Source organism: Panthera onca, chromosome B1, assembly GCF_046562875.1.
Source record: "Panthera onca isolate mPanOnc1 chromosome B1, mPanOnc1 haplotype 2, whole genome shotgun sequence".
Lineage (NCBI taxonomy): Eukaryota > Metazoa > Chordata > Mammalia > Carnivora > Felidae > Panthera > Panthera onca.
In genome coordinates, this window is record NC_138342.1 from 113,171,766 (window position 1) to 113,243,854 (window position 72,089).

The following is a 72,089-nucleotide window of genomic DNA, read 5'->3' on the forward strand; positions in this document are numbered from 1 at the left end:
ATCACATTCTATATTCAAATGATATTATACCACTTCACAGAAGTACTTTTCAATAGTATATTTCATTTTTCCTAGTCTTCAAAGTACTGTTGTCATACATTATACATACATGTTTGTTGTAAAGCCCACAACTCAGTGTGACTATTTGCTTAGTCATTTATCTTTTAAAGATATGTGAAACTACAAAAGGAAAATCACCCATTTATTTACCATTTGATTTTTATACTTCCAAATTTCATTCTGGTATCTTTTCTTCTTCCACTTGAAGGACTTCCTTTAACATTTCTTATAGTAGGGGTCTTCTGGTTGATGAAATTATTTAGTTTTTGTATATGGGAAAGGTCTCTATTTCTCCTTTAAAAGGAAAAAAAAACTGAAAGCAAAGCAAGGGCCTAAGTCTTCAATTCTTTGAAGGTTGGTTCATGACGTTTAAGGAAAGAAGCCATCTCCATAACATCAAAATATAAGATAAAGCAGCAAGTACTGATGTAGAGATTGAAGCAAGTTGTTCCTAAGATCTTCCTAAGATCATTAGGAAGTTGGTTACATTAAACAACAGACATCTGATGTAGATGAAACAGCTTTCTATTGGAAGGAGATGTCATCTGGAATTTTCCCAGCTAGAGAGAAGTCAATGCCTGCCTTCGAAGCTTCAAAGGACAGGCTGACTCTCCTTTAGGCTGAAGCCAATACTTATACTTATTGCTTGAAAAATCCAACGACCCTTAAGAATTGTGCTAAGTCTACTTTGCCTGTACTCTTTCACCAGAAAAAAAAAAAAAAAAAAAAAAAAGGCCTGGATGGTAGTACATCTATTTACAACATGGTTTACTAAATATCTTAAGCCCATTGTTAAGCAGTATATCTCAAAAAAACAAGACTTCTTTCAAAATATGACTTCTCATTGACAATGCACCTGGTCACCCAAGAACTCTGATAGAGATAAATATTGCTGTCAGGCCTGCTAACATGACATCCATTCTATAGCCCACAGTTCAAGGAGTAATTTTTACTTTCAAGTCCCATTATTTAAGAAATACATTTTGTAAGGCTATAGCTGCCATAGATAGTGATTCCTCTGATGGTTTTGGGCAAAGAAAATTGAAAACCTTCTGGAAAGCATTCACCATTCTATATGCCATTAAGAACATTTCTGATCTCAAGAAGAGGTCAAAATATCCACATCATCAGGAATTTGGAAAAAGTTATTTCTAATAACTCTAATAAGTTCAGAAGAAAAAATTGAAAAAAATGCAACATCATGAAAACTTTTAGTAAACTAAAGATGAAAACTCATTAAGAACATCTGTAAAAAGTTGCATCACTTAACTAGAAAACAACAAGAATGTTTCCTGATACAAATTGTATTCATCATTGTACAAGCATCTCTGACCAGGGAAATTATGTTTAAAAAAATCCACATTGAAGCAAGGCAATTAAATTTTATTTTCAGGTAACATCATTGTCCATATATCAAATCCAGTGAAATCTACAAAGAAAGCCAGTAGACCTAACAAATAAATTTAGTGAGACTTAGGACACGTGATTACCAACACAAGTAGGTGATATTTCTTTATTCTAGCAGAGAGCAATAATAAAATAAAATAATTTTTTAAATTTAATTCACTTAGGGATAAATCTAGCAAGAAATTTGAGAGGATTGTACACTAAAAATTGAAAAAAATGTTGAGAGAAATTAAAGCAAATATAAATAGAATGATATAATTTGTTGCTGGGTCAGAAGACTCAATATTGTTAAGATGTTAATTCTAAGCAAATTTATCTCTAAATTCAGTGAAATTCTAATAAAAATCCCAGAAAGTTTTCTCATAGAAATTGCCATGATGTGTGCAAAATTCATGTAAAAATCTGAAGGATGTAAGATAGGTAAAACAATTTAAATTGAAAATCAAAGTTTGAAGACTAACTGACATTTTTATTTGTTTGTTTGTTTGTTTATCTATTTATTTATTCATTTATTGAGACAAAGAGAAAGAGCAAAAGAGCACGCACAAGTGGGGAAGGGACAAAGGGAGAGGGAGAAAGAGAATCTCACGCAGGCTCCACAGGCTGCACAGAGTCCGACAAGGTGCTCAATCTCACCACCTTGAGATCATAACCTGAGCCAAAATCAAGAGTCGGATGGTTAACTGACCGAGCCACACAGGCACCCCTAAGAGACATTATTTTAAAAGTTATAATAAAGCCTCTGTGATGAAATCAGAGCAATATAAGCATTAATGGAACAGAATAGAGTCGAGAAATTCATCCACATATATATGGAGACTTACTTTTGGAAAATGTGCAAAAACAATTCAGTGGGGAAAGGGTATCTTTTCATCAATAAGACTGAAACATTTGAATATGCGTTGTAAAACAATGAACTTCAAAGAATACCTCACACTATATGCAAAAATGAACTCAAAGTCAAATGTAGAATTCAATGGAAAAATTAAACCTGTAAAATTTCTGGTTAAAAACAGAGGGAAATATTTGTAACCTTAAATTAGCAAAGAATTCTCAGATACAAGTTTGACAACGCAATCCATAAAATTTGAATTGATAAATTGAACTTTATCAAAATTAAAAAGTTTAGTTCTTCGAATGATTCTGTTAAGAAAATGAAAGTCTCTCTACAGATTAGAAAACATTTGCAAATCACGTTCATTTGTAAACTTCTTGTATTTACAAAAAATGTAAAGAATTTTCAAAACTTGATAACATGCCAACTGTCCAATAAAATTAGACAAAACATTTGAGCAGAGACTTCATCAATAATATAGATAATAAATAAGCATATGAAAAGATGTTGAACATCACTGGTCATTAGGAGAATGTAAATTAAATTTACCATGAGATACCATTACATAGATATTAGAATGACTAAAATGAAAAGCAAAACAAAAAACCTGACCGTATCAAATGTTGGCAAAAATGTGGAAGAAGTGCTAGTCTCACATTTTGCTGGTTTAAATATAAAATGGTAGAACTGCTTTGGAAAGCAACTTGACATTTCTTTAAAATACTAGACACAGATCGACCATATATTTAATTCTTCAACGCATTCCTAGGTTTTTACCTAAGAAAAAAGAAAGCAAATGTCCATAAAGAGATTTGCACGTGATTTTTTTTTGAATAGCAGCTCTATGTGTAATAGCCCACATTGGAAACAATTCAAGTTTCTGTCAACAGGAGAATGGATAAACCAACGGCACAGTCATCTGTGGGAGCACAGAATGACATGGATAAAATCAAACAATTACGCTTCATTAATTTAGACAAAAAAGCTACATACTCTATGATTTCATTTATTTAAAACTCCAGCAAAGAAATTAATCTGTAATGAAAGAAAACACATCGATAGTTGCATGAGGGAGAAAATGAGAAAAGATGCAAGAGGGAGCAGATTTTAAAGAGATATGAGGACTTTCTGTGGGGTGAAGAGTAGGTAGGTTCACTCTCTTGATTGTAATCATTGTTTCAAGGTTGTATTTATATTACAAATTTATTAAATTTTAAACTTTGAGCATGCTGTGTATTGTATGTCAATCATGCCTCAATAAAGTTGTCAAAAATTGCTACGCTGTATAGGATAGTATGAGTTATTTTCAAAGTGAAAGTAGATATATTGAAAAATGTTGCCGGGTTTGAGACCAACAAGGGGTTTGAACTCACAACCCTGAGATCTAGAACTGTGCTGAGATCAAGAGTTGGACGCTTAACTGACGGAATCCTGTTCCCAGGTTATTTTCAAACTCAAATTTATATATTATGGATTCTTACAAAAATGCATTAAAATATCCATTTTACTACCATATTTTCAAACAGAAATTCTTTGGCATCAGCAAACAGTCTGCACATTCTTCTTAAGGAAGGAATTAACTGCAGTAATTCTCCTTTCCTTGACTGATGACTTTACGATGTAGTCGAAACTATAATACATAGACTTGCTGTTTTTCCTTTCACTTTTTCATTTCAGGTACCTTGAGAAATGACCCCAATTTATCCTCTTGCTAATGCCCTAACATTATGTTTTTCTTCTGAGGCTTGTTTCTGTCCTGTAATTCTATCCTTTATACCTATTCTGAATTTATATCTGGTTTGTTCATTTAAGGGAATTGAAATATGAAACATTAGCCTTATACATTACAGGTATTTTACCATGACTCCTTAACATACAGTAAATATTATCAAAATCCTTGCTGAGAGACTGATTAAAATTTTACATATATCCTACTGCACTTAGCATTGTATTAAGCAAACTAAATAATATGGGTCATTCAATTATTTAACAACTCTTTTTGGAGTTTCTGCTGTAACCCAGATCATGCACTAATTTCTAGAGATTTAAAGATAAACTGAACAACTGTCCTGTTCTTTTGGGGCCATTTGCTCAGTGTCCTATGACAGTTTCCAACCTAAGCTTTGCAATATATTTTGTTTGCAATATATTTTTAACATAGTATGATTTTGCTGTTTTGTTTAATCGTTATGTTTTATTGAGCAGATGTTCATCCATTATGTATATTCTCACAGATATCATTAGAAGTTGTATTCTGTCAAGGCAAAATGGTTTTTCTATACAATTAATGAATTCTTTGAGTAAGAGTAATGGAAGATAACAATTAGTTTCCAAGGTATGGAGTATTTCAAAGCTTGCTGGGTGACATAACAAGAGATAGGCCGTCTGAAAAAATGAGGGGAAAATTTATCAGAACACTTAAATATGGACATGGTTATTTTAACGTGGTGACTCATTTATTTGGATATCTGACATGAGAGAGAGAGAGAGAGCGCGCACTATAAATTAGTAGAAATAATAAATATTAGAAGCAATCTCTTCTGGACAGTCGTACTCTGCATGTCTATGATAAAAATCATCTCTTGGAACTAAGATAAGTTGTAACTTAGTCATGATTTCAGCATTTATAGGTATACCAAAACCCCATAGAAACTAATCACAACGTTTCTTATTAAAAGGTGATACAAAATCCATGTTTTGGGCCCAAGGGGAAATTTTCTGTAAATCTATCAACATGTCTTTGAATCCTAATTCTATGCATATTTTGGCCCCCTCATGGGTAAGAGGAAAGAAAAACAAAGCACATATGCCACCAATGTGGAAAATCTAGTCTTGTATAAATTCAAAGGACTTCAGTGCTGAAACAAATACAATTTCCTAAGACAGCTCATTTCAATAGAACTTTGTGTGATGACAGAAATTGTCTATATCTACTTTGTCTAATGTGGTAGGCACTCGCCTCACATAATTGAAATGTGGTTGGTATGACCAAGGATCATAGTTTTTATTTTGTGTTATTTAGATAAATTTACTAGTTATGTGTAGCTGATATTGGGCCAAGAAGTTTTCATTTTTTTAATTTTTTTTAATGTTTATTCATTTTTTGAGAGAGAAAGAGAGAGAGAGAGAAAGAGGGAGAGAGAGAAAGAAAGGGAGTGCACAAACAGGGGAGGGGCAGAGAGAGATGGAGACACAGAATTGGAAGCAGGCTCCAGGCTCTGAGCTGTCAGCACATAACCTAAGGCCAGGCTCCAACTCACAAACCGTGAGATCATGACCTGAGCTGAAGTTAGACCCTTACCCGACTGAGCTACCCAGGCACCCAAGACGGAGAAGTTTTAAAACAACCTACTAACTTTTTCTTCTTTTTGTGTGACACATTAAAATTTTTGTAAATTATGTGGCATGGGATACATTATAAATACTGGAATTTAAAAGAAAATGATTAAACCACAATTTAGAAGATGTTCAAATCTAAACTATGGGATGTAATATCCACTCTCATATATTTAAAGAACACCTGAAGAATCTTTTACATTAGAAGTTTGTATTCTTTTCATTTCTTTGAACTCATATTTCATTACTGAACACTCCTACAATTTAAATACTAATAAATTACATATTACACTTCAGCATTTTTATTATATTGAAATATAGTGAATATTAAAAATGTATATAAATTAAACAAATTGATTTGGGTCCTTGAATTTTTTTCTCCTTGAAACTTTATTTGTCCTTTTATTGATTTATTACATTTATTAATAAGACACAATTTAAAAACACATTCTGGTAGTTATTAAACATATAAAGTAAATTTTATTGAAAATGAAACTCAGTGGATGTTACTATTTACTGTTACAATCTGAAAGGGACTAATAACAATTCAATTGTTTTTTCTTCTTTGATATTCGTCTAAATAGATCTATGGAACTAGCTTTGTCAGAGAAACTACTACCTATGTTCCAGGATGTTTATTGCTTTCAGGTCTCGTTTTTAATCTATTTTGAGTTTATTTTGTAAATGGTGTTAGAGAGTGGTCCAGTTTCATTTTTTTTATGTGTAGCTGTCCAGTTTTCCCAGCACCATTGATTGAAGAGACTGTCTTTCCTCCATTAGATATTTTCGCCTCCTTTGTCATAGATTAATCGACTATACAAGCATGACTTTATTTCTGAGCTTTATATTCTGTTCCATTGATCTATTCTGTTCTATTTTTGTGCTACAACCATACTGTTTTAATTATGATAGCTTTGTAATTAAGTGAAGTCTGATTTTGAGTGAAGTCTGGAATTGTAATACTTCCACTTTTGCTTTTCTTTATCAAGATTGCTTTGGCTATGCAGGATCTTTCATGGTTTCATACAAATTTTAGTATTACTTGTTCAATGTTTTTAATCCTGTTTATGGAACTACCTTCTACAAGAAATGTAATAGTATATAATATATAGCTTATGCTATGGCAGTAGTCTTTGGCAACAATAGACAGACAAATGTGGCAGGATCATTAAAAATAGATATTTTAATTCTTCCTTATCTTACAAGTTGTTTAAATTCAGAATATCCCAGTGTGGGTCAAATGACTGTGTTATCTCTGCTTCACTGCCTTCTAAACCAAATTTGTATCAAATAGGGGAAGGCAAAAATTCTTGCAATGGTTAATTCATGCCTTGAATAAGGGGTCTACCCAGATATGAATATTTTCTCTTTGTATGGCACCCCAGTAAGCAATCTGCCAGGATGAAATGCATGGTTTATTTTGTCAAATGGGAAAAGAAGGAAAAGCAACTGTGAAAGGAAACGCCAATGATATTTAACAAATATTTAACAAATGTATTCTCAGATTGGTTTCAGAAAAGACTACATATAGAAGTGGAGGCTTGGAAAGTGATGTCCTATAGATTATATATGTTCATGTAGTCTTTAAAGCAAACTTCGTGTATCTCCAGTATTACAAACCTTCTGTCTAAAGACTGTTGACAGATCATATCATCAGTAGTAGGAAACATTCTGACTTTTGATGTTGAGATGTATAAAAATGATCTTGTCTATTTTTTCCACATTGAAGAAAAAATAAACCTATGTTTTTGTTTTTTTTTTCTTTCCCATATAAGGTCTATTCTTTTTAAATTTATTTATTTTGAGAGAAAGAGACTGCAGAGACTCTTGAGACAGAGGGATACATAGATAGATAGATAGATAGATAGATAGATAGATAGATAATAGATAGATGATAGATAAATATTTCATATTTCATGCTGAGTACTGCATAGTTTAATACACTTTCTTTTTAATAATGAATAATGAATGTGACTAATATTTTTATATCATGTCATATTTTACTGGTCACTGTATTATCCATGCATAAGATAATAGTGAATCCTGATTAACATAAATGAACTTTGGCAATTCTGAAGAAACAGAAGTATATACTTATTAAGATTTGACTGTCATACTGAGACATGTAACACTGACTGAAACACTGCCCTCAGGCTCTGATGTAGGAAGTGAAAAACAGTCACAAACAACAGATTAATGACCTTTGTATTTATGTTGAATAATTGATTTAGTTGCTCTTTATTGTTTACTTGTTGGCTTGGTAAAACAAAGTTGATGAATTCTTACATCCTTACAGTTGCCTGGGATAAAACTGTCTCACTGAGATCTGGTTATTATTTTATTCAATATGTTTTTTTTTTCCCTATTCACCACCAATACAAGGAGCGATGACAGTGTCACATTCCATTTCTATTTATCAGGATGAGTTATGTTGCACATCTTTTTATCAGAACGCATATTTGAGTGAAGAATGAGTTTCTGAGGACCAGTGAGCAACAAGAACATCTCTAGGGCCACAGAAGAGAAAAGAGAATGTAATAAAATCATATTTATAATAATCCTGCCCAATCAAATTTATCACAGTCCTTGTCCCAATTTATTTGAGTATGTGTGTGCACGTGCATGTGTGTGTAATAACTTTCTTTAAAGGCGTTTGGAAAGCAGATTCAAACTTTCCACAACTTTGCAATAAATCCTTCCCCTCCTCAATAGACAAAAAATATCTATAACCTAAATTTATAGGTGCATTATGGAGATGTGATATACAAAGCAAAGGAAATATTTAATAAATTTCATACCAATAATTTCTTAGAATTGAGATCATTCATAAAATTGAGACCATACAAATTTTTCCTCAGTGTTTTTGATGGAGCTGAGTAATTGACCAATTGTTCCTGAATTCATTCACTCAGTAGGCAGAAGCATATTTTTGCCCAATTAGAAGCCATTACTTTTTGCCTGTCTTTCATTCTGGTGACGAGATAAACATCAGTCTGTATCCATATTAATTTCCTTTGGAAAAAATTATATTTCTAATTATTAGCTGTATTTCTAGGATGAGGAGGCTTAGTTGAGAAATCACTTTACCTTTTCTCTACCAATATTAAAGCTCAAACTTTTTTCTGAACTTCTATCGGTTTATCTAACTGAAGTATCATTAATCTCAAATCTCATCATTGTGAAATGTCACTATCTTTTTTATGCTATGTTTACTAGCGCCCCAAGATCTCCTCATGGAGACAACTGAATTCTCAGTTATTAAATATTTGATAATTAATAAGTAGGATTCATTCGTGCCCAGTCCTGTTCCTTACTTGGTTACCCTCTCATTTTTAAATTTATCTTTTTCCTTAAGTTGGTTTTCACCTACTCTTCTCATCCTTTTCTCTCATTTCACTATTTCCAATTGTTCTCCTCCTTTTACTGTGAGGCATAATCTGACTTTAAAATTTCTCATCCCCATTTTTCTCATTTCCTTGCTTTCATTTTTGAGGAAATAGGAAGTCCTCTTAATTTGTCCAGAAAACCTTTTCTTTGCGAGGGAAAATACCACGTGGCTGGCAATGCCACCAGGAGGATGCTCCTGAAAGAAAAGTAATTCAACTTAATCCTTTCAATTGACTCCAGGAGGAAAGGAAGCGGTAGGTTTCCTCAGGTCAAGGAGACTATTTGCAGTTGAATACTTGAAACAGCTTTGTATATTTGGTTGGGACAAAATGTAGAATAGCAGCCCAGAGCTTAGTATCATTAAGAACTAAGATCAGGAAAAGACAACTGTTGGAGACTAGACTAAGAGGCGAGATAAAATAGAATTTGCAAAAAAATATTTATGGGTCTTTCAAAAAATAGAACTAAGATTTTGAAAACCACATATTCAAATGCATATTCATTAAAAAGACAGGACATAAACATAATTAACCAGCCCTACCCAATTTCTCCCTTCTCACTTACCCAGTTTGCTCCATCATTACATAACTGTGGTGTTCTAGACAAAACTACCAAGAGAATATTTTTTATTGCATTTGTACCCTTCAATATAGGGATGGAAAATAAAGCTTCTTTTACATGTGCACTCAACTGATGAATATCGACTACCTGCAGAGCTCCACCAGCAGATCTAGAGGCCATGTCTGGGTTCAGGGACAAAGGGATGGTGTGTGTCATGAATTGGTAAGAAGAGGGAGCACATCACCTGCACCTACATTTACACCGTAGGTAGTAAGCTTAGCATAAGGATTCGATTCACTGTTTTACTTGTGATTCATACTAATATTTAGAAAACTGCTTTAAATTATGTTATAAATGGCTGGAAAAAATACAATATTAAGTGGGAGGGTAATGAACTTTATATAATATAGTATATAAAATTATTCGGTACTTAACATAAAAAAATGGGAAAATGTATTTCATATAAATAAACCAAATATGCTTTATAAAGTTGACTATGTTATTCTTGTGAATGTGTAGAACTCAGTTAGACTAAAGAGAACTGCTTTTAGGTATATGTTGCTAGGGCTTAACATAGCATCTATGAAATGCTTTCTTGTGGTTGAACATACAATTAAAAAAGCATACAATTAAATATATATGTATATATATGTGTGTGTGTGTATATATATACACACATAAATATATATATATACACACACACATATACATATATGTGTGTGTGTATATATATACATATATATATGTGTGTATATATGTATATATATGTGTGTGTGTGTATATATATATATATATATACACACATAAATATATATATATACACACACACACATATATATACATATATATACACACATATATATACACACATATATATACATATATATATATATAATTTGTAAGTATATATAGGATATATAGTGTACAATAATTACCTGAAACTCTTAAAGAAAAATTAAAAAAAAAAATTATCCAAGTTTTTTTTTCTTTCTTTTTCTTTCTTTCTTTCTTTCTTTCTTTCTTTCTTTCTTCTTTCTTTCTTCTTTCTTTCTTTCTCTTTCTTTCTTTCTTTCTTTCTTTCTTTCTTTCTTTCTTTCATTTTTTCTTTCTTTCTTTTTAGAGAGAAAGAGAGAGAAATAGAGAGAGAGAAAGCAGTGTAGGGGCAAGGGGAGAGAGAGTGAGAGAATCTTAAACAAGATTCACACCTGGCAAAGAGCCTGAGGCAGAGCTCAATCTCACAACCTGAGCTGAAATCAAGAGATGGATACTTAACTGACTGAGCCTCAGTTGCACAAGTTTTATTCTTGCATTTAAAAAGAAAGTTTCTTATGAAAAGAGAATGTTAAACAGTTCGGTAAGTTTCTTCTATGTGTCACTATGCTCCAACATTCATTTGTAAAGTTTAAGATATTATATTTCTAATATTGCCCAAGAAATTGAACTACATATGCTTTTCAATGACTCATTTATAAAATACCTGATTTGATGCTCACATTGCATGGAAGGAGGCCAGTGTTTCAATATAGAAAACAATTTAGATCTGAACATAGCTCACTGAGATTTCTATATTGAAAAGCCACTGTCGTCCTTTAGCAAACCACTGAAATGAATTTAGTGGCTGGGAAAACTGCCAAACAGAAATACAAACCAAACTCCTTAAACCATAGAATTACAACATCAAAGTAAGCATAATTACCACTCTTCATGTCCTGCTCCGGCTGGCCACTCCAACTCTGCCCTAAATATCTGCCATTGAAGATTCTAAGTTTTTAGAGTGACAAACTAGTATGAATTTTGGCATTAGCAAAATTCAAATTTTCCAATACTATTATCTGCAAATTAAATATCCTTCTCTACATTACAATTTTTAGTTACACAAAACTAATAATATCCCTTATATTACCAATGTATGTGCATATTTGTCACAACAAACATGTATAAATATTCCAGATTAATAATACAATTAAAAAGCAGCAGTTTACTTACTGCTGAAAATCTGAAGACATTGAAATTAAAATTAGAATAATGTTAAAGAAGTCCCTCTGGATCAATAGTTTTAACATGGGCATAAACATAGAAATATAACTAAGAAAAAGCATAATACCAATGTTGGGATTAAGGATAAAAGGATCATTTGTTAGCTTTAAAAAGATATAGTTCACTAGAAGAAAGCTATTAAAATTTATTAGATAATTTGTAAGTTTTGAAGCCATATAATAGGTAAAAAATCAATAGCTTTGACATAACATAAAAGCATTTAAAAATAAATTTCAAAGTTGACCCATTCAAAATGAAGTGTCTTTCCTGCTGGCTCTATGTATATGTATATGATCTGCAACAAGTATGAAATGGACAAGGCCTATATGAAGATAAATAGACCACTGTTAGAAACCTTAATGAAGACTTGAATAAAGGGACATATGATGGATCAGATTATTTCATTGTATATAGAGGTTAGTTATTATAATAAGAGTCATGTATTAATTGACCAAAATCAATCGTATTTCTCGACATTTTGAGAATACTTGTGTGTGTGTGTGTATACATATATATACATATATATATACATGGTGTATATATATGTATATATATAATTTAAACTTTTAAGTTGTGTAACAGTTGTGTGTATATATGTAATAAATAATATAAAATCTGTAGCAAAACGTCAAAATGTTATGTGCTAAAAAGGCAGGATTTATTTTATTTAACTAGATTTTATGTGATTTTCACTTGAGTTATTTACTTTTTGCTTACTTTTACTACTTTAAATTTAAAATTATACTCTCCCCTTAGAATTTTCTAATTAGAAAAAATAAGTACAGAAATACTTCAAAATGTTAGACATACACAAAAAAGTTGATACAAAAAATTAAACTCAGTGTTGGTTTGTGTATTTCTGAAGCTCAAAAATAAAAACAGTGGTCCTTTAACTCATTGAGGGAATTCAGATGTGCTGAATTAGGGAATTACAAATTAAAATAAGAAAACATTTTCCACTTAGCCAAAAAAGCCAATATTCACCAGTGCTACGTACCCTTCAATGTATTTTTGAAGTGCTTTCTATTTTATCGTAGACATTCAGTACATCATTTTATTCCATAGGTTTATCTTATTTTTATATTGGAATAAAATAATTTTGCATTGTTGTAATGACAAGTGTATTACAAAAAGCTGTAATATCTTTCATAGTTATTTCATTATTGAAGTACTTAGAGCATCTTAAACTATTTGCATTTCATATTGATATTATATAGCTTGAACAACAAGCTCCATTGTTTTCAACCTCATGTTCTACAAATAATTCTGTAAATGTCTTTGATCACAAACACTATAGTTGTAGAAAAGCAAAGTACTTCTCTCCTAGTATCTCCTCCAAACAATTCAGGGTTTCCTGATAGATTAGTAGTTCCAAAATTTATAAGATAAAATTCAATGAAAAATGATCTTTGAAAATTTCTATTATTATACAGCCCTTAGAATATTGTTGACTATCTGGAAATCATGCATGTTTTCATAATAGTGGTAATAAGTGAGATTACTATATTGTTTGTTATTGCTACATGATTTGTAAAGTATTAAGGATCATTGCCTCATTTAATTTAAATAATGAGCATATGAGGTATTTTCCCTAATTATGTAGTTAAGAAAACAAGTTTAGACTGATTACATGACTGCGGTAGCATCATAAAAATAGAAGGGGTTGAGTCATGACTCAGACCCGAGAAATTTCTAGTTCAATCACCCCCCCCCCTTTTTTTTTGAGAGAGAGAGACAGACAGACAGACAGAGAGTTAGTTTAGGGGAGGGGCAGAGAGAGAGAGAGGGAGAGAGAGAGAATCCCAAGCAAGCTCTGCCTTGACAAGAACTTCGGGCTGAAACTCAAGAACCCCTGAGATTATGCCCTGAGCTGAAATCAAGAGTCGGAGGCTTAACCAACTGAGCCACCCCGGTGCGCCCCCCTTGTTAATGACCGAATCCTTCCAAGATATTTGCTTAAAAAAAGCACTTTTTTAAATTCACAATACTATTGTTTTTTACTCTTAGTGGACCATTGGTTGTATTTCATTTTGCAAAAAATAAAGAAGAGTGATGTTAAGAAAGGGATTGTACATTCACACAGTGCTTGCATTATGCTATATCATTTAATGCTTCTAACAACCCCTGAGGTGAGACAATATCCTCTCCCTCTCTCTCTCTCTCTCCCTCTTAAGATTTTATTTTTTTAAATAATATCTGCACCTCACATGGGGTTGGAACTTACAACCCCGAGATCAAAAGTCACATCCTCTACCAACTGAGCCAATTAAACGCTGAGATGAGGCAATATCTCCTCTGAATAAATAAAACGTCCTTCAAGTGAGGTAGTTTGTTTCAAGTCATAGTATTGCAAAATAAAAAAAAGCAAGGACTTGAATCCAAGCCTTAACAACCAAACTGATGTGTGCTTCCCTTACAGCACCGCTCTGCGAATCAAGCTTTACCACAAGGCTCTTTCCTTTGAGCTCCACAGTAATTATTTATTTTCCCATGAGTCTCAGGATTTATCTCAAAATCTATAGCCTAGTATGAAGCTAGTTAAGGTGACTGTATTTTGCTTTTTATAGTATGTTCGTAGATCATCAGGTCACTTAAGTTGTATTGATTTAATACATTTATTGAAAGATTTCAAATTCCTAGTCCATGGATAGCTCTTACTAAGTCAATAGCTGGCTTTCCTAAAAGAAGCATATGTCTAAATTCCTGACTGCATTAGATCTGTATGGGAGAATCTTCAAATTCTTGAATTAATCTAGGGTACACATTCTCTTACATCATTATTTTAAAAGTGTTTTAAATATGGGGCACCTGGGTGACTCAGTCAGTTGAGCATCCGACTTTCAGCTCAGGTCATGATCTCATAGCCCATGAGTTCAAGCCCGGCGTCGGGCTCTGTGTGACAGCTCAAAGCCTGGAGCCTGTTTCAGATTCTGTGTCTCCCTCTCTCTGCCCCTTCCCCACTCATGCTCTGTCTCTCTCTGTCTCTCAAAAATGAATAAACATTAAAAAATATAAAAAAATGAAAGTGTTTTAAATAATCAAGACATTAAATGATTTAAATGGTTACCATTTCCTTTCTTTAATTGTCTTTTGTTTTTTTAAACTGGAAGAACTCAATCTGTTTCAGGTACTCAAAGTATAACTTCTAAGTAGCATGCTCCTTTAAAAGAAAGTACAGATTTTATAAAGCATTCAGTTGTATGATGGCACAAATAGGAAATGTCTGATCAAAATTAATTCAGTTGCATAACAGCCAATTTGTAACCAGGACAATAAATAACTGCTGACACTAAGTTTGGATGGGACATAATTTATCAGATAAAAACTAGAGGTCATGATGCATGTAAGACAGCTATTTGCAGCACTGAATTTGGTTGCAGAATGATTTAACTAGGACTTTTGAAGCAATTAATTCATTAAAGCCTGCCATTTTTCAGCTGACACAAAACATTTTTCTTCCCTTCAAATAAGAAGCAGGCTATATCGAACCTATTAGGTTCTCCAAGTATTTTACAGATCCATAGTTTAAAATTTTAGTGAGACAGATACAAACTAATCATGTCAAACACATTCTTACGAAGGTCTTTTAAAACTTAAATAGGCACAAATACATAAGATGGGCAAATATGCCTATAGATATTTGGGGCTAACAAAGAAAATCTTGATAATCTGAAGGCCTAGGCAAATGCGTCCTTCTGGATGGCTCCATTTTGGAAAAGTGAAGGGCTAACATAAAATACAACATATCTTTATTTAAATTTAATGTAGGCATATTTCTTCAGCATATAATATTTGCTATATGAATCATTTCTTAATGACTAATGTCTACAGTGTTATTATAAGTTACTGTATTTCCTAAGAGGTCCAGTCGCAGATATAGACTGTATATGTAGTTCTCAAACACTATGGCATTATTTTAGTATCTTTTAAAAATTGAGTTTTAAAATCTACTAATTGCAACCAGATTTCCTGTCACATGCTTTCCCCTATAAAATTAAGTAATAATAGCAATAATAAAAAAAATAAATTAAATATACAAGAGGTGATTCCTTATATGATATTCACTTTGAATTATAAAAATAAATTACTTAGAGAAATTACCATAGGATCAATTATTTCTAAACTCTTGTCATTCAAGAGATATTTTCATCTTACTATAGATATCAAAAAGTACTTAGTGATTTAGTTATTGATCTAAGTGGTGGGGTACAACTGTGAATTACACAGGCCAGCACTCTCTTGTTATGGAACTTTTAACTGGAAACAGAAATATACAGATTACATACAAGGATAAACTAAACATTTGCATATTAGTTGTAAACGCTGTGAAGGGAATAAAGAGAAAAACATGGTAGTGACCCATGTAGTTAGGAAAGCGGAGTTGCGTTTCCATGAGTGATCAAGTCTGATGTATCTGAGGAGGTAATAACTGAAGTGAAATTCAAGAGATGAATTTAGACAACTCTCACAAAAACGCGAGAAAATAATTCACGTGAAGAAAGGAGTAATTCCAAAGATTCAGAAGAGAGAAAGAATTTGTGGGATTTGAAGGAAATAAAGGAGGCCAGTGTGGCCAAAGAAAAATATAGCAGGGGATGAGTGATGGAAATGGAACTAGAATGGTGAAGCCCAATCGGTTAGGGCCTTGCGGGTCACAATGTCCTCCTTTTGCACTGATTTCTTTTTTATTTTGTTTCTTAAGTTTATTTACTGAGAGAGAGACAGAGGCAGAGTGAGGGAGAGCGAGAGCCCCAAGGAGGCTTGAGGCTTGAGCCCCAAGGAGGCTGTCAGTGTGTGAGGAACCTAATGTGGGGTTTAAACTCACTAACTGTAAGATCATGACCTGAGCTGAAATCTAGAGTCTGATGCTTCACTGACTGAGCCACCTGAGCGCCCCTGCACTGATTTCTTTTTCAGGTTAATGGTGAAAAAGAACGTGAATGCCAAGATGCCTTCATGTTGGGGAGAACTGATGCCAGAAACTATAAAAAAAATCTCATGTCAGGATATAAAGGTCACACTGTACACACACACTACCAGAAGACAACTGATCCAAGCTCTAATTAATACATGACCCTAAACATAATAAGATGCTATATAATTTGCATCGCAATAAGATGCAACAAATTTATTTTTAATATCATAACCTGATAAAATAACTGCATAAGGATTATACGATGTGTCGTCAGAAGATTGTTCAAACAGTAAAATGCCAAGTTCTTTTTAAATTTTTTTTAATGTTTATTTATTTTTGAGAGAGAGAGAGAGTGTGAGCAGGGGAGTGGCAGAATCTGAAGCAGGCTTCAGCGTCTGAGCTGTCAGCACAGAGCCCAATGCAGGGCTTGAACTCAGGAACTGTGAGATCATGACCTGAGCTGAAATCAGACGCTGAATTGACTGAGACACTCAGCCTTAAATGCCAACTTCTGAATAGATTATGGGGTGGCATTTTGAACAAGGTACATTTTGTTGAGGACGGGAAGTTGGAAAACTGTACATTTTTGTGGTGAATAACTATTGGAATTCCATGAGCGTGTACCAATCAGTTAACAAGGCTTAGGACAAAAACATCCAGAATAGGGACACAGGGTGAAAGTGCCCCCAGCATAGAACAAAAGCATAGGAGCGGAAAGCCACTTCCACAGGACAAAAGCGTCCAGAATAGGTAAACAGGTAAACAGGGTGATAGACCACCGCAGCAGGGTGAAATTTCCAGGAGCTAATTAGCAAAAAAAAAAAAAAAAAAAAAAAAAAAAAAAAGTGCCTTGTGGACCCTGAGATAGCATACTCTATCTGTCTTAAACCCTAGGCAAGTTAAGATAAACAGACACAGCTCCCAGTGCCTGCCATAAATAGCCATCTGCTCGGTGCTGGGAGTTTGTTTTGTATTGACCCAAACCCTGAACACTGCATATTTCCAAACCCCCTTTCTCTCACACACATGAGTTAATGATCACTCTTTCATTGTCTCTTTCTGCACCTCCATCATATTTGTAAGCCTTTTGATTCTAATAAAAATGGAGCAAGGACCCTTACTTGACTCCTCCCAGACATTAGCCTCTCTTGTATTTAATTCTGCTTCTGCTCAAGAGAGAACTCCAGACTCAAAGTCTGTGACATATTGTATCAGTATAGTAGATTAATTATTTCATTTAACATATAATATAAAAATTGCCTTATTAAAGTTAAGAATGTATAATTACAAAGTAGTAAAAACAATGAAAGCAAATGGTATACTGATGATATATTTGTAACTCTGTATTTTCAAATAACATAAAGTTTTATTCCACAAGATCTATATCAGTTACTAATGAACTGACTTATATTTAAAAAAAAAAAATTAAATGCAGTTGCCTAAGCATATAAGGATTAGTTCTCACATAAAATTAGTCCAAAATATGTAGTCCAGGATTAGAATAATCGTTTTAGTGCTATTATGTCTCTCATAATAAAATAAAACTTATGGCTATAAAAATAATAATTGACACATTGTGATTAGAGAAACAATTATACAGAGAAGTGAAAAACAATTCTCACACTAATTTTTTTTTCTAATGTTTGTTTATTTTTGAGAGAGACAGAGCATGAGTCGGGGGGGGGGGGGGGATCAGAGATGGAGACACAGAATCCGAAGCAAGCTCCAGGCTCTGAACTGTCAGCACAGAGCCCAACACAGGGCTTGAACTCGTGAACTGTGAGATCGTGACCTGAGCCAAAGTCAGATGCTTAACCGACTGAGCCACCCAGGCACCCCACTAATTGTTTTTTAATAGAACCTTCTGAAGTGACCTGCATTTCATAAAGTATTTAAAAATATATATGTTAAGGGGTGCCTTGATGGCTCAGTAGATTAAGTGGCCGAGTTTGGCTCAGGTCATAATCTCACTGTGACTTCAAGCCCCGGGTCGGGCTCTGTGCTGACAGCTCAGAGCCTGGAGCCTGCTTCGCATTCTGTGTCACCTTCTTTCTCTGCTCCTCCCTTGCTCACAGTCTGTGTCTGTCTCTCTGTCAAAAATAAACATTAAAAAAATTAAACATATAATAAAATAAAAAATAAAAATATATATGGTAACAAATGAATCTCAGAAAGTATGAGAAAAAAAAAGTGTATCATTGACCAGTTAGAGACAAAATGGCCCATTTAGTCATGATGCAATGTAATTCATGTTTAAAACTTTTTTTATTGAGACATAAATAAATCATATTTAAAACTTTTACATCTACCAGTTCAATATAAAATATATCAAAATAAATTATTGTCCCTTATTAAATTGCATAAAGATACACCAACTAGCCATCCCATTTATGATTTTTTAAATTTCTTTAATACACATCCCATATATTTAGGAAAATCTATGCATTTCTCTCAATTATCTCTGTGAAAAGCACACAGACTGTAAAATACGTGTGTTGTTTAAAATGTAAATATATTATAATTCAGTACTGTATAAATGCAGTTGTCTTGATTGCAATGAGAAAATTCCTTTTGTTAGAATGCGGTATATATTAACTAGCTTACAGAATTAAACCACAAGAAAAAATTAATATAAGTACCAACTGGTATTAAAGGACAAGAAAGAGAAAATATGAGCAAACATTAAGTTTCTGAATAGATATATACAGCTATTATTTGGAAAAGTATGTTTGATAGATTATGTATACCTTCAAATGGCACCAAATCCGCAATTTTAGAACTTCAGTGCTAGCCTCATAAAATGATGGAAATCAAAATGGCTGAGGTGATTTTAAGCAGAAAAAATGTGCTTCATTTTTTATCTACTTGTAGCATACGGTTTTAAGAACATAAAAACCACTCACCAGGTATGTTTCCTTTCTCAGGATTGACTTAATATATAAATATTTCATCCCTTAACTATTTCTCTTTCAATTGTATTAGCTGAATGTACATCTTAAACCATTTTTTATGTTATTTTAATAATATTCTATCAGGACTTATTTTTCTTCCTCTCCTGACATATTTTCACTGCCTTGCACCTTCCCAAAGAATATCAAGTCAATGCTCTTGAAGATACGTCCTTTTGTCTCCTTACAGAGCTGTGTCTCTTCTTCCATCTTAGACTTCCTCATCTGCCATAAAATGGAAAGAAAAGACTGTGCTCTCACTTTAAATACAAAACTATTACTTTCCTTTAGCAACTCCTGCCTCCCTTATTTCTTGATCCATTTAGGTATACTTATGATAGGTTTCTTAACTTTTTTTTTTTTATACTTTTTTCAGCCTCCTTTATGATTGGAGGTGGTGGTGAGCCCTTTTGTATATTCCATGTCTGCAGAGCCCTTCTTATCTGATGGTAAAAATTGGTCTTTTTATTGTGCTGGAGAAACTGATTGCCTATGCCACATTTAAAAGAGAGTGATGATAATTTGGGCTTAAGGGTACTGACAGTTATAAAATTTGAGTGAAACTTTTTAATATTCTCTTATTCTGCATCTTTTTCTGTAGGGCAAAAAAAAATAAAATTTCTTCTATACTTTATACCACTCTCAATTCTTTACTGTTTCTCTTCCTCCATTTATTGTCTCCCATTTCTTAAATTTTAGGAGGCCAAATGCAAACATATGATTAAGTGTACTTATTGTACAAGATAGAATAACAACATGTTGAATATTCACTATAGTGCCATGGTGAAACGAAACAAAATCACGACTATCAATTAAATATTTACCTGCATCTAATAGTTATTTGATGGAACATATTTAAGTAAATATTCATCCATTCAACCTACACATAAGTGGATACAAGGTAATTTGGAATTATAAGAAAATTATTTTAATAATATATATAACATATGTATGTTTTTCAATAGTTTATATATTAAGGAGAATTTTTATCGCTTTCTTATAAAATATTACATATAGTTTTCAATTGATTCCATATTATCACTTTTTCTTTGGATTTTATGAGATTATTATTTTTATTGGTTTGTATATAAGGGAACTTAAATTAATTTTCTATTTTATATTATTTTTCTCATTTTTCTCTTTATAAAGAATCCTAACATATTTATACATATTTAAACTAAATTCTAAAACCTATAAATTATTTCTTCTAACAATAGAATCCTTTACAAAAGACCTTCATCAAGTTTGATTTTTCTCTTTCTAAGCTCCTTGCCCAAAGTCACATTTGCTTGAGCAATGTTTTTGCAATACCTGTGAGCTCATGAGAGCTCTGGACCATAGATTGAACTACAGAATTTGTCCTGATTTTCCCTCCACCAGGGAATCTATCTGCCATTAGCTAGCAGTCATCATATCAGGGAAAAGGAAGAATCAGCAGAAGATAAAATTTACAGGCAACTCATGGCAGGTGCCTTGAATTACCAAAAGCAAGTCTTCTAAGAAAGCATTAGCTATTAGAAGCAAACCCATAACATTTGAGGAAAGTGCTCACTTAATTGGTAAATGGAGCCCAGGGGCACTGGGGTAGGAACTAAGAGAATCTAGAATCTAGTAGGGGAGATTTCTTTTTCTTTTTCTTTCTTTTTTCTTTTTTTTTGGCTCTCTCTCCCACAAATCTCTGTTAAACTCAATGTAGGTCTTGGTCTTCTTATTTTATTTTAATTCATTATGCCGTTAATTAACAATGCCAAATATATTGTATTTTCTCACTATGTTAAACTGAAGAAAATAAGAGCAAGGAATATAAATAAATGCTATCACCAATTAATGAGATAAAGGAAGATAAGAGAGTGTTTCAAAAGCTTAGGCTGGGAACTGTTGTTTTATAATACAAGAAGATATGGATGGTCTTCAGAAAAATATGTGTGACCTCTGGAAATTATATAAATGTCTACTTCTAAACATGAATGCATATTTCTCTAGAAATAGAACTATATTCTAAAATAGTTTTGTCACATAAAATGTTGGAGAATCCCTAATCTAGAGTTTGAAAACGGTTATGGCTATGTTATCAGGGGACCATCCATGGGGAAGTCCTGGACCCTCCCTCTGGCTTAATTGTGATTATTTATCTACAAGAGTAAGGGGATAAAATTGAACTAATTGCAAAATAACTTGACTGGAAGACTTCTAATACCTCATTTTAACCACTTGTCCCTAAAATTGTAATTAAGCAGCACTATAATATAGCAGCTCTGAATTTAACGTTGATTTCTCCTGGTCACATATCACTTATTCATGACTTCAGTATTATTCTTTGTGCTGAGGTCTTATGTTTTGGCTGTGCAGTTACCCAGGATGTTCTATTTGGGCAGTAGAAAGGATTAGACAGGAAAAAGAGAGGAAAACCACCATCATCTGAATTTTCCTCAATTTTTTTCCAAACTCACCAGTCATTTCTAGTTGCAAATCATTTATTTCTAACACTGAAGACGTTTTCCAGTTGAAAAGACAGAATGGTATAATACAGTCTAGTAAGGAGTAAAGAGCAAGTCTTTGTGGCTCCTGCTTTATTTGCACAAAGATAAACAGTAGTATTTCCTCCCTTAGGCTTCTTACAAAGTTTAAAGGAGTTAATAACTCTAAAGTGATTCAAAACAGCCCAGCACACGGGAGTACTCAACAATTATTAGCCATTTATCACATATAGATTCTCAATGAATGCTATTATGAAGACCCTCTTTAAAGAAGAATAGTTTAATGAAAACAGCCGATTGAAGATGCAAGATTATCTAAGCCACCACTTTTATTTGTGGAATTGCTTACAAAAACTTGGAACACTAGGGGAATATCCTCAATGTGGTATTCTACATTCATCTACTCAGAGTGAAGTATGCTTTTCTGAAAGATGTTCATTAGGATCATCATCCTCACTTGATTATCAGCAACAGGAATTAACGATTGCCTAACTAGCTGTTATGTAACACTGAAGCAGTCCATCATTTACTAACTATAATATAATTCATTATAAATAATGATTTTAGATTTGGGTACTAATTAGAAAGGTGCTTGGTCATCCTCCAACAATTAGAGTTAAATATTCTGAAAATTAAACAATTGTGTTCTTCAAACGATACCTGAATTATTTGATTATAATTGCATTTATCACTTGGGAAAGGCAATCAAGTGCTTTTCTAATAGAATTTAGACTTGGCCTGGGTTCATGCACTTGGAATACTTAAAATATTATAAGAAATAACAATAAAAAAAGAAGGAAAACTATGACTCAGCAAGAAAACTGGTTTAATTGAAAGAAAGAAAGGAAGAAAGAAAGAAAGAAAGAAAGAAATCATATTTTTTAGACTTATTGAAAAGTAAAGAAGATGAAAGTCTTTAGAGGAATATGGACTTCAAATATGACCTCAGAATTGGTTTAGGAAAAGACTGTTTATAGAATCAGGGGTGATTATTTATTTTCATTAAATCAGTTGAGTAAAAAATACACATCGTTCTTGATTACTACTGTATAATGTATGACGCGATAAAATGTGCAGGAGCGCCTGGGTGTCTCAGTCAGTTAAGCTTCTGACTCCAGCTCAGGCCATGATCTCGCAGTTTGTGGATTTGAGCCCCGCATCGGGCTCTGTGCTGACACTTCAAAGCCTCGAACCTGCTTTGAATTCTGTGCCTTCTTCTCTCTGTGCTCCTCCCCTGCTCACATTCTCTCTCTCAAAAATAAACAAACATTAAAAAATTAAAATAAAATGTGCAAATCTACCTAACTGTACAGATAATTTCAGTCGCCATGACTATATTTGTTTAATATTGTTCTTTCTAATAAAAGGATGAGCACATCTAGCTGGAGTTTTAAAAGCAGGAGGTTCCTTTATTTTCCAATTTTTCCAAGTATCTGAATATATTTTTCTGAGTTTGCCTTCTCATGATGGTCCATGGCTGTGTTCTGAAATTTATTATTATTAGCTATCGATCTATATATTTTTATAAACGTACAGCCCTATGTACCTTTCTTTTTTTTTTTTTTTAAGTTTAAGGTCCTTTGTAAAACTTTATTCTTGCCACTTTTCCTATTATTTTTCTGTACTAATCTCAGACGATATCAGCTCTTTCCTTGATTTTTGAAGGAAGCCACCCAGATGAGGTGGGTTATTTGGGAAGCAATTCTTCCCTTAAGAATTAGTTACACTGCTGGGGCACCTGGGGGGCTCAGTCGGTTGGGCGGCAGACTTCGGTTCAGGTCATGATCTCAGGGCTCCTGAGTTGGAGCCACGCATGGGGCTCTGTGCTGACAGCTCAGAGCCTGGAGCCTGCTTCAGAGTCTGTGTCTCCCTCTCTCTCTGCCTTTCTCTGCTCGTGCTCTCTCTCTGTCAAAAATAAATAAACATGAAAAAAAATTTTTAATAAAAAAAAGAATTAGTTACACTGCCATATCAAGACAGATGTACAGCAGCTTATTTCCTTTAGAGCCGCTGAGTTGCATGACTCCTATGGGCACCATTCACATTGCACTCTGCAGTTGTGCTCTGAGAAAGCTTTCACATAGAACGCAATGAAAATGATGCTCCCTGAGATTGTATAAGAAGCACAACTGATCGAGCTTTATTTATTCTTATCATAATTCCTACATATCATCTCATATATAATAATGCTATGATTTTTCTAATCATCAGGCTGAAAAGACAATATAAAATATGCAATATAGTCGTGATTAGTATACAAAAGGATTCATTAAAAACAAATCCATAGCTAGATTTTTATTTACATTTAAATCTAAATCTACATTTTATGAGTCCTAGAGTATTCTAAAGCAAAAAAGGTACATTTTTCTTTTATTGCCATAGTTTTCTTAAGTTCAGATAATTTTGCTCATCTCCAATTACATATTATAAATATTTTTATTAACACAATTATGTGTAAGGGTGCCTGGGTGGCCCAGTTGTTTAAGTGTCTGATTTCAGCTCAGGTCGTGATCTCATGGTTTGTGGGTTTGAACCCTGCATCGGGATCTGTGCTGACAGCTCAGGGCATGAAGCCTGCTTCAGATTCTCTCTCTCTCTCTCTCTCTCTCTCTCTCTCTGTCCCTCCCCCACTCTCTCTCTCTCTCAAAAATAAACATTAAAAAAATAATTTTTTGTAAATCAAGCGGTTTATATCGCCTTGTATATATTCTACAACTTTAGTTTTTATAGGATATTTAAAGAAAATTTCAGTTTTAAATTTCACTAAGAAACAAAGAATAATCTTGAATTCTGTTTATAACACACGCAGCAATTAGCAGAGCACTGGATACAATCTTCTCAGTATAATGGAGCGGGACCTCCCTTTCAAAAAAAAAAATATTACCAGCCACACCTTGAGGACCCAGAATGAAACTTGGCTTGGCGATTGGCAGACATCTCAGTGAGGGCGGGCAGAAAACAGCATGTGTGTGAAAGGCCTAGTCCCTAGATGCCAAGATGGTTACAACTGCCCTTGTATCCAACCTGGGAAAATGGAATTGCAGGGGAAATCTTGAGATGGCAGGAACAGCCAGAAGAGGGAGTCAGAACTTTGAATTGACTATGACTAAACATTTATTAAATGAGACTCTTAAGAATTAGTATTGAGTTAAACCTCAAGCTTAACCCGTAGTAAGCAGACATTAGAGCCCCAAACCAAGAAAAAATCAGTAACAGACAGAAAGAAATGTAGGTTTCATTGTACATGTAATTCACAGCGCACATATAATTCGCATCATTCTATATATGTACCAGTTCACAGAAGATTTTACAGCTTTGCAGCAGACCGAACTAACTACAAACATTTGGTACACAGATATTTTTAAACAGATGCAACATACCATGTACTGTTCTAGTTAGTGAGGATAAACTGAATAAAAATCAGTATTATTCCGGGCCTTATGAAAATTGAATCTTAGTGGGAGGCAACAGATATTAATAAAAGAATCACAATAATAACTTCAAAATTAAAACCTAATTTTCTTTTAAAAAAGTGGAAAATGAAGCAAAAAATCTATGATGTTTTTAATAAAAGGGCATGCTTTGAACTTGGAAAGAGTTGCTGAGGTAAACATAAAATACTCTGACCTGTGACTTGTGACCTGAACCCTGACGAGCAGCATGGAATTATTTTGTGGTTCGGAGCAGAAAAAAATCTGCTCTTTGCTTTCCTACCTAATAGAAATTTTAGAAAATCGTAGAGAGGAAACAGTTTCCAAATTTCTTGTTTATAACTTTTGAGTATTAAGATTCTGCTTTTCTTCTTTAACACTACGTTCTTGAGGAAAACACGTCTATAATCTAGTTTGAATTGGGGACAGGAAGGGTGAAAAAAAAAAACTTAAAACTTTTGTCTTTCAAGATGCAATCTTATTTTATTTTATTTTTTTACATTTATTTATTTTTGAGAGACAGAGAGAGACAGAGCACAAGTTGCGGAGGGGCAGAGAGAGAAGGGGACACAGAATCCCAAGCAGGCTACAGGCTCCGAGCTGACAACACAGAGCCCGACGCAGGGCTCGAACTCACAAACCGTGAGATCATGACCTGAGCCGAAGTTGGACGGACGCTCAACCGACTGAGCCACCCAGGGGCCCCCAAGATGCAATCTTAAAATTAAAAAGGCAAGCCATAATCTGGGAAAATTTATTGCTGAAACATAAATCTCAAAAAGTTTTGTATGCAAAATAAATTCTAAAAAAAATCTCAATTTAAGGATTCATTTTTAAAAAAAATTTTAACGTTTATTTATATTTGAGACAGAGAGAAAGACAGAGTGTGAGCGGGGGCCGGACAGAGAGAAAGGAAGACACAGAATCCGAAGCAGGTTCCAGGCTCTGAGCTGTCAGCACAAGCCTGCCACGAGGCTCGAACCCACGAACGGTGAGATCTTTGACCTAAGCCAAAGTCGGTAGCTCAACCGACTGAGCCACTCACGCACACCAAGAAGGATTCACTTTTGAAATGGGAAAATTTTTAGGATATTTACCAAAATTATATAAATGATAAACAACTTTTAAAAGATGCTCAATATCATTAGTTATTAAAGAAATTGCAAATTAAAACCATAATAAGATGCCACCACAAAACTATTAGAAGGGCTAATATTAGAGACTGATGATGCCAAATGAGAATATGAAACAGTGCAAATTTTCATATACTGGTGTTAGGAATTTAAAATGGCACAGGCACTTTGGAAATTCGTGTTTCAGTTCGTTTTCCCTTTATAAAGACAAATATCATACAACACAAATCCCACATCCCATTCATGGACATTTAACTGAAATAATTAATTACTCACTATATTTACAAAAATATATATGATTTCTCATTAATGAAATATATTAATTTCAGAAATTGTATTATGTGAATTTGTCCTTACATTTATATGAACTTTGATAATGTTATAAAATTTATGTTTAAATAGAAACAAATTTACAAATGAATGACTTTGTTTCATTTATACAGTAATCTATAATTTTTCAAAGAAAATTATATTTCAATATTTTTAAATATTAAAATATAGTTGAAAAAGTTTAACATAAATAAATAATTCCTGGGTAATAATCTATTAATGCCTGCTCACTCTTCCTATATGTTTGTTATATAACTTTTTCTACATAATTAGTTTTTCCTATACCTGATACTTTATGCCCAGTTATAACTGTTTAGTAATCTTATACTTCAATTATCCTCTAGACTGATGTACAAATAAAATAATGCCTGGCATTTAGATTATTATTTTTTATTAAAATATACTGGATTTTAGAAATATTGTAATTATCCTTAATGATAGAATTTATTTATTTTATTCACTTTTTAATATAAAAATATGAATATTGTATACAAAATGAAATACAAAAACTTCTACGAATAAAGATTTCTACAAATCCAATAATATGGAGTGTAAAAATGTCCTCTAAGACTTAATATTTTTTATGAAGGGTAACAGACTTTTTTATTAGAATAACTATTACAGGTGTTTTCAGAATTTTGAACATCATGAAATATTACAAATCATGGTATTTGATAATTCTATATATAAATTAAGGTATACCTTTAAATAGTTTGTGTATTGTGTGTGTGCATGTTTACATGTGTCATGATCTGATATAATAATACCAGTAAACAGGTAAATATCAGTAAAAAGCTAATGGTATTTAAAAAATTCCTCCTTCCTATTTAAATCATTCTTGCTTCAACTGTAAGGATTTTTTCACTACCATTATGGCTGTTTCTAATTTGATTTTTAATTCTGATAACTGCTTGCATTATTTACATAGTGTTTCCTGATTATGAAATTAATATATTTTGGTTGTGTAAATTGCATTCCTCTTGAAGAATAAAATTAAAACTCTCAAAAACAATATTATTCAGAGATAAACACTTATCTTTATCTAGTAAGGATGTATTTATATTTACTTATTCAGTGCCTTCTGGTAGGTTACTACCAAAAATATAGGAATATAAATAATGTTATTATAAATAAATAAATCTTGGAGTACCTGGGTGGCTCAACAGGTTGAGTATCCAAATCTTGATTTGGGCTCAGGTCGTGATCCCACAATTTGAGGGGTCCAGCCTCGCATTGGGCTCTGCACTGTCAGCTTGGGATTTTGTCTTTCTCCTTCTCTCTCTGCCCCACCTGCACTGTCTCTCTCAAAATAAGTAAATAAACTTAAAATAAATAAATAAATAATCTTTACACATAGATCTGTGATAATTTTCTAGGGAAAAAAATAAGAGATTCCTTTACCCGGTTGACATATGAGAATTTAAAATGATTTGATAATTAGTTACAACTAATCTCTAAAAAGATTACACCACAGTAATATTTAAAAACACTCATTTGACCATATGCTCTACATCACTGTGTATTATCAATTAATTTTACATGAAATTTAAAGGTAAAAATGCTGTTACATTTGTTTTATTTCACATGTTAGTGACTACCCAACATGTTAGATATTTTTAAAAATTTTTTTTAGCCATTTAGATTTCTTATTTCATCTATGTATTATCTATCTATCATCTATCTATCTATCTATCTATCACCCAATTTAAAATTAGATGTGCCCAGGGGCACCTAGGTGGCTCAGTTAGTTAAGTTTCCAACTTCGGCTCAGGAAGGCCATGACTCATGGCTCATGAGTTTGAGTCCAGCATCAGGCTCTGCACTGACAGCTCTGAGCCTTGAGCTTGTTTTGGATTCTGTGTCTACCTCTCTTTTTCTGTCCTTTCCCCTCTTGTGCCCTGTCTCTCTAGTAAGTAAATATTTTAAAAAAATGTAATAAAATTGGATGTGCCCGTCTTTCTTAATAATTTGCAGTAACTACTTATATATGGATATTATGGAATGTATGCTCCATATCTAGCTTCATAGTTTTTTTGTTCCTTTGTTTGATAAAAGAAAAAAAAAAAAACAAAACTAAATATGACTTTCTAGGAAATGGAAGGACAGTTTGTAAGCTGCTGAAAAGGGAGTGATTATTTAACCCTTTCTGAGGTAAGAAGGTTACACCAGGAGATGTTTGATTTCATTAACTTGGGTAGTTACTGAGTAGAGGCCAGGAGTCGTCTGTCCACTTAGTATCTGAACCCTAGTCAAAAATGCACCTGTGCTTATTGGTTGGCTCCCATGACTTGATGGTGTGTTATTCTGATCATGCTTACAGAAAGAAGTTGTGTATGTACTAGGTGCAAGATGTTTTATTAATCTTGATAAGAACAGGAAAGGCCCTGTGGAAAAATTCTCAACTTTCTAATGTAACAACGTATATAAAGAGTTACTAGATAGATTGGAAGAAATATAAGAGGAAATGATTCTAATAAGCTTTTGGGGTTCTAAAACTGAGTTGACGTGAGAAAAAATGGTGAAATGTGAATCTGAAATGAGGAGAAGGGCAATTTGGTGGGGAGAAGCTATTCATTTTCTTTTCATCCAAGAAGAGAATTTGGACATTCCAGAGAGGATGAAGCATAACTGCATCTCAAATAGCAACGAGAAGCTGTGGGGAATCAAAGCTGAGTTAAAGTCTAAAAATTAGGAATTTAAGCCAAAGCTATGGGAATAAGGCTGAAAAATTTAGTAATAAGACTGAACAATAAATGATAGATGATAGATGATGATGATGATGAAGATGATGATGATAGATAGATAGATGGTAAAGTCTTAGAACGAAGAAGCAATATTCCATGGAAGTTATATATTTGTGTGAAAATTACCCCCAAAATGAGAAGCAAAGCATTCTGGAGTGGGGGGGTACATCGTGAAGACTGATAGCCATGACTGACAGTACACTAGGCTGTATATTTGAACAGGTTGTCTATTTAGACATAAGGGGCACCAATGACTACTGTTAAATGTATTTTCTATTATGCCAATACATTTTGTTCTTCATCATTTTATCTCTAGTGACTAGAACAAAATCACCATTCATTTTGATTGGCTTTCTTGCAACGTTTTCTCTACATTAAAAAAAAAAAACAAAAAAACCAGTGAGGCACACTTTCCTGCATTTAATCAGTGATGTTTGGTGTATGAAGTACATTAATATTAGATTAATAAAAGATTAACTAATAATGACCCAAACCATTCTAGAATGATATATATACAATTCATTTAAAAAAAAAAAAACACACAGAAATTTGCATTATGTACGATGTAATGAAGTATTACAAAGTTCTGATATTTATTTTAATTATTCTTTTAAAACAAACAAAGAATATTGTTTCCATATGGAAAGGATGGATTTTCTTCAGCTGTGCATTTTTTTATCAAGTTATTATTCATGTGTCCTTTGGTTGCTCTGCCATAATGTGAACCACACAATCTTGATTAGAAAGTTTAGTGTCTTGTATTACATCTTTTTTACTAACCTGCAGAGAATTTCCATTATCTTCACCTACAATTGTGTCTAGTTTCTAATGTAGTTACTAAATTCTCACCAATACTATTTCCTTAGTTCTAGATAAGTCTTTTCTTTCTTTCCTTTTTTTTTTTTTTCTACAAAAGTAGAGTCATATAAAAGTAAAGACCACAGGCCTTGGAGCTGAATGCCTCATTTTAAATTTGGACTTCTCTTTTTACTAGCTCTGTGGCCTTGGTAAGTTTTTTATAACTCAGTTTATTCATCTGTGTAAAGAAGATAATAAAAGTACCTATCTTCTAGATCGCTTTGTGACTTACATGAGTTACTCAATGTGAAACACAAAAATACTGGGCATATATTAAATGCTGTGTAATGCTAACTACATTTATTATTACAACCACTGTATTAACATTACCACTACTATCCATGTAAGTGTCATTCTTGATTTTTCAAAGGCTATTCTGCAAAACTTCAGCTGTGTAATATCTTTAAAACATTTTTTTTTCAGTGCTACTTAATGATCTGTCATATGTGTCATTTCCTGGATTAATAGAAGTGATTGTAAGGATACATAGTCAATTCTAAGTTTCTGGTTGCATGATTGTAATTTACAAATTAGCCAGCACTTAATAGAAGACACTAGTACTGTAATAACTACTATTTCTGGGTAAAATGTACAACTATTCTTATATATATTCTCATACAATCTAGAATGAATTTACAACCACTAAAATTGGCAGTTTTTCATTCTACTTTTATTTTCTTAAGGACAATTGTTTACTTAACTTTGGGACATACCTCACAAGAAGAACAAATCAAGCAAGTACCTGGATCCCCAAATATCTTAAACCTCCTTTTCTTTCCTGATCTCCCTTGCCCCCAAGTTCTGGAAGGAGATGTAGTCATAAAATATGAACCTAACAATAAGCTCTTTATTGCTGCCTGGGGCTTCCATATCAAAATGATATAAAATTATGTTGAGTTTGGGTAGACCACAAGAGGGGTCTCTGTTGTCTAAATTAGGCAGAACTAAGTGGCTTAGAATCAAATCAATTGAAGGTTGTTTTTCCTTCTATATCTACTCCAAACTCAAATAAAATTGTAACAACTAAACGGTGGAAGCCAAAGGAAGAGAAGGAAACCATAATAAGAAGGGAGAACAGAAAGCAGAAAGGAACAAGAGTGTTTGCCTAATGACTACAGCACAGCAGGCTGGAGCAGTGACAGGGTCCTACAGTACTGACTGTAAGAATAGAAGCTCGGGGGACTCCTGGGTGGCTCAGTTGATTGGGTGGGCAACTTTGGCTCAGGTCATGATCTCGAGGTTCCTGAGTTCAGACCCTGGGTGGGGCTCTGTGCTAACAGCTCCGAGCCTGGAGCCTGCTTCGGATTCTATGTTTTCCCTTCTCTCTGCCCCTCACCCACTTGGGCACGCTCTCTCTGTCTCTCTCCCTGTCAAAAATTAAATAAGTAAGTAAGTAAATAAATAAATAAATAAATATCATTTAAAAACAGAATATAAGGTCTGCAGTTGGACTCTTTGGGTTCAAACACACAGAATATATGACTTTGTGTAAGTTAAGTTACATAACCATTTTCAGAGTTGGTTCCTTTGCTTATACAATTAGAATAATTAAAGCAGCTACCTCATAGGGTTTATGTAGGTTTATAGACATTTTAAGATAATATAAGGGATGTGACTACACAGCTTTCTAACCACCTAAAATTCTTTAATAACCGTATTAGCAATGTTAATTTTGTCTCCAGTTTTCTCTCATGTTCTATGGAAATAAGAATGATGTAGAAACAGAGATATGGCTTGTGTTCACAGAAGATTCAGTTCTTGTTCATTTTAACTTATGTAAGGTTCATGAAAGGAAGACACAAAAAGAATGCACCGAAGGTGACGACGGATGCTGGTGAGCTAAAACACTAATTCATTTATGCACCAAATATCTTTTGAGTGTCTCCACTCCTTACGAGTTGGAATTCAGTCAAGAAAATAAACAAAAATCACTGACCGTGTGGAGCATAGAGTCGAGGGTAATGTAAATGAAACATCAGATGAGAAAAATATAATGTGTGCTAGGTGGTGGGACTGCTAAAAGAAAAATAAAGCAAAGAATAAATGATATGTCAGGCAAAGTATTCCACATTCATCAGAGTCGTCAGGAAAGTCCTCCCTGAAAGGTGGCATTTGAAGAATTTAGGAAGTGAAGTGAGGCATAAATGGGGCCAGATCACAGAAGGTCTAGAAGTCTGTCAGAAAGATTTTGGCCTACTTAATATCATAAGGAAAATTACTGAGAGAATTAGAGTTTAGACACGTTTTATTTTTTTTTAATTTTTTAATTTTTTATATTTATTCATTTTTGAGAGACAGAGAGAGACAGAGCACAAGTGCAGGAGAGGCAGAGAGAGAGGGAGACAGAACCTGAAGCAGTCTCCAAGCTCCAGCTGTCAGCACAGAGCCCGACGCGGGGCTCGAACTCACAAACTGGGAGATCATGACCTCAGCCGAAGTCGGATGCTCAACTGACCGAGCCACCCAGGCGGCCCTAGACACATGTTTTAAAAAGATCATCCTATCTGCTTAAGTGGAGTTTGGTTGGGGTAAAAGGCATAAAAGGGAGACATGCTGGGTAAATATTGCAGCAATCTAGGTGAGAAACAGTGTTGACTCAGACCAAGGTGGTGTCAGTAAAAAAATCATGCTTAAGTGGGAGCCATATGGATATATGTTTTAGAAATAAATATAGCAGGTAGGATTTCTGAGAGATTAAAGAAGAGTTAGAAAGGACATCTTTAAGGATAAATTTGCCATTTATTGGATTGCAGAAACGCGAGCAAAGAGCAGGATGGTCTGTGTGGGATGGGCAATGACAAGATGCATGAGGATGAGAAACACAGCCATCAGAATATTTACCCCGGGAGGAGACATGCTTTGTGTACTTTCCCTTCCAAGTTGTAGAAACTTCAGAACGGATGGCCAGGTTTTTGTTTTGAATCACAGAATTAAAATTTTAGCTTGAAAGCTTTGATGCAGCTTTTTAAAAGGAAAAGTAGAACTTCATACATTGAAAGTCTCAAGAGAGCAATCGTACCCCTAGCTCTACAGTCTTGTCACTTAATTGATCTTTAATTTATCTAGTCATTAATTCAAGAAATAATTCGAGAGTGCCTTCTTTGTTCCAGGAAGTGTGAAAAAAATTCACATATGTGATAAACAAAACAACTGTGGTCCCTACCCTTATTCGAGTTTACATAGCTCACTGGGGCTATGTATGTGCATACCTGTTTCTGTGTAAATCACTAAGTGATTCTAGGTCAAGGAATTTTGTCATCTTATTGTGGTAAGATGCATCAGTATGTCAGTAGGCTAAATGTTCAGAAGCAGTCATTATTATAAGTGGTTAGCTATGTGGATGTGTACAATGGGGAATCTTAAAAATAGCTTTTGAAAGTATAGCGGAAAAGTGATTTTTCACAGAAAGTGAGGAATGTAACGTTACATTTACAAGCTTTCATTATAGCATTCCTCATTAATCTCAAGATTTATGAACACACTTCAAAGGTCCAACCACCAAATAGTAGCTGAGGACCACTTAAAGATGAGCTAACATAAACGATATTCACAAGATAGCAATAATTTGTTTAAAAATGTTTTATTGGAGCTCCGAGTCTGGAGCCTGCTTCGGATACTGTGTCTCCCTCTCTCTTTGCCCCTCCCCTGCTCATGCTCTGTCTATCTGTGTCTCTCAACAATAAATAAGTATTAAAAAAAAAAAAAACAGTTAAAAAAAAAAGAAAAGGGGCGCCTGTGTGGCTCAGTCGGTTGAGCGTCTGACTTTGGCTTAGGTCATGATCTCATGGTTCATGGGTTTGAGCCCCCCATCAGGCTCTGCGCTGACAGTTCGGAGTCTGGAGCCTGCTTCGGATTCTGTGTCTTCCTCTCTCTACCGCTCCCCTGCTCATACTCTTTCTGTCTCTGTCTCTCAACAATAAATAAATGTTAAAAAAAAAAGTTTAAAAATGTTTTATTCTAATCTAAAGATAAAAAAACCTCAATTCAGGAAGCAGCGTTATTTCTCGTTTTTTTTAATAGTTATAGTCTCAGGGTACATAGAAACATATTTACTAATAAAAGTTTTTAAATTAATGGCATAAGTACCTGAAACAGCATTCATAACAAAACAATCCAGAAACAAAAAGAATGATCTGTATTGAAATATATGCTATCGCATGTAACATTGTATTTGCCAATTTGTTTTATAGACATCTTAGTGAGAATCTGTCTTTTAAAAACAGTTAAGGGGGCGCCTGGGTGGCTCAGTCCGCTTCGGCCTCAGGCTCTTGGTTTCAGCTCAGGTCATGATCTCAAAGTTGGTGAGTTTGAGCCCCTTGTGGGGCTCTGTGCTGACACCCTGGAGCCTGCTTTAGACTCTGTTTCCCTCTCTCTCTGCCTCTCCTCTCTCTCTCATAAATAAATAAATAAACATTGAAAAGAACTTAAGAAAAATGTACAAGCAGTTAAATAATATGAATACACATCTTCACCACATGTGCCCCAGATACACCACAAACACGATGCATTCACTACACACAGAAGGCACACCTCACGGATACTACACACATTACACGTATACCAAAATACACCATACATCCCCGTCCCACACACACCCCAAATACATAACACACATAATACACATACCGCACATACATCACACACAGAACACGTACACCGTAAATACGGCACACACATATCACTCATACAGACCACACACACACATACCGCGTGCTGCACACGCATCACACGTATAATACACAGAAACGTGTATATATCATCGATACGGCACACATGCCACGCAAACATCACTTACGCAACGTATACAACGTGCCGCACAGACATAAAACATACCATGAAACATATACAAGCACACAACTCAAATCGACCACACGTACATGACACACAACACATGGAAGAATCCAATGAACACAACAACCACACATCTCACATATGTGACGTGCACATAAACCAGACAGACGCCAAACATACACCGCGTATACACTACAAAAAAAAAAAAAAAAAAAAAAAAAAAGAGTATATAGAACTAGCCTACCATTTTACATGTAAATATACATTTAGAAATATGCATTTATACACATACATCTATAAGTAAATATGTGTGTGTATGTACTCTATAAATTATCAAGAGAAAAGCTAGTAAGTTTTTATTTAAACTTGATTTTATGCTTATAATTTAGACAACTTTTTTGATTATGTTAGGACATAAATTTTCTATATTTTCTTTCTTCTCCACATCATTTGAAAAATTTAAAAATTTTCTATATCCGCATTTTTTAAGAGACTGTGTTAAACTAATATATGTTTGTGTAACTATATGTATAACAATTTATGTAACTCTAGATATTCTGCGCATGCCTACCTCATAGAAATGTCGTACTTGAATTGTCACAAACCACTGTCAGATTTATACACCCCTGCTTTTTCTGTGTCCACTTATTATAGGAATAAGATCCTTGGTGGTGTGGAAATTTTTTTGGCGACCCCACCTAAGAATTCCTCCTTACTCAAGAGTATTTAGTAAATCACCCCCATTATGCTGATTCTTAGTACTGGTGGGAGTTATTAATGACCCTGAACCATTAAAGGTGAAAGACAATATATTCACTTTTTTTAGCATCACTTACACTAGTACATGAGTATCTGAAATTAAGCAGATGAATTTGCCTCAACCTTTCATTGGGAGGCAGTGATGCAAAACCTAAGTGATTATAGAGAATTGCATTTGGTGGCAACCATGCAAGAGCATCTAGTTTACGGGACCACAGTAGCAATAATAAAGTAATACACAGACCAGTAATATACACGCGGCGCGTTATGGTATGTCTGTTTTCCATTCCTCCATGCGGCAGATTTTCCAGCTATGACCACAATAGCTGCATCTTACACACTTCTAGACTGTGACCTAGACATTCTGTCCTCAATAAGGGCTCCTAGCTTGGCTCTAACCAACGGAATGGTTTAGAAGAGACGCTGTGTGACTTCTTTTTTTTTGAATGTTTTTTTATTTGTTTTTAATTTTTTTAATGTTTTGTTATTTATTTTCGAGAGAGAGAGAGCATGAGCAGGGAAGGGACAGAGAGAGAGAGAGACACACACACAGAATCTGAAGCAGCTCCAGTCTCTGGGTTGTCAACATAGAGCTGGATGCGGGGTTTGAACTCATGAACAGCAAGATCATGACTGAGCCAAAGTTGGAATCTCAACCGATTTAGACACCCAGGCACCCCAGATGCTCTGTGACTTCTGAGGCCAGGCCATAATGAGCAATGCTGCTTCTGCCCTATCCAAAGGGATTCTAACTCCTGAAGCATCCAGCCACCACATAAGCAGGCCAAAGCTTCTGAGGCCACCAAAGTCTGGGAAGCCCAATTAACTCTTTGCCGGTGTATTTCAAAGAATGTGTGCTGTCACTAAGGGATGTTTCACAGAGTATGTCAGGAGGTTCTTGGGGACACAATAACCCCAGACTAAACCGAATCCATTCTACCTTCTCAACCCTGCAGCTCCACAACCACCAATCAGGTGTCAACAAAAGATGACAGTAATCTTCAGATCGAAATATCTGGTATGAATCCCATCACCCAGAGAAACAGACCTACTGTGAGCATGGAGTTGGTGGAGTACGAAGCACGTCTCATGCAGCTAAATGTCATTTGAAACCCAGTGAGCACAAAGTGCAGTCTTTATATTCGGCTTAGAAATATGTTACTTATGTTCTCCATTAAAAGGCAAAAGAGAAAGCAGCTGCTCATCTAGATTCTACATTCAATATTATTTTTATTTGCTGCACTCTGACGGTTATGTCAAAATTCTTCAAATATTGGGGCACCTGTGTGGTTCTGTCAGTTAAGCATCCGACTCTTGGTTTTGGCTCAGGTCATGATCTCACAGTTTGGGAGTATGAGTCCCGGATAGGGCTCCGGGCTAACAGCTTAGAGCATGCTTGGGATTCTCTCTTTCTTCCTCTCTCTCTCTCTCCCTCTCTCTCTCTCACAAAAATAAATAAATAAATACATAAATAAATAAATCATAAAAAAATGGTAAAAAAAATTTCAAATACTTTTTATACCTTCATGAAATCTCTTTTCAATTGGTTTCTTGTTTTATATAGTTGCATTTACTTTCCGGAAAAATGTGTTATAAATTAATATTTTTATGAACAACACATATGATACCTACTTTTGACCCAATGTTTGAGACTCCTGAGGACGAAATTGAAAGAATGTTACAATCATTTGATTACTTATTAAGTCCAGATATAGGATGTTGAAATTTGGGTTTAATTTGCTGTTAGAAGCACCAATAAAATCCAAATATTTTTCCATCATTTCCTTCATGGAAATGAATCAAAAGCTTTTTGTCAGTAAGGTTGAAATACACTGAAATCTAGATGTTTTTGTATTTAGGAAAATCTTCATGTAACACATTGAATTTTAATAGCACAAACATGAGACACAGGATTTCCTTTTAAAATTAATCACTTTCTGATAATTGTCACAAACGGTTTTTTAAAAGTAATTGACTTAAGTGAAGATCTGGAAAAAGTGAACAAAAAAGTGGTTTTTATTATTTGTATTGCATTCATAACAAATGACATTGATAAGACAGTGGCAAGAATGAGGTGAAAATTGGAGGCATATTCATGGCAATTCTAAGTGCCTGGAAAAGTTGATCTGAATTGCTTGCATCAAAGAGAAAATAGACTCTTTAATGATTACTTCTCTGACAACTAACAGTAACATCATTTTTAGCTATGACTGCTAAAATTAGATACCTTCCTCTTGGAAATATGCATTCCCTGACAACAGCACAGGATGACAGCCTTCACCTCATGATAAGAGGGAGAGTAATAATCCACTTTAAATGAGCAATTTCTGTGATAAAGAAAAAAAAAATGTTCCTTAAGAAGGATTTGATGGCAAAAAAAAAAACAAAAAAAACAAAAAAAAAACTTGTGCCACGCTAATTACTTTAGCAATATTTAGTGAAATGCTTGCTTTGATTTTAAATAGAGTATACACTTTTCAAGATATTCTCCTCTTAGAACTGTTTGTACCAGGAGAAGAGACTTGTATTGTTGACAAAAGAGCTTTTAACAACTTGTTATAAAATTATGCTTACTTGAATAAACTACACAATAGAATGTACTTGTTAGAAGTGCAAACAAATGACTTTTAAACTGCTGCCTTAAGGCTGTTAGCTGTTGATAACTAAACTGGCAGGCTGATGCCATGATCATTTCCCTGGCAGTGCAAAGCTAGACTACGGGACCTTGTCAGGCCATCCATCACGGCTTGTCACCTGAAGACATAAATAAAAATTCAGCATTTCCCCAGATCTATTAGAAGGCTGGTATGTCTATTTAGAGTCCCCATGGCAAAATTATGGCTTAAATTCAGCCCTTTAAAATGTATACATTAGTACCAGTGCAGACATAGAGTCAACATTCATTTCTCACACTTAAAACAAAATGGACTAAGAAAATGAGGTCCAAAGTGAGAGAAACAGCTATAAAAATATTAAGTTAAAAGCCTCTAATTTTATAAATCATGGTAATTTGACAGATCAATGTGTTAATGGGAAGGAATTGCATCTATTATGGCTATATAGAATCACCAAAATGTCACAGGAAGACAGGAGAAAAATCTTCTTGTTCTTTTGAAATATTGTGTTAAAACATACTCTAAATAGAAGTATGGGTTAGAGATTTACTCTAGAACAGAGATCTACAAATTTTTCTGTTTAGGGCCACAGAGTAAATATTTTAGGCCTCGAAGGCCACATGCGGTCTTCGTCGCAAATTCTTCTTTGGCCTTATTTCACATCTCTTAAAACCATTTAAAACTCATTCTTAGCTCAGAAACGCTGTAAAAAGTTAAAGAGGCCACAGGCCAGATTTAACCCATGGGTCGGACTTTGCAGACCCTTGCCCTGGAAAATAAACAAATTCTTATATACATAATGAAAAGGGACAATTTTATACTTTAAAAGACTTCATTCTTGCTCTTGCAGTGAAAATTCTTCAAGTAACACAGGATTCTATAAAAATATGTCATATTTCATGACACTAGTAAAGTGACTATTAGTATAACTCCTGGCATGTGAGCGTATCTCAAATCAAATCCACATTTCTGGCTATACTTACACATTTTGAAAAGGAGAGTTTAATGCAAGTTGGATGGTACTCCAGGTGTATTGTCACTTAAAATAGTGCAGAGAGTAATCTTGAGACCAACTGCATTAAATTTAGCTCAGAGCCAAAAGCAGCTATTTGAAATAGTCCTGGATGCAGTTCAGACTTGTATATCTTGGTATGAGATTGCAAATCATCTCCTTTAACAAGTGCCACTTCTTTTTTTATCTAATTGTTTCAATGCTTATTTATTTTTGAGAGAGTGAGTGTGAGCGAGGGAGGGGCAAACAGACAAGGAGACACAGAATCCAAAGCAGGCTCCAGGCTCTGAGCTGTCAGCACAGAGGGCTCAGGGCTCTAAGGACTGGGAGACCATGACCTGAGCGGAAGTCAGAAGCTTAACTGACTGAGCCACCCATGTGCCCCTAACACGTGTTAGTTCTACTAACAACATAAAAGCCACAATAAAATAAACTTTAGATTTTTCATTTCTTTGGAATCTGTGTGTCTATGCATGCATACATATCATATGCATAGCTGTCTGAAAGGTAAGGAATAATCAGTCTCCTTAGATATTTTAGGGGGTGAGGAGAATGATCGGTAGGGAAAAAAAGATTAAGCTTTATGAGTTCTATAGTCAACAAAAGAAAGCACGGATATTATTAGGTGCAGTGGAATCGTGCATGTTTTTTATATTATTGAAATTATCTTTGCTGGATTACATGCCGTTTGGAATTTTTTTTAAATCGGCAGAAATTAGGTCAACTAATGAAAAGTTATCACCTTCAAACAAAACACACTTGTTAATCTTCTGTTTCAAAAGTCTAGGTTTTTAAACAATATTATCGTTATTATTTGCACCAATAGAAATGAAAGTATTTCAACAATTCTAAAGCCATTTTTTAAATACTATGACTACATTTTCTGCCATTATAAAATTAAAAAAAAAATAAGTACTTAAATATCATTGACATTTTTGAACCAATAAGTTTCTGCCAATTTTCAAATATCATAAGAAGATTTTGTTCATTAATAAATATTCTTTGTGCTCCAGGCATTGAGTAGGAATTAAGAAATCCAAAATGGGTAAAGCTTAAAAAATGCATTTTAGAAGACACAACAGGCAAGACATAGTTCAGTTTTAACATTTACTAGGCATAGATACACAGTGAGTACTTGACATAAGTCAATGATTTAATACTTCAAACAGCCCTAGGAGTCAGGTCACAAGCTGAGACTCGGGAGATTTAAACAGTAAGTTTATTACCTAAAATCAAATAATTAACCGATAAGTAGCAGTCAGGCTTTGGAGATAGGTTTGCCCGGAATCCAAAGTCTAATTTTGTTTATTGATTTCTCTGTTTTTCCAAGTATACTCTCTAGCTGTTTTTTTCTTTCCTTTTTTTCTTTTTTCTTTTTTTCCAACAGCAAAAGGAAACATCCAAAAGTCTTAAGAGAAACACAATCACAATTGCCTAAGTTCTACTGAGATTATTCCTGGATTTCATTCTTATAACTAAAAGTGTCCTTCTCACCGAGAGTTTGTTTATTTGTAAATTTTGCCAGCTTTCCATCTCTGTCTTTATTCCATTATTCTTGTCTTCATTTTCCTCATGTGTTCTTCATTTTTTATAATTTTCTTTTGTGTATATATTTCCCAGTGAAATTATTAATACTCAGATGTTTTACTTTATTTTTATCTTGACTTTAAATGTCACCTTATTTTTCTTCTTCCAATATAGTTAATTTTTTTCCAGTGCTGATTTTTAAAAGTAGCAGTAAGTAAATGGAAACGACTAGAAGAAAAAAAATGGGAAAGTGGCAAAGGACTGGAAGAATAAAAGTTAGTTTATATCTTTTTTTAAAAAAATTTTAATGTTTATTTATTTTTGAGAGAGACAGAGACAGAGACAGAGCACAAGGATGGGAGGGGCAGAGAGAGAGGGAGACACAGAACCCGAGCAGGCTCCAGGGTCTGAGCTATCAGCACAGAGCCCGACGTGGGGCTCAAACTCACTAGTCATGAGATAATGGCCTGAGCCGAAGTCGGAAGCTTCACAGACTGAACCTCCCAGGTGCCCCAGAGTTACTTTATATCCTAAAGAAAGGTTCACTCAGCAAAGGGGGAACTTGACAGTGCTCTGTGGCCTTGGTTGTCTTTCGTTGGGTAGATCTAACTATGAGTTAGTAGACTTCTGGTCCGTCACCCACTGGCACAGAGGGAGCCCAAGGCTGAGCGTGGGAAAGGCTTTGGGTTTAGCACCCCGCAGGCCACTTTTTCCACTTGACCCACGGGCTTCCAGATGATCAGTTCTACCTTATGTTGCACCTTCAGTGAGGGTTTGTTTCACATGGTTAAACTGAGAGTACATCCTTTACATAAGTGGACAGAGGGTGGGTCTGACAAAATTGCATTTGTAATTTTCTTCCTCAATATTACATGCAACAAAAGTATCCCTTAAAACTGATGATTAAACAGTCAGCAACATGTTACTAGAGGGAATTTTAGAGGAATAAACCCTTTTTATTTTTTGGTCAGTTACTTCAGTTAAATATTTCCGATCATTTAACAGGAGAAACCACATAATAAGAATCCCACAGGAATCCATAACTTTCTAACATTTACTTGGACATGCAGAGGTTTAAGAATGCTTTAGACCCCTCATCGTGGCATGGTGCTTGTTTATGAGTGGGTGATGCTATAAATTAAGTAGAGCACTTTGCACTGCAATCATGTTTTAGAGATATCAAAACAATTTCATTTATGGCTTCACACTTGAAACCCGTTTGTAGAGAGGCTGGGTGTACAAATGTGTTAAGCTTTGGAGTCATGACCTGCCTAATGCCAAATACAACGTTCATACAGTTAGGGCCACAACACACGTCTTTAATTCTCAATGCAATTTTTTATCACACCATGCTGTCAAATTGGTGCAAGATATAGTGGTATTGGGTTGATTATGGATTCCTCTCTGTAAGTCATGGAGTTCAGGTGCCCTTGAAGACCCACTTAATGTTCCCACAATGGCTTTAGCCCAAGACACCGGTAAGAAGGAGGTGGGTGGCATACTACAAGCACAATGAGCAGAAGAAACTATAAAGTCAAACACTACCTTAGAGTTACTTTATTCTATTATTTATATTGCTGGTAATGCTATTTTGATGAAGACTGGTTATTAGAATATAAGATATATAAACATATATATATGATATATATATATATCTTATATTAAATGTGTTACTATATTTCAAAATTCTTATTTACCTTAAGTACCCAGAATTTCTTGATGTTAAATATAATCTTTTTTGCTCTCTTGCAGATTCCATTCTTGTGGTGCCGAAATGTCCTTAAATGTAGCAGAACGTCTCTATAACCAGTCACAAATTTCCTAGTTTTACATATAAGCAGCTTTGTATTCGTGATTCAGAAATCATGTTCAACATGTCCTCCCCCAATCCTTAATTGAATTAGACACTCCCTTGTTCTTCTGTATGTTATACACAGCATCACCTGACTTTTTGGTTTATCGTAAGTCTTCTTTCCTTATCCTGAGCCAAAGCTCCTGTGTAGACTTATCTTTATAAAACCCCTGGGAGGAGGTTTTGTTCCTTTCTTAATGCAAATGTTTCTTTTTATTTCTTTTTTATCTGTTTAAAGTTTATTTATTTATTTTGGGAGAGAGAGAAAGAGAGAGAATCCCAAGCAGACTCCTTGTTGTCAGCATGCAACCTGACGCAGGGCTTCATCTCAACAACCGTGAAATCATGACCTGAGCTGAAATCAATAGTCTTCCCAATGCGGATCTACCATGCCTGAGGTGCCTGGTGTGGGGTCTGATTCTCTCCCTTCTCCTGCCTGCAGTGTCCCTCCATCCTGTGAACAGTCTTGCAGATTAGTTTGTTTCCAGCCTGCATCTCCAATTCTTCCTACCCTTTTATTTATTTATTTATTTATTTATTTATTTATTTAAAAAAAATTTTTTAACGTTTACTTATTTTTGAGACCGAGAGAGACAGAGCATGAACGGGGGAGGGGCAGAGAGAGAGGGAGACACAGAATCGGAAGCAGGCTCCAGGCTCTGAGCCATCAGCCCGGCGCGGGGCTAGAACTCACGGACTGCGAGATCGTGACCTGAGCTGAAGTCAACGCTTAATGGACTGAGCCACCCAGGCGCCCCTCTTCTTCCCCTTTTAGATGTGGTCTCCAGGGGATACTGGAACAAGGATTTACAGAACAATCCCAAGTCAAAAGGTCACTAACAGGTCCCTAATCCTCTGAAAAGGGGTATTTAACCCACTCCTGGCTTAAGGACTATCTAGGCCAATTTTAATTTCCATCATGGCTCAGCCTGGTTCCAAACATCTGGGCTATTCATAGTTAAATGTCTGAACATCTGCGAGTTCAAAACACTGCCTCATGAGTTGAAAATTTTTGAAACTAAGTGACAGAAACATGGTAGCTAGGGGCAAAGGGTAGACAGCCCCAAGATGGGCTACTTTGGCATAAACATTATTTTGTGTTTTAAGCAATCAAAACCCAGCAGACTAAGGAAAAGCTCTTCACCTCCCCCTCAACTGCCTGCTGGTACCAGGAAGAGAGCTATTACCAGTGATTGTTTTCACCCAAGAAACTTATCTGCATAATAAGGCAGCCTTTGTTTTCCAGACATCTTCCTGCTAATGGACTTTCTCCCCTTTTTTTTTTTAATTTAACTTTTTTATTTTTTTAAAAATTTACATCCAAATTAGTTCGTATATAGTGAAGCAATGATTTCAGTAGATTCCTTAATGCCCCTTACCCATTTAGCCCATCCCCCCTCCCACAACCCCTCCAGCAACCCTCAGTTTGTTCTCCATATTTATGAGTCTCTTTTGTTTTCTCCCCCTCCCTGTTTTTATATTATTTTTGTTTCCTTTCCTTTATGTTCTTCTTCTTTGTCTCTTAAAGTCCTCATCTGAGGGAAGTCATATCATTTTTGTCTTTCTCTGACTGACTAATTTCACTTAGCCTAATACCCTCCAGTTCCATCCAGTAGCTGCATGCAAATGGTAAGATTCATTCTTTTTGATTGCGGAATAATACTCCATTGTGTGTGTGTATGTGTGTGTGTGTGTGTGTGTGTGTGTGTGTATATATATATATATATATATATATATATATATACACACCACATATTCTTTATCCATTCATCAATCAATGGACATTTGGGCTCTTTCCATATTTTGGTTATTGTTGATAGTGCTGCTATAAACATGGGGGTGAATGTGTCCCTTCAAAACAGCACACCTGTATCCCTTGGATAAATGCTTAGTAGTGCAATTGCTGGGTCATAGGGTAGTTCTATTTTTAGTTTTTTGAGAAACCTCCATACTGTTTTCCAGAGTGGTTGCACCAGCTTGCATTCCCACCAACAATGCAAAAGAAATCCTGTTTCTCCCCATCCTTGCCAACATCTATTGTTGCCTGAGTTGTTAATGTTAGCCATTCTGACAGGTGTAAGGTGGTATCTCATTGTGGTTTTGATTTGTATTTCCCTGATGATGAGTGAAGTTGAGCATTTTTTCATGTGTCAGTTGGCCATCTGGATGTCTTCTTTGGAGAAGTGTCTATTCATGTCTTTTCCCCATTTCTTCACTGAATCATTTGTTTTTTGGGTGTTGAGTTTGATAAGTTCTTTGTAGATTTTGGATAGTAACCCTTTATCTGATATGTCATTTGCAAATATCTTCTCCCATTCCATCGGTTGCCTTTTAGTTTTGCTGATTGTTTCCTTCGCTGTGCAGAAGCTTTTTATTTTGATGAGTTCCAGGAGTTTATTTTTGCTTTTGTTTCCCTTGCCTCCAGAGACGTGTTGAGTAAGAAATTGATGCAGGCAAGATCAAAGAGGTTTTTGCCTGCTTTCTCCTCGAGGCTTTTGATGGCTTCCTGTCTTACATTGAGATCTTTCATCCATTTTGAGTTTATTTTTGTGTATGGTGTAAGAATGTGGTCCAGGTTCATTCTTCTGCAAGTCGCTTTCCAGTTTTCCCAGCACCACTTGCTGAAGAGACTGTCTTTATTCCATTGGATAGTCTTTCCTGCTTTGTCAAAGATTAGTTGGCCATACGTTTGTGGGTCTGTTTCTGGGTTCTCTATTCTGTTCCATTGATCTGAGTGTCTGTTCTTGTGCCAGTACCATACTGTCTTGATGATTAAAGCTTTGTAGTATAGCTTGAAGTCTGGGATTGTGATGCCCCCTGCTTTGATTTTCTTTTTCAAGATTGCTTTGGCTATTCAGGGTCTTTTCTGGTTCCATACAAATTTTAGGATTATTTGTTCTAGCTCTGTGAAGAATGCTGGTGTTACTTTGATAGGGATTGCATTGAATATGTAGATTGTTTTGGGTAGTATCGACATTTTAACAATATTTGTTCTTCCTATCCAGAGCATGGAATCTTTTTCCATTTCTTTGTGTCTTCTTCAATGTCTTTGACAAGCTGTCTATAGTTTTCACTGTATAGATTTTTCACTGCTTTGGTTAGATTTATTCCTAGGTATTTTATGTTTTTTTGGTGTAACTGTAAATGGGATCGATTCCTTGATTTCTCTTTCTGTCGCTTCATTGTTGGTGTATAGGAATGCAACCAATTTCTATGCATTGATTTTTTATCCTGCAATTTTGCAGAATTCATGAATCAGTTCTAGCAGTTTTTTTTTTTATGGAATCTTTAAGGTTTTCCATATAGAGTATCATGTCATCTGTGAAGAGTGAAAGTTTGACCTCCTCCTAGCTGATTTGGATGCCTTTTAATCCTTTCTGTTGTCTGATTGCAGAGGCTAAGACTTCCAATACTACGTTGAATAACAGTGGTGAGAGTGGACATCCCTGTCTTGTTCCTGACCTTAGGGGGAAAGCTCTCAGTTTTTCGCAGTTGAGGATGATATTAGCATTGGGGCTCTCATATATGGCTTTTATCATCTCAAGGTATGATCCTTCTATCCCTACTTTCTTGAGGGTTGTTATCAAGAAAGGATGCTGTATTTTGTCAAATGCTTTCTCTGCATCTATTGAGAGGATCATATGGTTCTTGTCCTTCCTTTTATTGATGTGATGAATCACGTTAATTTTTTTGTAGATATTGAACCAGCCCTGCATCCCAGGTATAAATCCCACTTGGTCATGGTGAATAATTTTTTTAATGTATTGTTCGATCCGGTTGGCTAATATCTTGTTGAGGATTTTTGCATCCATGTTCATCAGGGAAATTGGTGTATAGTTCTCCTTTTTAGTGGGGTCTCTGTCTGGTTTTGGAATCAGGGTAATGCTGGCTTCATAAAAGAGTTTGCAAGTTTTCCTTCATTTCTATTTTTTGGAACAGTTTCATGAGAATAGGTGTTAACTCTTCCTTAAATGTTTGGTAGAATTCCCCTGGAAAGCCATCTGGCCCTGGACTCTTATTTTTTGGCAGATTATCGATTACTAATTCGATTTCCTTACTGGCTATGGGTCTGTTCAAATTTTCTATTTCTTCCTGTTTCAGTTTTGGTTGTGGATATGTTTCTAGGAATTTGTCCATTTCTTCCAAATTTCCCATTTTATTGGCATACAATTGCTCATAATATTCTCTTATTTTTGTTTTTATTTCTGTTGTGTTGGTTGTGATTTCTCCTCTTTCATTCTTGATTTTACTTATTTGGGTCCTTTCCTTTTTCTTCTTGATCAAACTGGCTAGTGGCTTATCAATTTTGTAATTCTTTCAAAGAACCAGCTTCTGGTTCATTGATCTGTTCCACTGTTTTTTTGGTTTCAATAGCATTAATTTCTGCTCTAATCTTTATTATTTCCTGTCTTCTGCTGGTTTTGGGTGTTATTTGCTGTTCTTTTTGCAGCTCCTTAAGGCGTAAGGTTAGGTTGTGTAACTGAGATCTTTTTTTCTTCTTTAGGAAGGCCTGGATTGCTATATACTTTCCTTTTATGACAGGCTTTGCTGCGTCCCAGAGGTTTTGGGTGGTGGTGTTATCATTTTCATTTATTTCCATATATTTTTTAATTTCTTATTTAACTGCTTGGCTGTCCCATTCATTCTTTAGTAGGATGTTCTTTAGTCTCCAAGTATTTGTTACTTTTCCAAATTTTTTCTTGTGATTGTTTTCGAGTTTCATAGCACAGTGGTCTGAAAATATGCACAGTATGATCCTGATTTTTTGGTACTTACTAAGGGCTGATTTGTGTCCCAGTATATGGTCTATTCTGGAGAATGTTCCATGTGCACTGGAGAGGAATGTATATTCTGCTGCTTTAGGATGAAATGTTCTGAATATATCTGTTAAGTCCATCTGGCCCAATGTATCATTCAAAGCCATTGTTTCCATGTTGATTTTTTGATTAGATGATCTGTCTATTGCTGTGAGTGGGGTGTTGAAATCTCCTACTATTATGGTATTACTATTGATGAGTTTCTTTATGTTTGTGATTAATTGATGTGTATATTTGGGTGCTTTCACATTTGGTGCATAAATGTTTACAATTGTTAGGTCTTCTTGGTCTAAAGACCACTTGATTATGATATAATGCCCTTCTGCATCTCTTGATACAGTCTTTATTTTAAAGTCTAGTTGTCTGATATAAGTAAGGCTACTCTGGCTTTCTTTTGTTGATCATTAGCATGATAGATGGTTCTCCATCCCCTTATTTTCAATCTGCAGGTGTCTGTAGGTCTAAAGTGGGTCACTTGTAAACAGCACATAGATAGGTCTTGTTTTCTTATCCATTCTGTTACCCTATGTCTTTTGATTGGAGCATTGAGTCCATTGACGTTTAGAGTGAGTACTGAAAGATGAATTTACTGCCATTATGATGTTTGTAGAGTTGGAGTTTCTGGTGGTGTTCTCTGGTCCTTTCTAATCTTTTATTGCTTTTCTCCCCTCAGAGAGTCCCCCTTAAAATTTCTTGCATGGCTGGTTTAGTGGTCACAAACTCCTTTAATTTTTGTTTGTCTGGGAAACTTTTTATCTCTCCTTCTATTTTGAATGACAGCCTTGCTAGATAAAGAATTCTTGGCTGCATATTTTTCTGATTCAGCACACTGAATATATTCTCACACTCCTTTCTGGCCTGCCATGTTTCTGTGGATAGGTCTGCTGCAAACCTGATCTATCTTCCCTTGTAGGCTAGGGACTTTTTTTCCCTTGCTGCTTTCAGGATTCTCTCCTTGCCTGAGTTTTTTGTGAATTTGACTCTGATATGCCTTGTTGATGGTCAGTTTTTGTTGAATCTAATGGGAATCCTTTGTGCTTGCTGGACTTTGATGTCTGTGTCTTTCCCCAGGTTAGGAACGTTTTCCGCTATGATTTGGTCACATAACCCTTCTACCCCTATTTCTCTCTCTTCCTCCTCTGGGAGCCCTATGATTCTGATGTTGTTCCTTTTTAATGAGTAATTGATTTCTCTAATTCTTAAATTGTGCTCTTTTGCCTTAATCTCCCTCTTTTTTTCTGCTTTGTTATTCTCTATGTTTGTCCTCTATATCGCTGATTCTCTGTTCTGCCTTGTCCATCTTTGCCGCTGCTGCATCCATCCATGATTGCAGCTCAGTTATAACATTTTTCATTTCATTCTGGCTATTTTTTACTTCTTTTATCTCTGCAGAAAGGGATTCTAACCTATTTTCGACTCCAGCTAGTATTCTTATCGTGATTCTAAATTCTGGTTCAGACATCTTGCTTGTGTCTGTGTTGGTTAAATCCCTGGCTGTCGTTTCTTCGTGCTCTTTCTTTTGGGGTGAATCCCTTCGTTTTGTCATTTTGAAGGGAGAAAAATGAATTAATTAGGTAGAAAAATTGAAATTAAAAAAATTAAAATTAAAAAAATATTAAAATTAAAAATAAAACACACCCACACAAAAATCGAATAGATGATGTTAGATCATAGGTGTGTTTTGGTCTGGGTGTCTGGGTGTAGTAAGTGGTTTGGCAGATTAGAGAAACAAACAAGCAAAAAAAAGGTGGGGGAGAGGAAAAAAAAAGGAAATTGTTTGAGAATTTGGAAAAATGAATACACTAAAGGAGACTAAAATACACAAAGGTAGAGAATATAGTAGGAAAAATTATATAAACATATTTTTAATAAAAATTAAAAAGAAATATGATTTTTTTTCATTTTCTGTATTTAAAAAGGAAAGAAATGAAAAAGGGGAAAAAGATTAAAAAAAAGAAAAAAAATCCTCTGAAAATTTGAAAAAGTGACTACATTGTAGTAGACTGAAGTAAAATGATGGGAGTAAGTTAGAATTTGAAAAAATTTACATAAAAGCAAAAAGTATAGTAATAAAAAATAAATAAAATATTTTTAAAAGAAATTGAAAGTAAAAATGAAGTTTTTCTCTTTCTGCATTCAAGAAAAAGAAAAGAAATGAAAAAGAGAAAAAAGAAAAAGAAAGAAAAAAAGGAAATTGTTTGAAAATTTGAAAAGGTGAGTACACTGAAGTAGACTAAAATAAAATGATGGAAGTAAAGTAGAATTTGAAAACATTTACACAAAAGTAAAAAATATAGTAATAAAAATTAAAGACAGATATTTTTAATAAAAACTGAAAATAAAAATGAGTTTTTTCTCTTTCTGTATTCAAGAAAAAGAAAAGAATTGTAAAAGAGAAAAAGGAAAAAGAAAAAAAATGAATAGATGAATCTGCTGACAGGTTGAAGTAGGACTAAAATTGCTTCGTTTTCCCCTGGAGGTCATTCCATGTATCTCTTTATAGTCCATAAATTAAGCCCGCGGTGAGGTTTGTGTTCTTGGAGAGCGAAGTTGGCCCAGTTGAGCAGGGCTCAGTGTAACAGCTCTGCTCTCCCCTAGATGGCGCTGCTAGCCTACTGAGGTGGATTGTTGAGGTGCTCCTCAGGGCGCATGCGCATGTGCTGGAGCGGTGAAAAATGGTCCCACCTAGTCTGTTCTCCCGGATCAGCAATTGCTCACCGGTCCTCCGTTTTCAGCTCTCGTCCATTCCCCGCTTTTCCACTCTTCGTGACCAGGCCCCAGGCACTGCCTTTCTCCCAAGTTTTGTCTCAAATGCTGCTCTTTTCTGAGGCCTCTTACTTCCGAAAGACTGAGGCTTTGACCCGCTCCGCCCCTCTGTGGGAGGGTCTCACCGAGCAATGGCTGAGTGAGCAATGGCCGAATGTTGGCTGCACCCAGGAACGCCCGCTGGACCCTGCTGTTGCCAGTGCCCGGAGATGGCAGCCAGGTGCCAGCCTGCCCCCAAAAAAGATTGCGAGACAGTGGAGCCTCAGCATTTCAGGGACCATGGAAAATCACAACACGTATCTGGCACCAGGCTTCACCCTCAACAACCTTGCTCCGGCACCGGCAAATGTGGCTGCCTTCTGGGGTCTGCTGGGACCAGATGGCTTCAACAGTCTCTACCAAATGTCCTTCCAGCAGTGGAACCGCTTTTCTCGTGTGGCCCGAGAACCTCCCGGACCCCACTCTGTTCCTGGGGATTCACCTTTCCCACCAGAGCACCGCCAGGTATGGAGCTGCAGAGTTGCAGCCTTTGCGTTCCCCTTGTTTACAGTCTTAATGGAATTTAAACCCTCTCCTTTCTCTTTTCTCCCTTTTTAGTTTAGTCCCTGAGTCTATTTCCAATTTTCCACTTTCTCTCCAGCTGCTTTTGGGGAGGGGTGCTTTTCCCATATTCTCTCCCATCCCGGTCTCCATCCTCTCTCCGCCTGCAAAGGCCCTGCCTGCCGGCTTCTCTCTCCCCAAGATCACCTCTCTGCGCCATGTACCTGCTGAATTTTGTGGTTCAGGTTGTGCAGATTGTTGTGTTGATTCTCCAATCAGTTTTCTAGGTGTGTTGGATGGTGTAGTGTTGGTCTGGCTGTATTTCATGGACGCGAGACACACAAAAAGCTTCCATGCTGTTCTGCCATCTTGGCTCCTCTAGCCTTTCTCTCTTTTGTATCCTCAGACCCTTAACCCTCCCCTTTGCTCTTATGCATCATATCGCCTCACTGTCTTTGGAACTTTATGTCTCTGTGGATAGGCTATTAAATTTGGTTTTCTCCTGTTACTTTCTTTCATATCAGTTTGATTCTTAGTCCAGCCATAAAAGCCTTAAGGGGCAGAATAAGTTTTTCCTCCCTGACAGTGGTTTACTAAAACACTCTCTCACTTTTATAAATGTTTGAAATTCTCCACAACACATTTTTTTAAATGGTGCTATCATGAGAACTTCGCTGGAGAATGGACATTTCAGGAAGCACAAGAAGATGGTAAATAAATAAGGTATGGCTGATAACAGAGGAATGAGTATTTCAGGGACAAACAACAGGAAGTGCAGAAAAGGTTTGGGGGTAAGAGCTTAATATATTGAGGAATAAGTAAAAAGTAAGTGTGGCTAGAGCCAGATTGGAGATGGGCAGGGTAATAGGAGTTGAGCAACACGGGGTTGAGTTAGGCGTTGATTCAGACCCTGTGTGTCTTTTGATTTTGTTTTGGGTATTATGAAACCTATTGAAAACATTTGGGCGGGTAGGGGTGATGTGTTAAAAATAAATCTCAAGTCAAACATTCATACTAACATTTTTATAGGTATACATCAATTTCTGGGCAACTGTGTTGGCACAAGGAGATGATTTGAGATACTACACTAAACCAAGTAAGAGGGAATAATAACTTGAATTAGGAAAGTGAGGGCAATGTAAGGTGGTGAAGAGTGGTTGGACTTGAGAATTTGATAAAAAATCTTATGTGGTCTATGAGGGGAAAAAAAAGAGTCCCTGAGCAACAGAGAGAATGGTGGCAATATTATTTTTTTTTAATTTTTTAACATTTATTTATTTTTGAGAAAGAGACAGTGTGTGAGCAGGGGAGGGGCAGAGAGAGAGGGAGACATATAACCCAAAGCAGCTCCAGGCTCTGAGCTGTCAGCACAGAGCCCGATGAGGGGCTTGAACCCACAGACCGTGAGATCATCACCTGAGCCAAAGCCGGTCACTTAACCAACTGAGCCACCCAGGCACCCCGGTGGCAATATTATTGAGAAGATAATCATTGGGGATTGGTAAAAATAGTTTGGACAGGAGATTTTTTATTTGTTTGGGATATATTAATTTTGAGATACCTATCAGTTATCCAAGTATATTTTTTGAACCGGTTGTTATATATTAGAATTAAGAACTTAGAGACAAACTCTGGACTGCAGACTTCAAAATTATCAACATAATTACATTTTATTTTTTTAAATTTTTTTTAACGTTTGTTTATTTTTGAGACAGAGAGAGACAGAGCATGAACGAGGGAGGGGCAGAGAGAGGGAGACACAGAATCAGAAGTAGGCTCCAAGCTCTGAGCCATCAGCCCAGAGCCGGATGCAGGGCTCAAACTCATGGACCGCGAGATCCTGACCTGAGCTGAAGTCGGAAGCCCAACCGACTGAGCCACCCAGGCGCCCCAACATAATTACATTTTAAACTACAAGAACAGGGGCGCCTGGGTGGCTCAATCGATTAAGCATCTGACTCTTGGTTTAGGCTCAGGTCATGATCTTGCCGCTTGTGAGATTGTGCTCTGTGTTGGGCTCTGTGCTATCAGTGTGGAGCCTGCTTAGGATTCTCTCTCTGCCCTCCCCCATTTGTGCTCTCTTTCTCTCTCAAAATAAATAAATAAACATTTAATAAAAATAAAACTTCATGAGCAAAAATGTGTAGGAGTATATAGATAAGAATAGATGTTCTAGTAGTAAATCCTAGTTTATTCAGACTTCAAATAATTGGAAAGAAAAAGAGAGGCCAACAGAGGAGATGGAGAAGGAACACAAATGCAATAGAAAATCAAAGCATGTGGTATCTTTATAGCCAAGTGTATAAATGTTTAAAGAAGTAAGGGTTTTCTATTTCCAGGAGATGGCACACTAGATGTACAGAGAAAATGTTCCCAGTATAGATTCTTATGAGTGATGGACGTAATATTTTCAACGAAGTTGTTTTTAAGGCAAAACAGAGCAGGTGGTAATGTTAGGGAAACAACCAGATGCCAAAAATGATAGAACCACATTCCACAAACATAAGCTAACACCGGAGCTGGTGTCTTTCTTCAAAATATTCTTCACTTCACTGGTGGCCTTGGAGTCTGACTTGAAGAGCCACCTATGTACAAGTAGAAGAGGCAAAAATTTGGACTGATCTGGGTGGAAAATGGAATCACAGAGCCCCATATCTTATCAGGACTCCAGTGTTTGAACTCGGGGGGGAAAAGCCCCTCAAAAAGAGACTTTACTGTCTCAATTTTGTTCTGAGTAAAGCAGGGTAATAACAGCCTCCTTGAATAAATCCTAACTGCACACCAGTATTCAGTCAGTGGGTGTCTGAATTCTTTTTGTGGTATGAAGTCTCAAGTTGAGAATTGACATTAACATTTTTCATAGGGTGGTTTATACCATCAGGCTCTAGGCAAGGGCCCAACAGAAATAACACACTCTTGCTTTCTCAAAGAACACATTTTAGAAACCGACCTAAAAGACTTTACAAAGAATAAAGGAATGTGAGCTGATAATCAAAGAATATGAAAAATATGTCCAAACAAACCTTGATGTCAAAGACTGCTGAAAGGTTGGGCACGGTGACTTTGATTACCTTGAAGGGAATATTTTCTCTCCAGTTGTGAAGAGGAAACCCTGACAGGGTTGGGTTCAAGGGGGAATGGAGGTTGTATTCTTGTCCTATTGCTGAGGTAACAAATCACCACAAATTTAGCGACTTCAAACAACACAAATTTATTATCTTCCAGTCTTGAAGGCCAAATGTCTAAGTGGCTTTCACTGGATTCAAATCAAGGAGTCGATAGAACTGTATCCCTTCTGGATGCTTTAGGGGAGAATCTGCTTCCATGTCTTTTCCAGCTTCTAGAGGCTACCTATGCTCCTCCTCTCATGGCCCTTTTGTCCCTGTTAGTGCCCATGCTTCCACACTCTCATTTCCTTCCTTGATTCTTGTGCCTCTCTCTTGCATTTTTTATTTACTTGCATCAGGACCACTCAGATAATTCAGGATGATCTTCAGAGTTTAAAATTATTAACTTAATCACATCTGCAAGATGTTTTTTTGTCAGGTCTGATAACACATCCACAGAGTCCAGGGATTAGGACGTGGGCATCTTAGGCCGGGCCAGGAGGGCATCATTCTGCCCTCCAAAGAGGGTGGAGGCAAAAGCTGGAGGATCAGAGGAGTGTTTTGTTGTTTATTTTAAACAAGCAGAGGCCTTCTATTTTCTTTAATATATGTTTAATGTGTATTTTTAATGGATGAGGGAGAGAGATGTCTGCAGGAATATATTCCTTAAGTGGACGGAAGGACAGGAGATAAGGAGTGCAGGGGCTGAAGAATGCCATAAATTGGGTGAAGACAATTCGTAAAGTCCAGCTTTCAAGGGAAGAGTTCAGGGAGCATAGTAAATTTGGTGGCCAGAAGATAATCTTCTGGTTGCTTCTATTGCTTCAGTGAGAAAAGAAGGGAAATGTTATTAGGGAAATGTACGATATTATTGGTGGTAGTTTAAAAAGAAAAAAGCTAATAGCACTGCTGAAAATAAAGTTACTGTCAGCAAGCCAAGAACAGGAACATAGCGAACGTATTCCAGATACCAGGTGTGTCCTACAAATGAAACGTGGAGCCAATAGTCAGGGACCAGAAGGAGATTATATTGAAGAATAGATAGGATAGAACAGAAGCCAATCAAGGAATTCTGGCATGACTGATAGAGAGTATTGCCTGAATTAAAAGTATAGGACAGACAAGCCCACAAGACACAGAGACAATGCTGTACTCACCAAAGAAGTGGGATGGAAAAAGCAATTGGTCTCTTGAAGACTAGAATCTACAGCTCATTTACCCCATCCCTGTCTTCCATATAGACCCCACGTCATGTTGAATATACCTTCTAAAATATTTTGAGTCATATTTGTATGTCTTTTCTCATTCCTACTGCAATGTAATTAACAAGTAGGAATTGGATTTTTAGAGTAAAATATTTAGAATGAACTCACTTGCTCTGTCATTTAGTAACATTGGTATTTGGCATGTTAAAAATATAAGCCATAACAATAATATATAATAAATACAGATAATGGTTATTGTAATACCATAAGATATAATAATCTCTACATTATTATTCATAGTTATTAAATACTAAAATTATTCAAGTAGCAATTGTTATTTTTTAAAGTAACAGTTGTCAACGATGCAATGCTTTTTGTAGTAGTAATAATTAGGATATTTCTTTTATTGTCTGCCATATAGCAATTACTTTCCAAAATGAGTTTTCCAGAATCTTCTTTCTATGCTGAACATTGGAGCTTAAGTTTTTTTTTTTTTTAACAACAAAAACATAACAATGAAATACTAATAGCTTTCTATTACAGACTATTATCTCTAAACACTTTAAATACAATAATTCATTTAATTCCCTGCAATATACCAGTAGTGTTGGGTCAGTACTAATAATATTCTATTTATATGATGAGGTGTCTAGAGCTTCAAAATATTAACTCTCTAAGGTTTACGGATAATAAATGACACAACCATCATGGTAGCACCTTATTCCTTCAAGAAGTGTTTTAAGAAATAATTGCTTAAGGAAAAACCAAGGTTGGGATATATGTGATGCCAGAAAGAGACACAGCTTACACTTTACCTTTTTCATTGACTTCTAGGATAAAAATGACTAATATGAACCTGCATGGGCTTTCTGATTTTAAATTACATGCAAGGGAAAAATAAACATTTCTCTCCATAAAACAACATTGAGGAAATAAAGCAAAGCTGTTTCCTATATTCAGAAGCATATAGAAAATTGACTGGCATCTTGATGGATTCCATTGCTATGCAAATTGTATTCCAGCTAATCTGCCTTGATGCCAGAGAAAGGCATAGCATCAGACACTTGTGAAGAATGTAAAAGCAAGGGATTTTTACAAGATAACCCCGGGTTTCAAGCACAATTATGAAATTCTCTGAAAGCAAAAATATTTCTAGGTATTAATAAATTTACTGTAAAGAAATCTATAATGCTTGATAAAATTACCTACCTGCCTGCCTGTTGTTTTTACTCACCAATTCAACTGTGTGGCCAAATGTTGTTATTCAGGATGCACTATTAAAAGAGATTTCTCAAATACATTCATCATCATCGTAAGATCAAAGTTTCATTTTTACATGTTGCCTTTATCTAAACCTCTAAGTACTGGGGACAAGTTATAAACCATCTTCTTTTGGCAGCATTTTTACTTAAGAAGGATAAATTTGCAAACTTTGAGGTAAAATACATAAAAGTAGTCAATACCATTTCTTCAAATCATGAGAGATATTTATTCTTATTATCTTTTTTATTGAATTTAATGCAATTATTATAGAATGTATGGGCCACGATTCTAAGAGTAGAATCGGGCATTACCAATGTTGATAATTTAAGCAATTATTTAGTTCTGTTTATATCAGATATATAAAGATTACAACGAAATATTATGGAGAGCAAGGAAATAACTTTGTATAAGTTAAATGAACTTTGATTTGTTAATTTATCTTCAAGGAAGGATGTAGGCAATGTATGCCATTTATCACCTAGTCTACAAATGGACCAGTTTAAAGATAATAAAGATGTGGAATTAAAAAAAAAAAAACAGATTCCAGATATTGATTATTTTGATCTATATTTTCCCCCTGGAGTACCCACTCTATAGCTACAATATTTGGATCAGCAGCCAAACTCTTGAAACATATGGTCAATACTCAGCATGCCTGCTTCCTCTACTTCAGTTCCCTCCATCACCAAATTTAGTGTTGGCTTCCACTCCTACTACTCAAACAGAATAATAGCTTTTGATCATGTTTCCAATTAACTCCACATCACTAAATTTAAAGGAGATTTTAATTTTCACATCATAATTTTTTCAGCGTCGTTGGATACTGCTGAGCTTCTTGAAACATTCTTTTCCTTTGCTTCTAAATCTCAACAGTCTCCCAGTTTTCTTTCACTTCTCCAGGCAGTCTCCTCTTCTTTGAATGATTTTCCTGCTCTACACAGACATTATACGTTGCTTTTTTTCTCTGTTTGGTTCTAGGCCCTCTTCTCTCTCCTTTTTTTTTTTTTCCTTGGGTTATCTCTTCCATGCTGATAGTTACAATGATGACCGCATATAAAGATGGAGTCCGAATTCATGTCTTTAGTACAGACCTCCTTTTTCTGAGCTCTAGAGCTAAACATCCTACGGCTTGCAGGACATCTTTTTTCTGTTTCAGTTACTTCAAATGTAAGATGTGTAAAACAGAGGGCAGGTTAGCCAGGCCAGTTTTATTTTTATCAATTTGTATCTGCAAATGTTCCTGCCATTTTTAAAGTCATGCCAAGTCTAATCAAGTATTTATCTTTCAGAACCAAAGGTCCCCTCATGTCTTTTTCATATGATGGTTTATTTTCATCTATACCACCGACATTCCTATCCAAGCTATGATCCTCTTTCACGTGGATTATAACAATTTTTTCTATCCAAGCATATGATATATGTGTATATTTTAAGCCTTTATTTATTTACTTTTTAACAAACACTTATGTAATATATCCTATGTGCCAGGTTCTATTCCAAATATTTTTAGAAAATACAGTAAAACCTTGGATTGTGAGTAACTTGTTCTGTGAGTGTTCCACAAGACAAGCAAACATTTCTAATGAATTTTAACTCGATAAATGACTGATTTCTTGCAATACAGGTAGTACGTGAGGCCGAATGTCACATGATCACAACTGAGCGAATGGTTCTTGATATTCACTTTGATATATGAGTGCTTTGGATTACAAGCATGTTTCTGGAACAAATTATGCTTGCCAATCAAGATTTTACCATAATTAGTCTTCAGAATGATTCTATAAGGTATTTACAATTATTATCTCTACTTTGTAGACAGGGAAAATGAGCACAGAGAGTTTAAGTAACTTGCCAAAGAAGACCCTCAAACTAGTTGGGGTTAAAAAATACAAAAAAACAGACAGTCTTAACTAATTCTTTATGTTGTATCTTATTGTATTTACTAACGCAGAAAATATAGTAATGTATTTTTAAAATTTACAATAAAAAGGTTTTACTTATGCAGTTATTTTTTAAATTTTTAAATAGGTAACTCCCACATCATTCCACACCACTTGGGTATTTTATATGCTCACACTAAAAATTTTAATTACAGTGAAGAAGTCAAGTCTTTAGGAAAGAGATCAACACTGTAATAGAGTCTGTATATCTTTATTTCAGCCATTTAGCTGAATGGATAACCAAGCAACGGTTATGACTTACAGCCAGGACACATTTTTTTTTAAGATTGTAATCTATTGTATACTAGTATCTGCAAGAGCCTTGAATATATTTGCATCCTGTTAAGTGGCAATAATTTCATAAATAACTGAAAACTATTGCAAATATTTTTCTAAGTTTATTCTCATATATTAATATAAGCCAGCTAAAATAAGCTACATAAGCACATGAGCTATCAATCTGCTTATTTTTCATCTTTGATAGAATAGAATTTTTGCTTCCCATTTTAACCCAACTTCTAAACAATTATGTAATTTTGCTGTGTCCCCTTATTGTTCAGGATACAATTTTATGATTGAAACATAGATCTTAGACACAATAAGCTCAGAACATTGGCCAACCCATTACAAAACTGAATCTACCTTTTAATGAATATGTTTCCCCAAGTAAGAAGACAATACTAGTATCTGTACCAGCATATTTAAGAACAGATAAATATTTTCTTTAAGTCCAGAATCATGCAATAGCATTGTGTTTCAGAATTGCTGCATTAACTATTGTTTGGGATAATGAGTTGACTCTTACACAGCTCAGCACAGTGTAATCACAGACGAGCAGCCTCGACAGTGTAACAAAGACTGAAACGTCCATGGGAAAATAATACAAGATTTGAAATAGGAATAGATTTAGCAGGCTCTTTGCAGTTAACCTTTAAAAATGCCATTTGAAGTTATTGAAAAGAACCAATACAGTAGTTTAAGAAAATCGTGCCATTATGAAATGTTATTCTAGAAAATCGTCCTGATTGAACTAGTTTTTCTATCTGATGTATACATACACATTCATATCTTGAACAAGGTGGAAAAACGTTAACTTTCTCAAACTGAAAAATATGAAAAAAAGTCCATTGTTTATTCTAATGAAGAATAGAAATGATAGTGTAGCAATCACCTCTTCTATCGCTATCTCTTTATTTGAAATTTTTTTTTCAAATCTTTTTCTCAGTGCTATGTTTACTTACTTGAAGTGACAGAAAAAAATTCCACATAAGGAAGAATGCTAAGAAGTAATAACAGCAGATTGACCTGATATCTTATCTGGTCTTTGATGAGTTAGAATGATCCATTGTGCTACTTTAACAATTACCTATTTAAGAAAACTCTACAAAATAACAGAATATATATAAATAGGGTCCATACACCAAGTGTGAGAATGACAGATATTTTCACCAGGAAGATTAGTTTAAAACTCTAGAAGTTCTTAGTCATCTTTATCTTGAATGTCATTTGTCTCATAGCACTGAAGAGATCTAAGAGAAAACCAAAATATAAAGAATCAGAACAGATTCTTTATTATATATATATAAATACATACACATATATATATATACATACACATATATATACATATATACATATACAGAACATATATATATATATATAATTTTCATATATGTGTATATATATTCTCTTGTTACTTAAAGAAATTATATTTCTTAAATATTTTGCATTTAAAGAAAACATTTATTGTTCTTTTTTTTTTACTGGTGTTATACCTTATTATCTATATGAAGAGCAAGAAACTTTGAGAGGGTGGTTATCTATGCTATAGCCTTGCTGTCACTGTTTGATTCTATTAAATCCTCCTGTACCCACAGGTACAGCCTTATCATTTGAAACACTAATGCTATATGAAGAGTGAAAAGAACAGAGAGGTTTCCTAGCAACTCCTGGGATCTTTCTAAAGCAAGTCAGTTAAAACCATACAGTACGTGCAATGGGTGTAAATTAGAATGTGAAATGCAGTCATAGGTTTCCAAATGCCCACTATAAAACAGAGTAACCTATAATAGGAGCCGAATTGCTTAAGAAGGAAATCACATCAGAGCCCTGACAGCTTAAAAATCATTTAAATAATCCTGCTTAAATTCCACCGAAAATGTTTAAGTCCAAGTACCAGAACCAAAGTGCCAGAGTACAAAATTACGGTTCATAATGCCTAGTGACCTTACTCTGGGCATGGACTTTGAAAAGCATCTTATCATTGCCTGCTCCTACCCTCTACATGCACACACACACACACACACACACACACACACACACGCGCACACACACACACACACACACACACACACACTCATTCCCTTCATGTGAAAAATTATTAAGAGAATATAGATATATGGGTATCTAATCAATACATTTTCTGTTTTTACATTATACATTCACTTTATGGAAACAAAATACAGTTAGAATATGGTTAGAACAAAATATAGTTAGAAGATTACATTGCTGGAGAAACTTCTCTTGAGCTGTTTAAAGTACAGTAAACATAACTAGCATTTATGTAGTACATGACATTTGAAACAGTACTTTTGCTTATGCTTTCATTTTATATTTACTAAATTTCTTTGAAGTAGTGATTATTTCATAGCCCCATTTCAAGACAAGAGAACCAAGTTTGAGAGAGAGAGAGAGAGAGATTAGATGGTTCATTAAAAGCCCCTTAGGTAATAAGTGGATGAACCAGAATGCCAGATGAGATGTTCTAACTAGAAAGACTTTCTGCTTGTCTTTACATCAGTATCTCATCCATTTTTATAGAAAGACTTTAAATGAGGCTTTTAAAAAGACATGATGAATGAGTGGTTGGAAAGTTGCAAGAGGAAGAGGTCCCATTCAATAAAGACTGCCTTAATAACACTGTGAAAAAGTTTGCTCTCTCACTAACGAAAAATTCTTGAAAAATAATTATAGTAAATATCATTTTGTGCATTCACTAAACTATCCTCACCTATTATAGAAAAAAGAAAAATAAAACAAAGAGTCTTACTGAAAGCAGCAGAGCCAAGGTAGAGAGAGGAACAAACAATTAGGTTATGGATAGTTACTGCAAATAAATAGAGTGTTGGTTCAACTTTGATTTCTCTAGCAACCCATGCAATAAAAAAAAAAAGTGAAAAATAAAAATTCATTTCACAAACACCTAGGTGCAATGCATAGAATACTCTTTCTTTGTAAGACAGAAAACAAATATATTAACTGGAAGAACCTGAAACCTATCTATGTGAATGTGAAACACTAATTTAGCTTCACTAATCTTTTCTTGCCTGATAAAGAGCAGACATAATACAATTTCTATATGCTAAGACTTTTTGGAGAGTGAAAGGATGATTATGAAAGTTATTTTATAAATACTATTTAAATATGTTATGTTTTTATACTACCTTATTTAAAGAACTATTCAAATATGGTGCCATTAAAATGACCACTAATGAAAGTTTTCATGTTTGACAGATTAGTTATTTTTCATTAATAGCTATCATATTTGTCAAGTATTTGCCTAGACTTCCTACATATTTACTCTCATGAAAGTTATTTGCTTCCAAAAATGAAAAGTAAGAATAGAATAACCATAGTAGAACCAAGATAAAATAAGCCTTTTAAACAGTTCATTCTTCCATTCTTATGAATGTTTTATGAATGTTTTTACCTTGACTCTATGGTCAAAGGTGTCAATGTTGAGTGAAGGTGTGTGAGGGCACATACAGGGAAAGCAAAAAACAATAGAGAATATTAGTAGTTATAGTGATTTGTGCTTGCTTTGGTTTTGGTTTAAACAATAGATGTTAGAGTAGGGATGACAACCAACCTTCCTTCCTTCCTTCCTTCCTTCCTTCCTTCCTTCCTTCCTTCCTTCTTTCTTTCTTTACCTGGTATCTGCCTATCTGTGGAGTTTGACCAACAAACCCTGGGCGGTGGATGACAGATTACTCCAGACTCCTGAATTGGAGAAAGGAAAAGGAGGGGACCAAGTGCTCTAGTGGCAATGACCCCTAGCAAAGCTCTTCTCCAGTTTTTATTGAGAATCTTATCAGTACATTTCAAGGGGTGCAATGAAAGGGAAAGTATAGTTTCAAATGCAGGAAAAAAAGCATACTCATAGATTATCCAGGAACATTACAATCAGGGTACTGAAGTGCAGGCATATGTCACAGGGGCAGTGTATACGTCATAGGGAGGGAGTTGTTTTACTACTTTTAGATTAAGTATTTACAGAGTGGGAAAACACATTGATTCACAGTCAAAGTCAAGCTGTTGTCAGTCTTAACATTTCAAAGGAGAGCCGGTTTTCCTGGTCTGCTTTGCTGCCTCTCAACCAGCCTTTCCCTAGGCTGCAAATATTTCTTACTGAAATCCTAGCCAACCAGCCTCTATGAGCACCCACACCTATCATTTATCACCATCATCTATTATTCAGTCATTTATTCATTCATTCATTTCAAAATCAGGACTGACAAGGTTGTTTTTTATATGTGTCATATTTAGTCTGAACTATGTCAAATAAAAAACAAATCAGGATTTAGATAAGGAGAAACTTTATGTCAAGAGATTGTTGCCAAGAGCAGAAAATGGACTACCAAGTTGAGACAGGAAGACTATTACCAAAAGGAGAAAGCACCAGCCGTGAGATCTGTGAATGTCTGAGAAGTTAGGCAGAAAGTAGATTTTCTTTTATAGGGAAGAGTGAACAAGACAAAACAAACAAAACAAAACAAGAGCAGGGAGTGGAGGAGTGGGGTGAGGGAATGAATGGATAGAGGTGGTAGTGATAGGACAGTAGATCAGAGTATGTTTTGCCCTGATGCCAATCAAGTCTTGGAGAAGCTTAAGGAGGGGTTGTGTACTGACTCAGACTGTGTGGGTGGGTTAACGTTCAGGGGAATGAGGGGAGCAGAGATGCTTGTCCAACACTTGGTTAACAAGCACTCTGGTTCCCATTGAGAACACCAGGCAAAAGATTGAACTATTCTTAAAAGACAAAAAATGAGAATATGGAGGGTCTGTGTAAGACCTTGTCATAGGGAGCATATTCTTACCTAGTCTATATGCGGAAGGATAGTTTTTGCAATAAGTAGCTTCCTGAAAATAACAGAGTGAGACAGTTTATTGCTGTTATACAGGATCACAAGAATCAAGTAAAGTTAAACATTGCCAAGCACTTTCTGTAAGCTAGCTTAAAACTTGACTTTTTTTTTACACTCATTTCTCATTTGTCTTCTATCATTAAATAAATATTAAGAATATTCAGCTTTGGAGCATTCTTCTTTAGTTTCATAGAAATTCAAGAATAATTTTTTAGGTACCACATCCACACTTCTGGCTTATAAATGCTTTTACATCCATTTTTGTTGTTGTTTTTGGGGAAAGAAAAACAAAAGAAGGCAATGAAAATGTGACGGTATAGTTAAATAACCTGGCTGTTTGTGAGTTCAATTCTGATCTTATGAGTGCTTCAGGTATATAGACCTAAAGGTTCACTAAATTCTTTACTGTACATTTGCATTGTTTCAATCTGGAATAACTCAATAACTCATTCAGGTTTTGTTTGCTCCTGGATGATGAAACTACCCTTAAGTTAACCCTTTTTGTTAATGCAAAGAAACAGAAATTTTCTAAAAGCAAAATGCCTGCTTTATAGATACACACACACACACACACACACACACACACACACTATTTAAAGTCTGTGAAGGTTAGTATGGGTTATTTTCTTTTATTTATATCCTTTCAAATAAAGCATTAGTCATCAATTTTGTGCATATAATGGGAAATGTGTTTTATAAAATACTGTAAGTCAAAGTACCACAAAGACTCTGGAATTTTTTGAACTGTGATAATGGTAACATTTTGGTATTAAAATCCAATTCCTTAGTATTTCTATACCTTTAAATTTATTCATTAACTTCTCTAATTTTAGCTACTTTCCTTCTATCTGATGAGTTAAAAGTAATTGGCCCCATTTACATTCTCTGCATTCCAGTAGACTGGAATACCTTTTCTTGTCTGTAATTTTTTTTTCTATCACTAATTAATCCAATGAGAAATAGAAGAACCAAAATAAAACTAGTTATATCATAAGTCTAGTGTCTTCATTTCTTTCCAGAGTAACAACTTAAGTCATAATGTACTTTATGTGGACTAGTATATGTAAATAATTTAGTGGAGCCTCAAATGCATAGTAAGATCAATAAAGAGTAGATGTGGTTATTCATATCACCACAAACCTGTGACATATTATTATCTGAATTTTACATATGGCTACACTGAAGCAGAAAAATATCTGAGGTATCACTGGAAATAAAAGACAGAAACAAGATCTTCATCGGTGCCTGTATGTTCTCACAGATTAGCATCATAACCACTTTAAAACACTGCTCAGGGGGCGCCTCTGTGGCTCAGTCAGTTAAGCCTGTCTTCCACTCAGGTCATGATCTCTTGGTTTGTGAGTTCCAGCTTTCATTGGGCTCTCTGCCGCCAGTATGGGGCCCGCTTCAGATCTTCCCTCTCCCTTCTCTGCCCCTCCCTCACTCACACTCGCTCTCCTTCTCTCTCTCAAAAATAAATAAACAATAATAAAAAAAAAAAAGACAATGATCAGATAGCTCTTGCAAAGATTAGTGGTTAAAAGGTGTCTATTACAGGTAATATACATCTGTTTAGTTGAGTTAATGTCATTGTTTACTAATCATGTACATAATTCACATAGCATGAACTTGATTGGGCAAAATAAGTTGTTTTACACACTGCAATTAAAGAAGTCTACTTAAAATAATATTGATACCTATAATATATTACCTTCAAACAGTTTCCATTGCTTTTTTCACCTAGAGATTATGATACCATACAACAAGTGAAAGGAAGAAAGGAAGAAAGGACTATCTTCATAAAGGCTATATTTGTTAGACAACAACAGATTTAAAATATCAAGTATCTTACATAATTGAAAATCAAGAAGCTAGAACTTCATTGTTTTCTAAACTCTCTTTCCAATTTACACAGCTAAGTTTTCTTTCAACACAACCTCTCATTCCAGTTAATGGTCTCCATAGTCTCCTCTATGAAAACACCCACCAATCATGACCATTCCAACCTTTGAATATTCCTGTAATGTTTTTCCCAGATTAGCTCTGTACTCCTTTGTAGATATTTTAACAAGTTAATAATAATATCACTGTTCTATGACCAGAGGCATTAAAAAATGTTATAAATTGTGAAGATTATAAAGAGTAGTTGCTTAATAATAAGATATAAACTACATTTGTCTTATTTTTTTTTTCTATTTGGGTTATATTTAGAAATACAAAGTTATTTAAAACTATCATAAAAAGATATCATAATCATATTTCAATAAATTTGAAACTTTGGGTGAAATGGAAAATCTCCTGGAAAATGCAACTCACTAAAATCAAGTCAAAAGGAAATAGAACACTATGCTAATTTCATATTTTTTTGAAAATAGAATCTTAGAAAACTGCTCAATGAAAACAAACAAGTACCTCTAGATAAGATATATTCACTGATAAATTTAAAGGAATAATATGAATTTGTCACAAATATCACCAGAGTATAGAAAAAGAGGGAACACTTCTCCGCTTATTTTATGAGACTACAATAGCTTTGATATCAAAAAGTCAAGAAAGGGGTGCCTGAGTCGCTCAGTGGGTTAGACATCTGACATCAGCTCAGGTCATGATCTCATGGGTTCCTGAGTTTGAGCCCCATGTGGGGGGCTTTCTGCTGTCAGCACAGAGCCTACTTCAGATCCCCTGTCTACTTTCTCTGACCCTCCTTCACTCATGTATGTTTATGCTGTCTCAAAAGTAAAATATATATTTTTTAATTTTTTTAAAAGTCAAAGATATGAAAGAAAAATGCAAACCAATATTTTTCATAAACATATTTTTAAAGCTCCTTAACAAAATATTAGCAAGCCAAATGTAGCCATATATCAAAAGAATAATAAAAAATGAAAAATACATGACAACTAAATTGAGTTTCTCTAGGAATGTAAAGTTGATTTAACATTTCAATTAAATCATTCAATGCAGCATACTAATGTAATAAATAATTTTAAAATGATCATTTAAAAACAAGAAAAAACTGTGATAAAATTTCAAGGACAAAATTTTAGATGAACAGCTTGAACAAACTGAAAATTGCAAAGCATGTATAAAATCCGACAAGGGTAGCTATAAATGAAACTACTAGAAATACAAACGTAATCACAAAGAGTTAACAAAATGTAATTATACTCTAGGAAGTATAATAAAAAAGATTTAAGATATTGCCTCTCTCTGCCCCTCCCCAGCTCGCATGTGCGCTCTCTCCCTCTCTCAAAATAAATAAATGAACATTAAAAAAATAGCAACAAGATTGAGGACATTTATAACACTACAATAATGAAGAGATGGCAGTTTTGATGCAAAGATAGATGAATAGATGGGTGGAACAGGTGAAAAAGGCATGTATTGTTGACTGTAAAGGTCAAAAGATACATATTTTGCACAATGCTTAATCCATTGGAAGTTTTAAACATCAGTTTTTATTATATTTTGTATTTTATGCTACTTTTTTTTATTTCCCACATCAGCGGACGTCAATTTACCAATAATTTAAAAGATCACCTCCTGACTTTCTGACACTGACCTCAATGTTTTCTCTTTATGACACTAGTAAGGAACAATTAAAACCTCATGTGTAGGATCTGGGGGTGTAAGACTCACTAACACGCACGGACCTCATTTCTTCATTTGAAAATTGTTGATAATAATGGTAGTCATATAATATATATATTACTACATATATATATATGCTTTTTTTTTTTTTATGTGGAGCTCAAACTCACAGCCCAGAGATCAAGAGTTGTGTGCTCTACCAACTGAACCAGTTCAGTGCCCCAAGTGATATTTTTGTAAATATAAGACCTGCAATGACAGTGATGATTACCTCAGCTATATTGGACATATAAGCTTGTAGCCACTGGTTTGTCAAACGTTGACAAATTTTCTTCTAGCAGGACTGATCTAATTTGTTTTCGCTCTGCAGAATATTATGAGACAAAACAAAATCTCAGATTAAGAAAGGCTATAATGAATATTATCTCACAGAAGAAAATAATCATATCAATTCATTTTTATTCATTCAATGGCACACCTTCTTCTTTAGCTGAAACAAGTAACAAAAAAGCCATATGGACATAATTCAGGTTATATTTACATTTGTGATATCTTGTATTGGGAGAAGAAAAGTTTTCCTCTACTCTTTTAGATTTAGTAACCTAAAAGTGTGGGTTAAAGTGAAAAAAGACAGATAAACGGAGGAGATAAACAGAAAACAGATAAACATGGGCTTCATGGAAAAAAAGTGAAAACCAAAATAAGCTGTTAGGCCTGAGGGCTTATATGGCATTTTAACAAAAGGCAGTAAATTCTGGAGAAGTGACTAGACAAAGCCAAAGTGGTTTGGTCTTCTAGGGACAGTAAATTGTGGTTAAGTAAATATGTAAGGGAGACTCATGGGAGAGCATTATCAGTAAGCTTTGTTCAGACTCAAGTTGGTGCGCTCTCCAGTGAGAAGAGTCATCTCCACAGACTGAACCATCCTCTTCCTGTATAGGAGGGGGAGACGCTTTTACAAAGAGAAATTGAGACAGGGAGGAGAGGTCAGAGAGTTCTTCCCATGTTTGCTATTTCTAAACTTCTCTTCATAATATTTATGCCAAAGTTAATTGTCTTCTGTGGTGGCATATTTAGATTCCCTTCACCCATTTTACTTTGCTGCAACAAAGGATCGCAGATTGGGTGGCTTAAATAACACAAATTCATTATCACAGTTCTGGAGGCTAGAAATCCAGAATCAGGGTATCAATAGGGTCAGCTCCTTCTGAGGGGTGTGTGGGAGAATCAGTTCTATGTCTCTCAGCTAGCTTCTGGTGGTTTGCTGGCCATTTGTGGTGTCCTTTGGCTAATAGAAGCTTCACCCACATTTCTATCTTCACTTGGTATTATCCCTAGGTGTTTGTCTCTATGTCCAAATGTTCCCGTTTTATAAAGGCACTAGTCATATCAGGTGAGGGAGCCCCCTAATCTTCACCAATTCTATCTGCAATGACCATTTCTAAATAAGGTCACATTCTGAGGTACTGGATGTTAGGACTTCCACATGTGAATTTTGGGAAGATGCAATTCAACCCACAACATAGCTGTCCTAATATTTTTTTTTTCTTTTGCACATGTGACAATAGAGTACTTGAAATGTGACCAACATGACTGAGAAAGCAAATATTTGATTTTACTTAATTAACTTACATTTAAGTTTAAAGAGCTATATATGGCTAGTCGTTTCTATATTGTGCAGTGTACATTTTTAATGTCACATTTATATGGGAAAGTCCCTTAAATGCTATTAGCTGTTATTATTTTGTCCACAAAATTTGTTTCACAATATAAGAGCTCTTGTAGAATTATAAGCTTGTTTTATAATGATCTGCTGTTACTTGAAATATGCACACAACTTAGTAATATTCAGTTTGATAGTCTGTTTAACAAAGTAAGCTACATAAATAAGTGATTTTCTTTATTACTATTAGCCCAATTTTACTTTCTAAAAAATAAAAATTGTTACATTTTATTTACCATAGTGAGACCAAAAATATTGAAAATCTTATGCTTTTTCTTCACAACTAAATATTACTTTTTAAGTTCCAACAATCTATTTGACTGTATTTCATACCAAAAGTCCATGGGAACAGGGGAAATTGATAGTGAGCAGAATTTCTTTCAATCTATTCTAGCTCAATTCATTACTTAAAGAAAAAATGACTACATGATCATTAATATATTTCCTTTTATTTTCACCGAAAAATTTACAAAATAAGTTTCAAGAATAATTACTTTTTTCACCGGAAAAGGGATGTTTACGGGTCACCTGGGTGGCTGTCAGTTAAGCGTCTGACTCCATCTAGGCTTGGGTCATGATCTCATGGGTGGTGGGATCGAGTCCCCTGCCAGGCTCTGTGCTGACAGCATGGAACCTGATTGGGATTCTCTCTCTGTCCCTCCCTTGCTGGTTCTCTTTCTCTCTTTCTCAAAATAAATAAAACTTTAAGAAACAACAACAACAACACACAAAAGTGATGTTTAAGAAGAGAACATATATCTCCCAAACATTTTATCAACCTATTGCTCAATAAAGCAATATCTATTTAGCATTTGTCATGTTGTTATAAATAAATACCTGTTGAATATGTAAAAGGATATATTGCAATTTGTTTAGAAAAAATATAAAGAAAAGAAATATAATATCTAAATTAGTAACCATAGAAATTCTTTTAAAAAGATAGAATTGGAAAACAATTTAGAGATAGAAGTAGTAAAGCATAGAACATGATGATAAAGTAAATATTTATTGAACCATGCCAAATAAAATTTAATGAGGGATTTAAGTTTATAGTCTCAAAATGAAACAAAAAATGAAAACATGTTTGTCTTTTTTTTAAAATGAAAAAAAATAATGTTTTGTTGTGGCATTATGACTCATAATACTGATATTGGTGTTAGTTGGAACTCTGCCATTGAGATGTAACCACATAAAACTTTGTTCCTATTTCCTTTTCAGAATTTGAAAGATGGTATATTTTTATGAGGCAGTTCCATGTCTCTGGAAGTATTATTTCTACCACCCCATAGCTTGTTAAATATTCTACCATTAACCCAAGATAGAACTCTGCTGTCACTATGTAATACTGTTGTTGTGTGAGCCAATGAATTGGCTCTGAAAGTGGTTTTTTAATTTTTTAATTTTTTTTTAGAAATTTGGTACAGGAAAGACATTTGCTGTATTTTACCGTCCCTGGATATGTGTTATCTGGATGAAAGCAGCAAACCAAATAATCTTATAGTCATATTCTTGTTTAAGAGATCAATGTAATTATAACCAAGATAGAAGAAAACCGATAAAACAACACAATTTTACTCTTCAGATGTAGTGTTTCTGTTTTCTCACAAGGTTTTTCTCTCTGCCTGAGTATTATGTGTGAAGAGAAATCTGGCAGAGTTTTAAAAATTCAGTAGATATTTAACCAACACCAGTTGCTTCAAGATTACTGTGCTAAATGCTTAGAGAAAGATAGAAATAAATAAAAGAGCAGGAATCTATAATTTTTATGCTAAATCTCATAGAAACATTTGTTTAATATACACTGGTCATCCTGATAATCTGGATTCTGAAGAATGGTTTATACTATTTAAAATTTGGTGACTTCACAGTATATTAATTAACCTCATTAAAATAGCCAAATAACAACAATAATAAAACAATGATAAAAATGTGCGAAAACTATCTTGGATAAATTTTCACAGAAATCTTTCTTTCTTTCACCACTCAGTTGCACACGCGGACACATGCACATGTGTGCCACACACAGAACCAACTATGAAGTAGATAGTTAGATCTCCAGAGTTTCAAGGTCAACCAACTTTGGGAGACGTTAGAAGATGGCTGGGATATTATCAATATTCTTTTAAGCACTTGTCATGTGTTAAGAATTATACTATGTGCTTTATGTGTATTGTTTTATTGAACATAACAATAATATATGATAACTTTTAATGCTCCATTCTTATTTTTAAAAAATAAGGAAATTGATAAAATTCACTTCAGACTTATTACAAAAAAAGACAGAATTCAGACTCAGGATTCTTCATATTATACCCATTGGTTCCAATGAGTGGTTTTCAGACCTACAGCATTTACAATACCAGAAAACTTATAAGGAAGCAAATTTTGGAGCCCAACCAAAATATTCTAAATCACAAACTTGGGGGCAAGGCCCAACAATCTATGTTTTTAAAAGTCCTGTGGTGATTCCAATGCATGTTAATGTGTGAGAGTAAACACCATAACTCATTCTCTCTAACATAGCACTACACTTAAAACAGTTATATGTACTAGGTATCTGTGTTTGAAATAATTGAAATTATTAGAATACTATCTTAGTTTGGGCTGCTGTTAAAAAATATCATACATAGGGCGACTTAAACAACATGAATTCCTCATAATTCTGGAGGGTGTAAGTCCAAGATCAAAGTGCTGGCCACTTCAGTGCTTGGTGAGGGTATCATGAGGGCATCACCCTTATGACTTCATCTTAACTGAATAACTTCTCAAAAGCCCTCCCTCCAAATACCATCACACTGGAAACTGGTGCTTCAATGTGGGAATTTTGGAGAAACACACACAGTCCGTCCATAATAAATTCTTAATATTATAATGGATTTCAACCATATGATAATTCCTATTTATAAGGCTTAAATACATCCTTACTACAAGTCTTCAATAGATCTTCCACCAATGGAATATCAAAAAAAAAAAAAAAA